Source organism: Nicotiana tabacum, chromosome 22 (genome assembly GCF_000715075.1).
Source record: "Nicotiana tabacum cultivar K326 chromosome 22, ASM71507v2, whole genome shotgun sequence".
Lineage (NCBI taxonomy): Eukaryota > Viridiplantae > Streptophyta > Magnoliopsida > Solanales > Solanaceae > Nicotiana > Nicotiana tabacum.
This window is the reverse complement of record NC_134101.1, coordinates 153,898,832-153,970,920: the sequence shown is the minus strand read 5'-3', so window position 1 is coordinate 153,970,920 and position 72,089 is coordinate 153,898,832. Positions and strand designations below refer to the sequence as shown.

The 72,089-nt window shown below is 38.5% G+C and overlaps 1 protein-coding gene across 2 annotated transcripts; it reads right to left on the bottom strand.

Moving 5' to 3' along the window:
* Positions 1-50,678: 50,678 nt before the first annotated feature.
* Positions 50,679-60,186, bottom strand: LOC107760376 (ent-copalyl diphosphate synthase 1-like). Of its 2 annotated transcripts, XM_016578414.2 has the most exons (15): positions 59,923-60,186; positions 59,524-59,583; positions 59,320-59,426; positions 58,471-58,774; positions 58,148-58,331; positions 57,107-57,321; positions 56,125-56,245; positions 55,919-56,031; positions 54,718-54,944; positions 54,053-54,168; positions 52,849-52,947; positions 52,259-52,519; positions 51,511-51,622; positions 51,205-51,396; positions 50,679-50,921 (listed from the first exon to the last, which is right to left on the bottom strand). In XM_016578414.2, the coding sequence occupies exons 1-15, from the start codon at positions 60,035-60,037 to the stop codon at positions 50,679-50,681; spliced, it is 2,469 nt and encodes an 822-aa protein (XP_016433900.2). In that variant the 5' UTR covers positions 60,038-60,186. The 2 variants fall into 2 exon arrangements, with proteins under 2 accessions (XP_016433900.2, XP_075098866.1); XM_075242765.1 differs by lacking the exon at positions 52,849-52,947.
* Between the last annotated feature and the right edge of the window lie 11,903 nt (positions 60,187-72,089).

The window sequence follows — 72,089 nt, the reverse complement described above, 5'->3', positions numbered from 1 at the left end:
ATTTAAATCATAATTCTTTGCACAACGGCCGCATTTCATAATTCATACCATCATTCTTTCATTATCTCTCAAGTATCATCTTAAAATATTTAAGGATATTTGAAACATTGTTAAAAATCATATCTTCAGCTCATATGTATGTAAGAATTCAAAACATATTGGGTATAAGCATAAAAGAGGATAATAGCACTATGCAACCGAGATGTGAATCAAATTATAGACATTTGGACCAGCTAACCATAAAAGAAGAAAATAATGATGGAAATTGGAACTTGATCAAACCATAATTGAAGTTTACGAGAATTTCGAGGAATCGGATTCTATGAAAAGAGTTTATCCAACATACCTCACTTGAGCTTCCCTTAGATTACTACAACATTCCAAAACATCTAGAGACTTCAATCAATAAGAGATAAGACAAAATTAACCCATAATTAGGAAAGGGTTCATGTGTTCAGTTCATTTATGCATTTTATCAAGCACTAGGTATGCAATTCGATTACAAGGTTTATATGGTGGAATTCCTTCATCCCACAACCAATAGTTTACCCATATTAGTTCAACAACCTCCCCACAACCTTTATTCTTACATGCATGCAAAAAAACAACTTCCGCTACCAAGAATCACAATCCCCATTACCCATCTTTTACCCAAATTCAAAATTGAGGACTAGGGTATGGAAACTTACCTCTTAGAAGAAGACTTGCAAGCTTTCTTTGTTGAGTTCCCAAGGCTTGAGCAAGGAATTTAAGTGGAATATGTGGGGAGTTTCTCCTTTTCTCTCTAGTCCCTCCCCACTCTCTTAAACATCAAATTTTTTCTACCAATCAACCCTCTTATGCCTTTTATTAAATTAAGTCGGGTTTAAAAATATACAAAATGGACCCTCCGAACCCATTTTGCGATCGCAGAAGGCGTCGCAAAATAGGTATGCAACCCGCAGAAGGGACCGAAAAATCTCCATCCAAAACTGGGTTGGCCTGTTCAAGTCTGCGGCCCGCAAATCAGATATACGGTTGCAAAATGCACCATAAAACCTCCATCAAGTAAAATCCTCACGTTGTTTCTGTGATGGAGGTGTGGTCGGTGAAATAGTTATGCGGCCACATAATGGACTGCAAAATGAACTTCAAATTTTAGACTTCTCCAGTACCACTCGGCAATGGATCTACATCCAGGGTGTAGTTTTACGGTCGCATAGTGGATCGCAAAAATGTCATGTTCTACAAAAGTTATTCCACCAGCTCCCCAATGCATTGCAAAAAACCTTAAATTCTTGGTAAAAGTTTATGCGGCCTTCTGAGGGAGGTATCAAGACCCAAAACCATCAACCGACTGTGATGGTGCCTAACTCACTTCCTAGTCAAGCCAGGTATAAAAAATACAAAATGTAGATACTGAATTGATAGAATTAATACAAGTCTAATATTGATCACGTTCAATTCACACCCAAGTAACGAGTATGAAACGATTGCTGCAACTATAAAACCAAACGCGAGTCACAGTCAAATCCACTGGGAGTTTATATTGATACTAAGGTAAACACTTAAGAATAGAAATTGAAATAACTAGATTTATCTTTCAAACAATAGTGAAAAATTGTTATCTAAATTTACTTCTAAGAAATTAAACTAGCTAGTAAGCAACAAGTGAATGCAATGTTTGTTGGTGTTTATATCTAATAAGGGAAAAGCATAGAAATATAACCTTCACCTAGGTATAAACTTAATGGGTAGAGTAAATATATGCTTGTTTGGTAGATCGGGGCGTGTTATGATTTTCAATGCTCAAGTACCCCACTTAATGCCTCTCGGTCAAAGAGTGATTATGCCCAAATTAGCTTTCTCAAGACCAAATGGGTAGCAATCTAAATAATTGATATGAGTCCAAGTGGGATTATATCTATCTCTAGTTCAAATCCTTCAATCAAACTAATCAAAACTTCAACTAGTTTAATTTTTTGTTAGCCGAGATTTTCTAGACTAGGTTCCACTTTCTCAAGTAAGAACTGAGTCAAATAGGCACGAATCGATGTTTGCAACCATTAATTCTAGAATTAAAGTATAAACAAGGCTTAATAACCTACACCATATCAATAACAAGCATTAATATTAAATACCCATAAGTTTTACACACTAGGGCTGGTTGACAATACAAGATAAAATCTAGGTACTCATACTCATAGGCACGAAAAATGAAAAAGAAGAAATAATTTAAGACATAAATCTAGAATTAAAGAGTAAAAGTAATGGGTCTTCTCTAATTATAGTCACAAATTTCCCAAAATAGCTAAGTCTAACAGCTACCAGGTGTTATAGTACAAATATTGCCCTAAAAAGTGTTCCTCATCTATTTATAGTGCAATAAAATTTGTTGACAAAAATGTCGTAAGGGAGGTTTGACGCCGCATAATTAAGCTGAATTCCGCACTTTCATCTAGTGCTCTTACAGTAGGAGGGATTCTACGACTGGACATTAACTTCTGTGGTCGCACTTCAGCTTCTACGGCGGCACAATTTGGCTGCGGACTGCGCTTCAAGGAGGCTAAGACTCGGTCTTTTGCATTTCTTTGATCTTTTCAAAACTCTTTAGTGCGAGAAGATTTTGTGGCCACACAATTTGGTATGCGGACCGAGCTGCTGCTAAGAACCTCTGAAGCTTTGATGGTTAGCCTGCTGCCACACTACTCTTTCTATGGGTCGCACATGCATCAGCAGCCGCATAATAAGTATTACGAACTGCACATTTCTTTGCACTTCTCCTCTTTGGTTATTTGAGCTAGGATATCTCCATTTTTAGTTACATTTTTTCATTGAGCTCACATCCTCCAGCATGCCTGTAATTTACTCATTTTCATTAGATTTGAAAACAAAAATCACTACTTTCGGAGTAAAAATAAAAGCAAGAAGGTACTAATAAATTGTTAAAAATCCACACTTATCAACGCCCCCAAACTTAAGTCCTTGCTTGTTCTCAAGCAAATAAATTATTTCCCACCTCCCCTAAGTGAAAGTTCATTTCAAAGAGTCACTTATAAGTCATTTATACTCAGTTGGGACAAACAATTATCCATAATACTCATGCAATCTCAACAAGGTGTCAAATTTTTCAAACATATGTGACTTGCATGTAACTCTAGTGTGACATCTAAGCTTCAAGAATTTACTTTACTCATCAAGGACTCTTTTTCTTTTATGTAAATCATGGTGGATTCAAAACTCTTTCTCCTCTACCGTCCATTTTCCATGCTCACTTTAAGATTTAACACTCAATTTATAGAGCAATAAAGACTTCACTCTTCTCTCACAAAAGGAATGTCACAAGTAGAGCTTCAAGTACCATAGGCTTTCCCCTCATGTAAATCTCCACTAATGTAAGCTTACTCAGTTCAAAATGAAGTAAACTTCTTTCGGGTTGTAATGAAGGATTTTGAATTGGGGTAGGATGTCATATGGGATAAGTGGCTACATCCTTCCTTAAGCACTCCACTTTTTATTTCTTGGCTCACATTTGCCAAACCCGAAGAGACATTTCTTTTCTTGGGGGCTGGAGAGATTGGAAGATACTCTTTATTGTTCATTTCTTTCTTTTTCTCCCTTAATGCTCATAGTAGAGATACTTGCCTCATTTGAATTTCATCAATCTCACTTTTTGTTTTCTTTTTGCGTTTTCTTTTTGTTCTCTCTTTTTTACTTTCTCTTTCATGGAGATCATTTCTTTTTCTCTCCTTTAAATGCCTTGATACCTCTTTTAGATTCCTCAACCTTTCCCCAAAACTTAGGCTTTGAGCCACTTATTACATATGAGTGTTAAGGAAGGTTCGGGTGCTAAGAGAGGATTATGATTAAACGAGTAAATGCTTGTAGCATGGTTACCAACAAAAAAAAGCTAAAGGATCAAAGGGTTTGACTAGGGATAGAGATCGTAGTGTGGCAATAAAAAGCTTAAACAGTCCAAGGAAAGCCTACAATCATTTTTTCAAATCCAGCAAAATTAGAATTTTTCTTTGAAACACATTCGAGGCATGTTCTAGACTATTCACTCAAGTACATGAACTAGTAACAAGAATTCATCTCACCTCTCATGCAACTAGGCCGTGAAAGAGGATAGAGTCTAAAACCCACAATGATCACAGTCAAGTTAAAGAACACTATGGTCCATTCAACCACCTAATGATTTCGAAGTCAACTCAAGAACCTCAAAGTCACTAAACTAGAGCTATTTCTTCCAAAAACCTTGTTTCAAACCATAAGCATGTAGTTAAGCATGTTGGTGCCACATGAAGCATAAATAACTCTTTTAGAGAATGACTTAGTTAGGGCTTTTATTCATTACTACTTACTACTACTATTACCTAAACATGAAACATACTCATTCCCTTAAGAAAGTTGTCACACTATCCATCCTCGGGAAGAGTCACTCAATTCACACAAAAGACCACCTTTGAAAAGAACTGTGGCATTAAGAAAACCAAAGGTTTGTTATCAACACTAATAGGAGAAACATAAAAAGCTACCAAAACAAACACAATTAAACATAAAAAAAAACTAAAAATGCTAATAAATGTAACAACTACTAAATATATACAAAAAGTAGAATCATCAAATTATTACATCCCATTGTTGTCAAATGTATCAAATCATCATCAAATATAGAATTCTCCACCCCTCGAATAAAAAGACATTATCCCCAATGCTTAGCAAAATAAGATCAAAGAGAATAGAGGGCGAAGTAACTCCTAAGTGTCCTCAGTCATCAAAGTGTCACCAGCAGCATCAGCCCCAGCTGGCTCAGCAAACTATGTCATCATCGTGTGTGGGAGCAGCCTGAGCGCTGAACATATCACGCATCACCTCAACAATAGCGGATGCAAGGAACGACTCCTCAGGATGAGCAGCGGGATCCTCATGAGAAGACGAAGCTCGGTGAGGCTGGGGTCTAGTAGCATGTCAAAGGGTAAATCACCAGCCTCAGCTATCCTGGTCACCTCCTCTCGAAGTGCATCCACCGACTTCTTGTTGGATTGTGCCTTTCCCATCTTCATTACCTGCTAGGTCAACTTCTCTATTATTGCACCATTCTGTACCAGTGTCTATAATCACCTTCTGGCTGTCCAAGACCTTGGTGAGCTTCTTATCAATGTCAGAGGGATCTAACGGTGCCAGTGAAGATGACTACCATGCAATAGTACTGGAGATCTCAGACGGCCTTGAAGTAGTTTCCTGCATCTAGATGTTAAGGCTTGCAAGTTTCTAAGTGACCTGCAAGGCATAAAGCGGACCTATAGGCATAGGTACCAATCTTAGAGTTGAAGTAGGCACTGTAGTAGGGGATACGGATGGTGGCTCAGGGATGGCAGTTATGGCACTGGTAGAAGGCTCAGCTAAAGTAGATGGAATATCATATGCACCAAGGGTTGCAACTACCGGCTAATCAGACTGGCCAACAATAGTAGAAGGCTAAATGCTCTTCTATGGGTTCTTCTGTTCTTGCAGCTTGTACCACTCAAATGGCCCGGTCGGCTTGACCTTGGTGTCAAATGGTCTGGGCTCCACCTTGGCATCAGTCAGATACTTAGTAATAATTGTGGGGTAAGGGTAAGATGTGTTACCTTGCTGTGCCACAAGTGAGATGTTGGCTGGCATTAGAGCACACACATTGATTGGGTACCCGACCATGATAAAGGCTACCAAGATAGCTCTTGCCAAGGGTAGGTTGTTCTCATTCAGGCATGGGTCAAGTCTACTTCCTCCTTCAAAGCAAGCCATGGTCCAGCTTCCTCCTTCAGAGCCAACCTTTCCAAATATTCCTTTGGCTCCACATCATCAAACCCCAAATATGCATTAAAAGTCTGCTGATCAAACTTTACTTTCAGGTTGCGCCTTGGAGATATTTGTCCCTTTGAGAATATGTGATGTGTTGGCATAAAACTCCCAAACAAGATGTTCTTTCACATCTACCAATTTCTTAGTAAACTGTATCCACCTCTTTCTCTTTGTAAGCTGCTCTAAGACTGCGATGTTGTATTTGTCTAAGTCATTGAGGAGGAATTGTTGCTCATGAGTCAGAGACCTCTCTTTCCACCACATCCAGAAGTCTGTATATGATTGCAAACTCAAGAAAGGGTCTTCCTAGACAACCTTCTTCTTAGTCCGAGCCATACCTGCCTGCGCACTTGCTCCCCCTTGATCATCATCTGGGGCATCATCAGAATTAGAGCCCGGAGCAGCTACGTTAGACTCGTGACAGTCACTTTTTAAAACCTGGTAGGTACTGTGAAATGTAGAAGGCACATCTACAGGCTCAGACTGCCCTTGTGGCATAGATTGCTCTTCATTGCGCTCCTCAGGTAAAGATACAGAATTTCCCTCTGAGGCCTCCCTTGATGGGGCATAAGAACTAGACTCTGTAAGTCTTCTACCTCTCCCCAGGCCTACAGTTGTCTTCATTGTAATTGCTTTTTGAACATTTCAACCTCTTCCCATTGCTGATTCTCCCCTTCCTTTTGAAGATTCCTCTCGACCTCTTAATTGCACCATTGTCTGTATATACCAAAGAGATTTTTTAGTTGATATCCATACTGCAAACCGTTAAGAGACATATAAGCATGTGAGGACATCATAGAAGTAGTGAGGTTTTAATATTGTAGCATGCAATCGACTGAGGGAACTCTACAAGTCCTCATCCGATGGAAACAGAGAGGGATCTAGAGATGCAATCTCCCTAGGAATATCCTCAAGTGGTGGAGGAGCCAGTAATAGCTGACTAAGGGTCTCTCCCTAGGCCTCAGATTGGTCCCCATCTACTGGGGGTACCCTGCTAGTCCCCTTACCTACTGCTGTATCTCTCCTCTGGCTAGCCGTATCCGTCCTAGTCACCATCATCTGTACATGCAAACGCCAACACATAAGTTTAATTTAAATTTCCTATAAATCACTTCTACAACACGATTTACATTTGAAAGAAGAGTACACAACTCCTAAATGACCTGTAGTTCCCTGCTTATATAATGTGGTGCACAACACAACTATAAACAAGACCCTACTAGACACGGCTTGTAGGTTCCCTAAGACAGAACTGCTCTGATATCACTTTTGTCAAGCCCCGAACTTAGGGAAGTGAACCCAGCACCCGGTGCCTTACCTATCCTTGCGTACCAACTTGCGACTAAGGGACCCTGAACATATAATGTCATACGTTGGCCATGGGACAAATTACAAGATAATTTGTGAAGCAAATATAAAATTAAATGGAAACTAATGCTGACTAAACATCAATATAAAGTTGGGCCGGCATGACCGTCATAACTACTACAGTTGAAAAACCAACAAAATATATATACAAGGCCTACAAGCCCAACATACTATATAACTGATAGGATATGTTTACAAGCCTCTACTGATGGATGTACCATGATCGGAATAGGGCCCCAACCTACCCATAACCTATGTACATATATACACAAGATGTATACAAAACTTCAAGATTCGGCAACTCCAAAGGACGTGGAGCTTACCAATAAAGCTGAACTCGGGCAACACCTACAGAGAAGGTCTACCCGTCTGTTTGTCTGAACCTGCATGCATGAAATACAGCATCCATAGAAAAAGGGACATCAGTACGAAATAATGTACCGAACATGTAAGGCAATAAAATAACTGAAAGCTGAAACTGAACTGATAATATAATAACTAAAGTAACTGGGAGTCAAAGATAATCTGAAGATATGCTTACCTGCTGATACTGACTCAACTCTCTCAATATAGTATGTAAAATAGTTGTCCGGTCCTATAAGGCTCGGTATATATATAACTGCTCTACCGTAGTAGGCTCGCTCATATGCGCTCGGCCATACTAGGCTCTGTATCTCAGCCAACTAGGCTCGATCATAGGCGCTTGGCCATAGTAGGATCAGCATATAACTTACCATCTGATCAGAGGTTGCTCAATAGGGTCCTACCCACCGATTATAGCTCGATAGTGGTGAAAATACTGTAATATTGTATGTAAAGTCTCTTCTTCTATCTTGACTGGATGAAGACAATATTCAATAGAATGTAAAGTCCTGATAAAGGAGAATATTGTAACTTATAGACTAGGATAATGTACATAAGTTCAAGAATACGAATTTCTCTTTATGCATCATTGTCAAACTCATGTAGTTACAAGGTCATGCCAAAATGAAGGAAGGGCTTAGCCTTAACATACCTGGATTAGGGATAATCCGTATTATATTCTAGAGAAAGAATGCATTGTACTCCCTTAGAATCGCAAAATCCCGTTGCTATTATAATATGAATCTCCAAATCCAGTCCTTTCGTTCTGGGCTTTTCCTTTCTATGTAACTCCCTTACCAAATGAATCTTGATGTTAATTGAAGATAAGTGTAGGAATGACTAGTATAACTCCCTTTCTACGTGTTTGCATGGAATGGATTAGGATATTATCCATGTGTCCTCTTAATTCAATGGTCTAAAGGCAAGAGTCACTTAGTTTGAAGGGGGGGCTGACAGATAGTGAAATTTTGATCCTTATCCAATATATCCCTAATTAATTAGGTAATATCCCATTACCCAATAATTAACTAATTACCCACATAATTAACAATTATCTCAACTTACTTAAAATACTACTCACTTTTACCATACCTTGTACACCTTACTATTATGGTCATGTAGTACCTTGTATGGCACTAGTCCATAAATACTGGGTATTATAGCTCGAACCGTATTTTATCCCAAATCAACAACCTTCAACGAAACTCATTTTTTTTTGATTCGTTTATCTTTTATAAAGATAGAACTTACCTATTGCTAGTTATAAATAGCATAAATGCTTATACTCTCAAGAAAATCTCATCTCCGAGTCTACGTCAATTCATTGAAGATGAAACTTTAACGTACGAAAAAGCGAAATGTAACATCCTTCCCCCCTTAGAAACATTCGTCCTTGAATGTTTACTCTTAGAGATTTTGGGAAATTTTTTGCTTGAGTCTCCTCCGCACACTAGACTGAACCAACCTGTACACAGCCAGAAAACATATTATACATGCCACACATGGCCAACATCCATAAATAGCAATACTTGGCCTCACACAACTATCCATTATAATTCTAAAATCGAAAATAAGAGCTTACATGATGACCTACTGGCCTGAATAGAGCTGTGCTGAGGTATCCCAGCTCGAGCCATATCTTCAGTTTGAAATAGGTGGGGGTATTTAGACTTCATTTCTTCCTCCGCTTCCCACGTCGTCTCTTACACATTCTTGCTTCTACATAAAACCGTCACGGAGGCTACCTCCTTATTTCGTAGCTTACGGATTTGCCTGTCTAGGATGGCAACTAGAATTTTCTCTTATGACAAGTACTCCATAATCTGTATATCATTTGTAGGCACCATTTGGGTAGGTTGTCAATGCACTTCTGTAACATAGATACATGAAAAACCGGATGGACGGACTTCAATTCCAAGGGCAATTCAAACTCAAAAGCTACTTGGCCTACTTTCCTAATGATCCTATAAGGCCCAATATACAGTGGGATGAGCTTGCCTTTCTTGCCAAACCTCATCACGCCCTTCATAGGTGACACCATTAAGAATACCCAGCCATCAACCCCGAACTCTACGTCTCGTCGACGCACGTCAGAATATGACTGTTGACGACTCTAGGCTGTCAACAGCCGCTCCCGGATGAGCTTTACTTTCTCTATGGCCTACTAAAGTAGGTCTGGCCCATGTAACCCAGATTCTCCAACATCAAACCACCCTTTAGGAGATCTGCACGTATGCCCATACAAAGCCTTGTGAGGAGCCATTTGGATACTGGAGTAGTAACTATTATTATATGCAAACTCGATAAAAGGTAAATGCTAATCCCAACTTCTTTTAAAATCCAACACACATGCTCGTAACATATTCTCGAGCGTCTGAATTGTGTGCTCGGCTTGTCCATCAGTTTGTAGATGAAAGGTTGTGCTGAGATTCACCTGAGTCCTTAGACTCTCTGAAATGACCTCCAAAAATGTGTTGTAAATTTGGTGCCACGGTCAAATATAATAGATACTAGTACTCCGTCTAGCTGCACTATCTCCTTAATATATAACTTTGTATAATCTTTTGTTGTATATGTAGATCTGACCGGTAGGACATGAGCTGATTTTGTGAGTTTATCGACTGTCACTCATATAGAATCAAACTTACGATGAAAACGAGGTAAACTCATGACAAAGTCCATGTTTATCGCCTCTCATTTCCACGTCGGTATCTCTATAGTCTGCCTTAGCCCTCCAGTCTTCTTGTGCTCTATCTTCACCCGCTAGCAACTAGGACACTGAGCGACAAACTCAGCAATGTTCTTCTTCATATTGTTCCAAACATCCTTAAGTCATGGCACATCTTCGTTGATCTAGGATGAATGGAGTACCACGAATAATGTGCCTCTGACATAATCCTATCTTTTAGCCCTACCACATCTGGAACACACACACACACCTGTATCTGAGAACCCCATCTCATTTGAGCTCTAACAATGGCTTCTTCTGCTGTGGAACACACTCTCTCAACTCGACCAACTCGGATCCTCGTACTGCCTCTCCTTTACTTTAGCTATGAGAGATGATTTTATAGAATTTTGGAGTTCAACTCCATCATCGCCAGAGTCTACTAACCGAACCCCCAAACAAGCCAATTGATGAATCACTCTAGTTAATTGTCTTTTCTAGGCCTCTACATGTGCTAAGCTACCTATAGATCGTCGACTTAAGGCATCTGCTACAACATTGGCTTTCCCTAGGTGGTAGAGAATGTTAACATCGTAATCTTTCAATAACTCAAGCCATCACCTCTATCGCAAATTCAACTCATTTTTCTTGAAGATATATTACAGGCTTTTATGATTTGTGAATACATCAACATGAACACCATATAAATAATGTCGACATATCTTAAGTGCATGGATAACTGCAGCTAACTCGAGGTCGTGGGTTGGATAATTCCACTCATGCTTCCTTAACTACCTTGAAGCATACACAATTACCTTCCCATGTTACATCAGGACACACCCTGAACTGACACCTGAGGCATAACAATACATGGCATAACCATCTGGACCCTCTGGAAGTGCTAGAACTGGCGTTGTGGTCAACCTATTCTTAAGCTCTTGGAAACTCTGCTCGCAAGCCTCTGTCCACTGAAACTTAGTTTGTTTCTGCATCAACTTCATCAATGGTGTCGAAAGGGGAGAAAAACCCTCTACTAACCTCCAGTAACATCCTGCTAAGCCTAGAAAGCTACGAACCTATGTCGGAGTGGTAGGTCTAGGCCAAGATTTAACAACCTCAATCTTCTGAGTGTCTACCTTTATACCTCCATCGAATACAATGTGCCCCAAAAATGCTACAAACTTCAACCAGAACTGACATTTAGAAAACCTAGCATACAATTTACTATCACGGAAGGTTTGGAGTACCGCTCGTATGTGGTCTACATGCTCATCCTCTGAACATGAATAAACCAAAATATCATCAATAAATACTATCACGAACAGATCTAAAAATGGCTGGAATAGGCTTTTCATCAAGTCCATAAATATGGCAGGTGCATTCGCCAACCCGAAGGACATGACAAGGAACTCGAAGTGGACATATCGGGTCCTGAAGGCTTTTTTGGGAATATCTTTCTCCCGAATTCTGTCCTATTGGTACCCCAACCTCAAATCTAACTTTAAAAAGCATCTATCTCCATGCAGATGATCAAACAAGTCATCTATCCTTGGAAGTGGATACTTATTCTTAATAGTTACCTTGTTCAGCTGCCTATAATTGTTAGACGTCCTCAGTGAGCTATCTTTCTTCCGTACAAATAGTATCGGTGCACCCCAATGTGAGGTACTGGGCCTGATAAAACCTTTCTCTAGCAAATCTTTTAACTGCTCCTTCAAATCTTTCAATTTGGTAGGTGTCATTCTATATGGAGGGATGGATATTGGTTGAGTTCCCGAAAACAAGTCGATGCCAAAATCAATCTCTCGCTCTGGAGGAACACCTGGAAGTTCATCTGGAAATACATCCGTGTACTCTTTGACTACTAGAATAGACTGAAATGTAGGTATCTCAGCATCTGCATCTCTAACTTGCATAATATGACAAATGCACCCTTTTGCGATCATTTTCTTGCCTTCCTATAGGAAATAAACCTACCTCTGGGTGTCGCTATGTTACCTACCCATTCAAGGACTAGCTCACCCGAAAAATGAAATCTAGTTGTCTTTTCTCGAAAATCAATTATGGCATAGAAAGATGCCAACCAGTCCATGCCCATGATAACATCAAAATCCAACATCTCTAGCTCAACTAGGTCGGCTGAGGTCTGACGACTACAAACTATCACTGTACAACCTCGGTAAACCTGTCTAGCAATATTCGATTCTTCGACCGGTGTAGATATCACAAAAGGATCACTTAGTATTTCAGGCACTATACCAAACTTCCCCGCGACAAATGGGATAATACACGATAAAGTAGATCCTGGGTCTATCAAGGCATAAGTATCGTGAGAGCAAATGGTCAACATACTTGTCACAACGTCTAGTGAAGACTCCTAGTCTTGTCGACCCGCTAAAGCATAGCTACAATTCTGGTTACTACCTAAATTGGAACCTCTACCTCTGCCTCGACCTCTACCAACCGAATACTGAGACTTGCACCCTGAAGGATGCACAGACATAGATGATCCTGTTGTTGAACCCGCTAGTTGTGCCTTACCCCCAGAATCTCTATTTGGGAAATATTACATTATATGCCTCAGACGTCCACATGTATAATAAGCATCGAAACCGGCTCGGCATTGGCCCAAGTGTCATCTACCACAGATGTCACACCGCGGCGGAAATGACCATGTCTGCCCTGAACCTCACTATCACAACAAACTCTCGACACCTGTAAGCTATCACCTAGTCCTGACTGGGCATAGCGGTCATACCTGTAACCCTGTAACTGAGGTGGCAGAGGCCTAGGTGTCCATTCGAAGTACTGGAGCCTATAACTACTCTGACACTGCTCCTGAGACCTGGCAAATATCGTCCTCTTACGCTATCCTGACTCAGTCCTCTCTATACTTTCGATGCCTACCCCTTTCTATATTTTGGCGAATGCCTAAATTCGGGAGATATCCATACTATCCTGCAATGTAGCGTTGGCACATGCCTTGGTCAACTCTGGGGCCAACCCTAGTATAAACCTGTGAATCAAATCCCGCATAGTAGCAACTATGGATAATGCATATCTGGCCAATGAGTCAAAACAAAGACGATACTCTCGATCACTCATATTTCCCTATTTGAGGGCTAGAAAATGATCGACTCGAGCTTTTAGGATCTCTCGTGGTAAGTACTGGTCAACGAAGGCATCTGAAAATTTCTCCTAAATAGTTGGAGGTGCATCACATCCCCTGGACCTTTCCCATCCCTCGTACCAATGGAAGGGTATATCTCGGAGTCAAAAAGCTGCTAGCTCAACCGCCTCTTTATATGTGGCATGTATAACCCAAAAGATCCTATGAAGCTGATCTATGAAATCCTGTGGGTCCTCCCTCTGATCTGTCCTCGTGAAATCTGGGGGACTCAAAACAATAAACTCTTGGACCCTTGAATTCCTAGACCCGTTAGAAGTTCCTGCACCAACGGATGCCCTAGCATGTTGCTTGGTAGCTACCAACTGTGTCACCAAATGCACATAACTCCTCAAGTCCTGATCCAATGAAAGTAGAGGGAGAACTGGATGTGCGGTCTCCCTAGGAATCTCCTCTGGTGGTGTAGGAGCCAGTAATGGCTGAGTAAAGGTGTCTCCGTGGGCCTCAAATTGGGACCCATGTATTAGGGGTACCCTGGTAGTCCCCTTACCTACTTCTGTATCTCTCCTCTGGCAAGTCGTAGCCTTCTTAGTCACCGCCATCTATTCATGCAAACGCCAACACGTAAGTTTAAGTCAAATTTTCTATAACTCATTTCTACAGCATGATTTAGATTTCAAAGAAGAGTAACCAGCTCCGAAATGCCATGTAGTCCCCCACTTATATAATGTGGTGCCCAACACATCTATAAACAAGACCCTACTAGACACGGCTTGTAGACTCCCTAGGACAGAACTGCTCTAATACGAATTTTGTCAAGCCCCGAACCTTGGAGGGGAGCGAGACCGGCACCCGTTGCCTCACCTATCCTTGCGTACCAACTTGCGATTAAGGTACCCTGAACATATAATGTCATACTTTTGCCATGGGCCACATTGCAAGATAATTTGTTAAGAAAAATATAAAACTGAATGGAAACTATCGCTAACTAAACATCAATATAAAGCTGGGCCGGCAAAGCCGTCATAACTACTACAACTAACAAACCAACAAAATATATATACAAGTGCTACAAGCCCAACATACTATACTAACTGATAGGATATGTCTACAAGCCTCTACCGATAGATGTACCGTGATCGGAACAGGACCCTAACCTACCCATAACCTACGTACATATATACACAAGATGTACACAAAACTTCTAGACCCGGTAACTACGAAGGACGTAGAGCTTACCGATAAAGCTGAACTCGGGCAACACCTACTGAGAAGGTCTACCCATTTGTCTATCTGAACCTGCACGCACGAAATGCAGCGTCCCCAGAAAAAGGGACGTCGGTATGAAATAATGTACCGAGTATGCAAGGCAATAAAATAACTGAAAGCTGAAACTAAACCGATATATAATAATTGAAGTAACTCGGAATCAAAGATAATCTGAAGATATACTTACATGCGGATACTGACTCAACTCTCTCAATATAGTAAGTAAAATAAATGTCCGGCCCTATAAGGCTCGGAACGTGTAACTGCTCTACCGTAGTAGGCTTTATCATAGGCGCTCGACCATACTAGGCTCCGTGTCTTGACCATTTTGGTCTTGCTTATAGGTGCTCGGCCACAGTAGGCTCCGTATATAACTTACCATCTGGGCTCGCTCATAGGAGCTCGGCCACAATAGGCTCGGTATATAACTTACCATCTGATCAGAGGTTGCCCAATAGGGGCCTGCCCACTGATTATAGCTCGATGGTGGTGAAAATATTGTAATACTGTATATATATATATATAGACCCTCTGCTCTCTTGACTGAATAAAGACAAAACTAAACTGAATATGAAGTCTCGATAAGGAATAATATTATAACTTATGAGACTAGAATAATGAAGATAATATTTAATTGAATATATGAAATGCAGCGTCCCTAGAAAAAGGGACGTCGGTATAAAATAATGTACCGAGTATGCAAGGCAATAAAATAACTGAAAGCTGAAACTGAACCGATGTATAATAACTGAAGTAACTCGGAATAAAAGATAATCTGAAGATATACTTACTTGCTAATACTGACTCAACTCTCTCAATATAGTAAGTAAAATAGTTGTCCGGCCCTATAAGGCTCGGTATATATATATATATATATATATATATATATATATATATATATATATATATATATATATAGCTCTGCCGTAGTATGCTCGCTCATAGGTGCTCGGCCATACTAGGCTCTGTATCTCGGCCAACTGGGCTCGCTCATAGGCGCTCGGCCATACTAGGCTCTGTATCTCAGCCAACTGGGCTTGCTCATAGGCTCTCGGCCACAATAGGCTCGGTATATAACTTACCATCTGATCAGAGGTTGGCCAATAAGGGTCTGCCCACAGATTATAGCTCGCTAGTGGTGAAAATACTATAATACTATATATATATATATATATATATATATATATATATATATATATATATATATAACCTCTTTTCTCTTGACTAGAAGAAGACAATATTTAATTGAATATAAAGTCCCGATAAGGGAGAATGTTTTAACTTATGAGACTAGGACAATGTACAAAAGTTCAAGAATATGAACTTTTCTTTATGCCTCGTTATCAAAGTCACGTAGTTACGAGACCATGCCAAAAGGAAGGAAGGGCTTATCCTTAACATAACTGGAGTAGGCAAAAATCTGTACTATATTCTTGAAAAATATTGGAATGTACTCCCTTAGAATCGCAAAATCTCATTGCTATTATAATATGGAGTCTCGTATGAATTTCTAGATCCCCTCCTTTCGTTCTTGGTTTTTCCTTTCTATGTAACTCCCTTACCAAATAAATCTTTATGTTAATTGAAGATAAGTGTAGGAATGACTAGTATAACTCCTTTTCTACGTGTTTGCATGGAATGGATTAGGATATTATCCATGTGTCCTCTTAATTTAATTTTCTAAACGCAAGAGTCACTTAGTTTGGGGGGAGGGGCTGCTAGATAATGAAAATTTGATCCTTATCTGATATATCCCTAATTAATTAGGTTTTATCCCATTACTCACATAATTAAGAATTATCTTAACATACTTAAAATACTACTTATTTTTAACATACCTTTTACACCTTACTATCATAGTCATGTAGTACCTTGTATGGCACTAGTCCATAAATACCGGGTATTATAGCTCGGGCCGTATTTTATCCCAAATCAAGAACCTTCAAAGAAACTCATTTTCTTTGATTCGTTTACCCTTTTATGTTTTACGGCACTTACTTATTGTTTGTTATAAATAGCATAAATTCTTATAATCCCAAAAAAATCTCATCCCTGAATCTACGTGAATTAACTGAAGACGAAACTTTAACGTACGAAAACACGAGATGTAACACGGTCCGCACAAAAATGATTGTGGTCTGCACTTATGTTGCTTAGAGAACTGGTCCTCCGATTATCAGTGCGGACCTATTCTACGGCCGCATAACAAAATCCATGGCCCGCATAATTAATGTTCGACCGCACAAATAGCAAGCCAAATAAGTTATCCAAAACAGCAGTCCGCGGACCGCAGAATTTAAAGTGCAATCTGCACTATTAAGAATAGTAATATCTGTAGGTCTCTTAACCTAGGTTATGAAAAAATTGTATTCATTCCTACTGGGAAACATGGTATAGACAAGAGAAACAACATCCAAACCAATTTAAGCATGCTTTGACAATTACCTAATTAAATTTCCTCACATGGACACATTGAGAAAATGAAATAACATATGGCATAAAAAGAAGTTAAAAAGTCCAGATAAATTCAAAAATAAAATCAACAAGATTGAAGTGATGCATACCAGATAGTGTTAGTGTACTAAGATCCAAGTGAGTGTGAAGGGTTGTTTGTGCTTGAAAATGTAAGTGCTTTGGGCAACTTCTTAGAGTAACAGTGAAATAGTAATGTTGGCGAAAAGTGTAAGAGGAGGATTCATTATTATATTTATACTTAGAGAAGAGTGAGCATTAGAGAGGCAAGTGTGACCCCACAATTCCAAGTGTGGTCCACACTCTGTTACCTGGCCATCAATGGAGAACATAGTTGTGCGGTCCGCACTTTTTCGAGTGAGGCCGTACTCTTAACACTTGTAGTACAACGACATCTCTGATATTGTGCTTTTGCGATCACATAATTTGTGATGGTCCGCAAACTTACTCTGCACTGTTGGGAGAAAAGTACAAAGGACCCTCCATTTAACATCTGAGATTGATTCTTGCAATTGTGTTCTGCAAATGAAATTTGTGGCCATGCAGAATCTTCTATAGTCAGCATTTCTTTTCTTCGGATGCACTAAGAAAAAGTGTGGTTCGTATTTTTTCCCTAGAGTACACAACCTCAGCTACCATTTCACATCCAACACTAATTCCTGCAGCACACTTAAAATCATGTTAAAAACAACACATAACATCTAACTAAAATAGAAAAAAGAAAAGAACTTGGGTTACCTCCCAAGAAGAGCATTATTTAACGTCGTGGCACAACGCAATGTCAAATCATCCTCAAGTGAAGTAAATAACCGCCACCACATGGCTCTCTCCAATTTTTCCAAATAGTGCTTTACCGAGTGACCATTGACTCGAAATTTGTCATTGTTCTTGTTTGTCAAGTCCAAAGCACCAAAAGGTGTCACACTAATGATTTCAAAAGGACCACTCCACATTGACTTGAGCTTCCGGCGAAACATTATCAACCTTGAGTTGAACAATAACACTAGATCAACAGACTTGAACTCCTTGTTCCAACTATACTTGTCATGAAGATAATTTCATCTTTTCTTTGTACAAGGACAAACTCTCATATGCATGGTACTGAAACTCATCCAATTCATTCAAGTGGGCAACCCACAAGTTAGCAACTATATCCCAATCAAGATTCAATTTTTGCAAGGCCCACTTTGCCTTGTGCTCTAGTTCCATTGGAAGATGACAAGCTTTCCCGTACACCAACTGCTATGGGGACATTCCAATAGGTATTTTGTAAGGCGTCTTATATGCCCATAGAGCATCATCAAGCTTCTTAGACCAATCTATCCGATTTGCATTTACCTTCTTGGAAAAAATACGCTTTATTCCCGATTGGAGGCTTCCACTTGACCACTAGCTTGTGGATGATAGGGAGTTTCCACCTTGTGAGTAACACCATACTTGCTAAGAAAGTGTCGAAAACCTTGTTGCAAAAATGTGACCCCCTATCACTTATGATTGCTCGAGGAGTTCGAAATCTTGTAAAAATATTCTTCTTCAAGAAAGCCACCACACTTCTAGCCTCATTATTGGATAAGGCAACAAACTCAACCCATTTAGACACATAATCTACGGCGACCAAAATGTAGGTGTTTCAACAAGAACTCAGAAAAAGGCCCGTAAAGTCAATACCCCAAACATCAAAAATATCAATGTCCAAGATGGTTGTAAGGGGCATCTCATGTTTCTTTGAAATTCCACCGGTCCATTAACATTCATTAGATCTTTTCACCAACTCATTCACATCTTGGTAGAGAGTAGGCCGTAAGAAACCACAACATAGGACTTTAGCTACCATTCTCCCTCCACCATGATGACTACCATATGGTGAAGAATGATATGTCCCAAGAATATCACCTTTCTCTTCTTCCGGCGCACACCTCCGAATCACCCTATCCGTGCAAAACCGAAAAAAGTTATGGTTTATCCTAGTAGTAGTCTTGACAATCCCTCTAGAGCTTCCTCCTTTGGTTTGAAGAGAACTCATCCGGATTGATACCAATCACAAGAAAATCTGCCAAATCCACCAACCATGGTACCTCTTTCATTGAGAGTGCCAAAAGTTGCTCATCGGGGAAAGAATCCTTGATTTCCAGGCCATCATATGGCCTCCCTCCTCCTCCAAATGAGACAAGTGGTCCACCACTTGAATTTCACTTCCCTTCTTGTCTTGGATGTCAATATCAAACTCTTACAACAAAATCACCCATATCATCAATTGAGCTTTAGATTCTTTTTTTGCTAATAAGATAGCAAAGTACCACATGATCCGTGTGAACAATAACTTTGGCACCCATCAAGTACGGGCTAACCCTCTCAATAGAAAATGCAATATCACGGAGCACTTTCTCTCTAACGGTATAATTGACTTGGGCACTATTCATGCTCTTACTACAATAGTAGATGAAAAACTTTGTTGATATGTTACCCTAAAATAGCCCAACCGCTACATCACTTGCATCACACATGAGTTTAAATAGCAAACTCCAATTTGGAGAGGTAATGATAGGAGTAGTTGTCAACACGAGCTTCAATTGTTCAAAAGCTCTCATACAATCATCATTGAAATGAAACTTGGCATCCTTATCAAGGATCTTGCATAATGGGTCCACCACTTTAGAGAAATCTTTAAAAAATCGCCAGTAAAAACCTTCATGGCCCAAGAAAGTCCACACACCCTTCACTAAGGTGGGGGTGGAAGCTTAGAAATAACTTCAATCTTTGTCTTGTCCACTTAAATACCATTCTTTGAAATCTTATGGCCAAGGACAATGCCTTCCTCAACTATAACATGACATTTCTCCCAATTGAGTACCAAATTTGTTTTCTCACATCTAACCAACACTTTGTCCAAATTAGCAAGACAATCATCAAAAGAATCTCGAACCACCAAAAATTCATCCATGAAGACCACAAGGAAGTCTTCCACCATGTTTGTGAAAATAGCAATCATACACTGTTGAAAGGTTGTTGGTGCATTGCATAAACCAATAGGCATCCATTTAAAAGAAAAAGTATCATATGGACATGTAAAAGGGTTTTCTCTTGATCTTCTGGAGCAATAAGAATTTGGTTGTAGCCCGAGTAACCATCTAGAAAACAATAGAAAGCATTGTCCACCAATCTATCAAGCATTTGATCCATGAAAAGAAGAGGAAAGTGATCCTTCCTTGTGACTTTGTTGAGCTTACGATAATCCATAAAAACTCTCCAACTGATGACCGTTCTTGTGAGAATCAACTCATTCTTCTCATTGGTAACAACTGTCAGCCCCCCTTCTTTGGGACACATTGAACTAGAGAGGTCCGTGAACTATTAGAAATGGGGTAGACAACCCTTGCATCCAACCACTTGATAAATTCCTTTTTGACCACCTCTTGCATAGCTTCATAAGTCTTATTTGATGTTCAATGGATGGTTTGGCACCATCCTCCAACATGATCTTATGCATGCAAAATGTGTGGCTTATACCCCGAATGTTCGCCAAAGTCCACCCAATAGCTTTCTTCATCTTCTGCAACACCGCTAATGTGGAATCAACCTGAACATTAGTCAAAAAAAGGAAAGAATAACCGGTAAAGTAGAACAAGGGCCAAGAAATTCATACGGAATGTGGGGTGCCAATGGTTTTAACTCCAAAGTAGGTGGCTCCTCAATAGAAGCCTTTGTAAGAGGAGTTTTCCTATTCTCAAGATCCAAAGATAACTTCCGGGGTGCATAGCTGTAAGGCCCCATTCCTTGCAAAAAGTTCACGCATTCCATAAAACCATCCATCTCATTGTCATTAAAATTGAGCAAAATGGCTTCTAGCATATCACCAATACTAATTGTATTAATTATGTCATCAAGAATGGCATCGGTCACCAAGTTCACAAAATAACACACTTCATTGCTACTTGGTTGACACATAGACTTGCATACATAGAATACCACTTGTTCATAACCAATCCGCAATGTGAGTTCTCTGGATTCCATATCATAAAGGGCCTTATCCGTAGCATGGAAATTACTCCCAATAATTATAGGCACGTCATAGTCTACCTCACAATCTAGAATCACAAAGTCTGCCAAAAGAATATACTTATCAACTCGGACCAAGACATCCTCAATCACTCCTAGTGGCCTCTTCATGGTACGATCAGCCATTTGCAACCTCATAGATATGGGTCTTGGCTTGCCAATCCCTAAAGTTTTGAATATCAAGTAGGGCATCAAGTTGATACTCGCCCCAAGATCACAAAGAGCTTTAGCAGAATTGGCACTTCCAATAGTACAAGGAATCGTGAAAGCACCGGATCCTCCAACAGAGGAGCCATTGAATTAAAAATTGCACTCACTTGATGAGTGACCTTGATAGTTTCAAAATTCATCGACTTCTTCTTGGTCACAAGATCTTTCATAAATTTTACATAACCGGGCATTTGTTCTAAAGCTTCTATCAATGGCATACCTTTTATCATTTGAATAAACTTCTTGAATTGATTTTCCCCATTTTGCTTAGCAAGCCTTTGAGGGTAAGGAGATGGAGGCTTTGGAAAGGGTGCCTTAGTCTTTTGCACAACTGGTTCCGGTATATCAATAATGTGTTCTCTAATCGGTTTCACCTTTCCTTGGGTCTCCTCCACACTATCATCAATATCAAACCAAACTTCCTCATGTACTTGAAAATTATTATGTGGGAATGTTTTCTCTTGGATCTCTCCCAGAAAGCGGAATATCTGAAGCTAGTGGAAAGTGTAGACGAGGAGGAGAAGAGGGAGAATAGGGAGCAACATAAGTTGGCTAAGAAAGAGGCAAATCTAGCAATTACCGTAGCCAATACTGCAGATTTTAGTCGTTTGTATGAGGACTAGAGGGAAGAGGTGGGGATAAGAGGTTGTTCAGGTTAACCAAGGTGCAAGAAACGAAGGCTCATGACTTAGACCAAGTGAAGTGCATCAAGAACGAATAAGGTAGAGATTTGTTGGATGAGGGGCTTATTCGTCGGAGATGGAAGACCTACTTCCATAGTCTCTCGAATGAGTAGGGGGACAGGAGCATTGTAATGGGTGATTTGGAACTCCCTGGGAGTTTTTGTGACTTTGGGTATTGTAGGAGGATTGGAATTGATGAAGTGGAGAGGGCTATGCATAATATGAGCAGGGACAAAGCGATCGGGCCAGATCAAATCCCAGTGGAGTTTTGGAAGAGGGCGGGCAAGGCAGGCTTGGAATGGCTCACTAGGTTATTTAATGTCATTTTTAGAATGAAGAAGATACCCGAAGAATGGAGGTGGAACATGATGGTTCCTATATACAAGAACAAGGGTGATATCCAAAATTGTAATACCTATCGGGGTATCAAGTTACTTAGCCATACTATGAAAGTCTAAGAGAGAGTGGTAGAGCTAAGGTTGAGGAGGAAGTGTCTATTTTGGAGAACCAGTTTGGGTTCATGTCGGGACGTTCGGCAACAAAATCTATCCACCTTGTTAGGAGATTGATACAGAAATATAAGGAGAGGAAGAAGTACTTGCATATGATGTTCATCAACTTAGAAAAGGCGTCTGATAAAGTTACGAGGGAAGTTTTGTGGTGATGTTTAGAGGCTAGAGGTGCAATGGTTGTCTACGTTAGGGTGATTAAGGACATATATGATGGAGCAAAGACTCGAGTGAGGATGGTGGGTGGGGATTCGGACCATTTTCTGGTTATGATGGGTTGCATCAGGTGTCGGCACTCAGCCCTTTTTTGTTTGTCCTAGCGATGGACGTACTAACGCACCACATCCAAGGGGAGGTGCCGTGGTGCATACTATGTGTGGATGATATTGTATTGATTGACAATACGCGAGGTGGTCTAAACGTGCATTTAGAGGTATGGAGGCTGACCCTGGAGTCTAAAGGTTTCAAGTTGAGAAAGACCAAGACAGAATACTTGGAGTGTAAGTTTAGTGGTAAGACTTAAGGGGTGAAGGGGAGGTGAGGCTGGACTCCCAGATCATCCCTATTAGAGGAAGTTTTAAGTACCTTAGGTCTATTATTCAGGGGGTGGGGATATTGATGAAGACATCACACATCGTATTGGGGTGGGATGGATAAAATAGATACTTGCTTCCGGTGTTTTGTGTGACAAGAAGGTTCCATCGAAACTTAAATGTAAGTTCTACAGAGTGGTGGTCAAACCGACGATGTTGTATGGGTCTGAGTGTTGGCCAATCAAGAGCACTCATGTCTAGAAGATGATAGTAGTAGAGATGAGGATGTTGAGATGGATTTGCGGGCACACTAGGTTAGATAGGATTAGAAATGAGATTATTCGCAACAAGAGGGTGTGGCCCCTATTGAAGACAAGATGTAGGAAGCGTGGCTTAGGTGGTTTGGTCATGTGAGGAGGAGGATCACAGATATCCCGGTGAGGAGGTGTGAGAGGTTGACATTGCAGGGCCTACGGAGAAGTAGAGGTAGGCCAAAGAAGAGGTGGGGAGAGGTGATTAAGCAAGACATGATGCATCTTCAGCTGACCGAGGACATGACCCTTGATAGGAAAATATGGAGGTCGAGGATTAAGGTAGTAGAGTAGGCAGTCTAGAGTATTCATAACAGTATTATTGGCACGTAGTCTCGCCTTATGTTGGTAGTAGGTTTTTATGACTAAACGTTGTTTTCTTTCATTATTGATCGCCTTACTATCTTGTTGTTTTTATTTTGTCTTTATATGTCTTTTTGTTGGTGTCCCTTCTTGTATATATTTTTATTAATGTGGTGCTTATGCTTTCCTAAGCCGAGGGTCTATTAGAAACAGTCTTTCAATCCTCACAAGGTAGGGTAAGGTCTACATACACACTACCCTCCCTAAACCCCACGGTGTGGGATAATACTGGGTATGTTGTTGCTGTTGTTGTTGTTGGATCACTTGGTCATCATCCTCAAGTTGCCTTTCATTTAAGGTGGGTGCATTCCCGCCTCTTGTACTTCTTGTGATAAATTCCACAGCATGCCCCGCGTTATTACCACCTTTTTGGTTCACTACTGTGTCACTTTGTAATGCACCACCCTTAGGATGATTATTAAGAGCTTGAAAGATTTTCCCCAATTGAACTTCAAAATTACGGATTGATGTCGTATGTGAGGCAAGTTGGGCATCCGAATCTACATTCTTCTCCATTATTTGATTGAACATGTTCTCAATATGGCCTATTTCATTGTTTGAAAAACTTAAACTATGGGAAGGATAAGGAGGTGGGTTACTTGGTTGTTGGTACATTGGGGGCCTTTGAAAACCCGATCCTCGGTTTGTATGATTGTTATTGTTTCCCCAATTTTCTTGATTGTTGCCTCTCCAATTACCTTGGTTATTGTTGTTGTTATGCCAATTCCCTTGATTGTTAGAACCCCAATTGCCTTAGTTATTTTGAGAACGCTATTGATTTTGATTGGAGCCTTGAAAATTGTTATGTTGCCCTTGGTAATTATTTCCAATTTGTACCTCTTCTTCTTACTCTTGAAAAGAGTCATCTTGGCCATTGCTACCCTCATCTTGTGCCAAATTCTCCACTAGGGATTGAAAGTGTTGACCTTTGGTCGTCTTCTTGTTGACCAAGACATTCACTCCTTTTATAGTATGAACTTGCTTAGGAGCATGGGTTTGATGAAGTTGGACCTTAAAAAGTTGAGTTATGGTCGTGGTCAATTCACCAATAGCTTGCCCATGGTGTTGCAACTCTTTATGAAGATGGATCATTTTGGGATTACCTTGGGGAACTTTAGCTCGTAATTGCCAAGCCGAAGAGGTTTTAGCCATTTCACCAAGAATATCACATGCCTCCGCATAAGGTGTTGTCATAAAATTACCCCCGGCCAATTAATTGACCACACATTGATTCGTAGTATTAATATCACGGTAGAAAGTTTGTTGGATCATGTTTTCGATCGTAACATTGTTCGGGCACTCCTTCACCATAGTCCGATATCGCTCCCAATATTTCATCACGTAGGGTAGCCATATGCCCGGAAGAGAAAAGATTTGAAATAAACAACTCGGAATGACCTCAAATATTGCATGCAAGTTTCAAATGATACATCAGACCTATTTCAACTCTCAAAACCAAGATACGAATCTAATACCATCAAAATCAACTCTTAGTGAAACCTATCAACCTTCCAAACATTTAATTTTCCAACATTCACCAAAAATCATCAAGACAACCTATGTACCTCCAAATCCACATCCAGACATACGCCTAAGTCCAAATTCACCATACGAAGCTATTGGAACCATCAAAACTCCATTCGGATTTGTCTATACGAAAGTCAAACTCTGGTCAACTCTTTCAACTTAAGCTTCCATCCTTGAGACTAAGTATCCCAATTAACTCCAAAACCTACCCGAAACCAAACCAATCACCCCGGAAATTCACATAACCATAAATGCACATATGTAAAATATCAAATAGGGGAAACGAGGCTAATATACTTAAAACAACCGGCCGAGTCATTACATTCTCCCCCCTTTTAAATAAACAGTCGTCCTCGAACAAGTCTAGAATCATACTTAGATCCTAAAAAGGTTAGGAAATATATTCCACATCTCCTGCTCGGTCTCCCAAGTAGCCTCCTCGACCAGTTGACCTCACTAGTAAACGTTCACTAATGCTATATTCTTCGACCGTAGCTTTCGAACCTATCAATCCAAAATAGCCATCGGCTCCACATCATAAGTCAAATCCCCATCTAATTACAGTGTGTTGAAGTCCAAAATATATAATTGTGTGCCCAACTTATGCTGCACTGATATCCAAAAATATGATGTGAACTGAGTGTCTCGATCTGAGATAATAGACAAGGGCACACCATGAAGGCGAACAGTCTCAGGAAGATAAATCCGAGCCATCTACTTTGAAGAATAGGTAGTCATGACTGGAATGAAGTGTGTAGACTTGGTCAGTTTGTCTACAATGACCCGCACTGCGTCAAATCTCCTCAAGGTCTGGAAGTCCAACTACAAAATCTATAGTGATACGCTCTCACTTCCATTCTGGAATGTCAAGCCTCTAAAGCATATCACCTGGTCTCTAATTCTCATACTTCACCTACTGACAGTTCAAACACCGAGCAACATACTCAAAAATATATTTCTTCATCCTCTGCCACCAATAGTGCTACCTCAAATCCTAATACATCTTCGCGGCACCCAGATGAATAGAATTTCGTGAACTATTGTCCTTCTTAAGAATCAACTCACACAACCCATCCACATTCGGAACACATATCTGACCATGTAGCCTCAATACCCCATCATCATTATTAATAACCTCATGTGAATCATTGTGTTGAATCGTGTCCTTTAGGACAAGCAAATGGGGATCATCAAACTGACGCACCTTGATGCACTCAAACAAGCACAACTGTGATATAACACAAGCAAGAACTCTGTTGGACTCCAAAATATCCAGCCTCACAAATCGATTGGACAAAGCCTGAACATCCAATGCTAATGGTCTCTCCCCAACTAGAATATAAGCAAGACTCCCCATACTTTCATCCTTCATACTCAAAGCATTGGCCACCACATTGGTCTTTCCCGGATGATAAAGAATGATGATATTATAGTCCTTTAGTAGCTATAACCACCTCCGATACCTTAAGTTCAGATCTTTTTGCATGAATAAGTGCTGGAGACTCTTATAATCCATGAAAACCTCACATGACACACCGTAAAGATAGTGCCTTCAAATCTTCAGCGCTTGAACAATGATTGCCAACTCCAAATCATGTACAAGGTAGTTCTTCTCAGGGGGCTTCAATTGATGCGAATTATAAGCACTAACTCTACCATCTTGCATCATCATGCACCCAATGCCAACCCGAGAAGCATCACAATAGACACTATAAGAACTCGGTCCCGAAGGTGAAAACAAAACTAAGGCCATGGTCAAGGCAGTCTTGAGCTTCTGAAACCCACCAGAATGGGGCACCCTTCTATATCAATCTAGTTAATGGGTGTGCTATAAATGAAAACCCCTAAACAAACCAACGATAATACTCGGCCAACCCAATAAAATTTCGGATCTCAGTAGCAGAAGACGGTCTGGGCCAACTTTCAACCACCTCAATCTTTTTCGGATCCACCTTAATCCCCTCACTGGATACTACATGACCTAAGAATGACACCAAATCAAGTCAAAACTCACACTTGGAGAATTTAGCATATAGCTTCTTTTCCCTTAAGGTCTGTAGCACGATCCTCAAGTGTTGCTCATTATCCTCTCGGCTGCGAAAATACACCAATATATCATCAATGAAAATTATGATGAAGGAATCAAGATAGGGTTGAAATACCCTATTAATCAAGTGCATGAAAGTTGTTGGGGTATTGGTTAGTCCAAAAGACATCACCAGAAACTCATAGTAACCGTAGCGGGTCTTGAAAGTCATCTTCAGAATATCTGAATTCCGAATATTCAATTGATGGTACCTTCATCTCAAATCAATCTTTGAGAATACCCTAGCACCCTGAAGTTGATCAAATAAATCATCAATACACGTAGTGGGTACTTGTTCTTGATAGTAACCTTGTTCAGCTGCCTGTAGTCAATGCACATCCTCATAAAACCATCTTTCTTCTTCACAAATAGTACAGGTGCACCCCCAAGGTGACATACTAGGTCTGATGGAACCCTTATCAAGCAACTCCTGTAACTACTCCTTCAACTCCCTCAACTCTACTCGTGCCATGTGATACAGTGGAATAGAGATAGACTGAGTGTCCGACACCAAGTTAATACCAATTTCAATATCCCTGTGGAGTGGCATGCCCGACAGGTCTGTAGGAAACATATCTAAAAACTCCCTCACTACTAAAACTGACTCGAGCAAAGGAGTATTAACATTAACATGTCTTATGAAGGCCAAATACGAAATACCCTTTCTCCACCATCCATTACGGCTTCGAACATGAAATCAGACTACTGGGAACATGATCCAGGGAATCTCTCCACTCTACCCTAGGCAACCCCGCCATTACCAGTGTCACGGCCTTAGCGTGATAGTCAAGAATAGTATGACATGGTGACAACCAATTCATGCCCAAAATCTCATAAAAATAAACCATACCGAGCAACAAGAGATCAACCCTAGTCACCCAACCCCCAATGGTAACCATACACGACCAATATACACGATCCACCACAATAAAATCACCCACCGATGTAGATACATGAACAAACATATCTAAAGAATCACAAGGCATATCTAATTAATGAGAAAAATAGAATGACACATAAGAGTAAGTGGAACCAGGGTCAAATAATACTGAAGCATCCCTGCGGCACACTTAAATAATACCTGAGATTCACGGTGTCAGAAGCAACTGCCTCTGGCCTGGTGAAAAATGCATAGCAGGGGCATGGTCACCACCAGATCGACCTCCCCCTCTAGGGCGGCCTCGAACTGACAGAGCCCTACACCTAGCTGGCTATGTGAGTGGTGCATACATGCCTTTCGCTATCGCGGGACCAACTCCATGATCGCGAAAAATAACCAAACATTGCCTCAGAAAAAATCCTTCGCGAGCGCGAGCTCCCGGTTGTGAACGCGATGCACTCTACTACTGACACTATGAGTACATGGTGCTTCACTCGTAATGGCGAAGGCTAAAGTTTGACACCCCTACCAGCCTCTCCTTCTACGCGAACACGCCCGCTCACCGTGAACGAAAATCATTGCCTCCCAAAGCTACGCGAACGTGAAGTACAACTCGCCTGCCAAATAAAATACCCTCCGTGAATGCAACTGCCCTATCGCGATCGCCAAGAAGGAAATCAGAAATGAGAATTAACTGTTCCAAAGAATGGGAAAATGGTCTGAAACCAATCTGAAACACACTCGAGGCCCCCCGGAACCTGTCCAATCATACCAATCAATCCCAAAATATAATACGGACCTGGTAGAGGCCTCAAATCACATAATGCAATATCAAAACTACGAATCGCACATCAATTCAAGCTTGAGTAATCAATATAATCCAGCTTTCCAAAATTCTAAACTTATGCCTATCAGATCTCAAATTTTACATGCAAGTTTCAAATGACACAACGGACCTATTTCAACTCTCAGAACCAAAATTTGAATACGATACTATCAAAGTCAAGTCACGGTCAAACCTATTAACCTTCCAAACTTTCAACTTTCTAATTTTCACCAAAAAGCACCAAACCAACCTACGAACCTCCAAATCCACATCCGGACATACAACCTAAGTCCAAATTTAAAATGGAAGCTATTGGAACCATCAAAATTTCATTCCGGATACACAAAAGTCAAATTCTGATCAACTTTTTCAAGTTATGCTTCCAACCTTGGGATTAAGTATCCCAATTCACTCTAAAACCTCCCCGAAACCAAAACAATCACCTCGGCAAGTCACGTAACCACAAATGAACATATGTAAAACATCAGGGAACATGGGGATAAAATACTCAAAACAACTGGCCGGATCATTAAGGATGGTGTAAAAGAACTCCATTCCAGTTGCTTTTACTGGAACCTTGATATTCCGTAACCACTGCATCCTTGCAATTCCATTTTGGTGGGAACTGCAAGCATCATGCATAGTTTCCTATTCCACCCTTCATCTGTCTTTTAGTGATGGCACAAAGTTGAAGGTGAAGAGAGTAAAAGAAGATTATTTGTACTTGGCGAAATTTATGGGTTTTATTTCTTAATTCAATTATGGAGGAGGGTTGAGTGAGTTTCCGTGTGCAGCTTTCAGATTATTGCTACTCTGATTTACAATGCCATCGCGCTGACCCTTGTTTCCTCTTACTATTTCAGATATGAGAAAGGATTTATCTGGGGACGTTCATAAGAAGTGTATCATTCCCCTCAAACGGCGAGTTACTCCTGATGAACTGGAGTACCTGATTTAATTTTTTTTCGACCTACTCTTATCCTGGAATTTATTACAAATGTGTCAGCATGCATGTTTTCAAGGTGCTGAGGTTAGTAATTCGGAGTTAGAGGCAGGATACGAATCTTATGGGTTTGAAATTTTAATCTTTTTAAGTTATTGGGTTCTATATTAATAATTTGTGTATAATTCAAGGATTTTTAAGACAAATATAAAATTTGAACTAAAGTTACTGGGTTCGGCCAAACCCGCAATCGAAAGACCTAGCTCAGCCACTGGTTAGTATAGGCATCATGATTTGGCTCTTGTAAGGTCATTAGTCTGAAATGTGTTGCTACAACGCTGAGACCAGGTCTTTTCCTTGTCTTCAATTATAAAGCCTCAAGGGTATGGAACTGGGAATATTCATTTTTAGCGCTTTTCACAAGGGTGAAGCATTCCAGTTAGATCTATTGATCTTTTAATCATCAAAGCTGAGGAATAACTGGTAGATTTATCTAACAATAAAAGAAAGTGCTAGAAGTCTTCGCCTTTACTTTGTCTGTAATTTGAGAAGCATCTCATGTGTATTGGTCACTGGTCAGTGCATGGACTTCCATCCCTAGGAAAATGCTCGTGTTCCTAGCAGCTGCTTGTTTAGTGCTCTATGAACATTTTTGCATGTCTTCTGTTTTGCACCACAAGATCTTAATTTACTCCTGGTTTCTGAATTAATCCGGACTTAGCTCTCCCCTTGGGCAATGTGTTGTACTAATTTAATTTAGAACAATTTTTGACTGTTCAAATCAGGTAAAACTTAGCTAGCTCTATCTGTTTCCTTAGCTTGCTTGTGACCTAAGAAGCGTCATTCCTGGAAACTCTTTGTATACGGGTAAAACCAGGCCCATTGAACACTTCGATTTTTTGGTAAGTCAAACGAAGTAGGAACGTGATCGTGATGAATCGAAGTCAGAGCGAGGAGCCCCTCGTATCGGAGTTCGGGCAAAACACCTGCCCTCGACGATATTGGGGCCATGCCCTCCGGGTATGGTTCGAGGATCAAGACTTTGGGGAGCATTATCAAACAATTGCATACGACAAACAAAGGGTCGTGATGAATGTGCCTACCAGAAACACGGCTTGAATCTCGGCTCGTATCGGCAGAAAATCAGTGATTAGCGAAACAGAAGATTTTTACCTTTCTTAGAATTGTACTTAGGGCAAAACTCCTCTACTATATAAAAGGGAAAGCTTGTTATTGATGGGACACATTGTAACATGCATATCAAGGCAATTTATTTTAATTCTCTTTGTTGTTCAAAGTTCTTATTTTTTTTCTTAAGTTCTTCATAAGTGCAAGCTCGGAATCAAAGGCAGGTTCCTCATCGAGCCATCAACCGAGTTCGGAATCACCCTTATCATTGGTTTGGTCATCTATTACATCATTCGTTTTCTTAATCTAGCGTCATTAATCATTTGCAATGAATTAATCCACATATCCTTAAAATCACATATAAATACAATTATTATCCGTTTTTAAGGGTGAACGGTTTGGCGCCTACCGTGAGGCTAGGGATAATAGTGGTAATTTGATACAAATTTCCATAACGCACTCTATTTTACACTTATTCTTTGAGATTTCAATTTCAGGTCAAGTTAAAAATGTCGAACTCTCAATCTGCTCATTTGAACGTTGATGCTGAGTCTTGCCACTATGGCGAGAACAATAATGTAGTGCCTAGCACGAGGTGCCTCCTCTTGACCCCAACGGAGTTCCAGTCGCGGACTTGATCGATGCTAACTCACATGTGGCTATTGACGCAAACTTACCTACCGACCTTGAAAATAGCATTCGCGGGGGAGCCCGATCTATAGCCCGGAGTACACACGACAGCGAAGGTAATGGGATCAATTTGTGGGTGATCTTCAAAATATTATATGCTTAACAGGCAGTGATAGCCCAGTTGTAGAACCAAAGCTGCACTCCTAACAGAGTTGAGCCCGAACCATTCCGGGAAAACACATGCAAAAACAAACCGGCCACGGAAAGGCAGGGTGAAGTTGAACCCAGTACCAACCCCAAAATAATAAAGATGCTTGAGGAACTAACAAAGCGGATGCAATCAGGAGAAAGGAAAATTGAATCCAATGACAAAACAATGGAAACCTATAACTCCAGGGTTGATCATATCTCAGGAGTGCCCCCGATATTGAAAGGCCTATATTTCAAGAAATTTGTTCAAAAACCTTTTCCTCCGAGCGCAGCTTCGAAACCAATCCCGAAGAAGTTTCGTATGCCTAAGATTCTAAAGTACAATGGGATCAAATTGAACACATAACCTCCTACACATGTGCCATCAAGGGAAATGACTTAGAGGACAACAAAATCGAGTCGGTTCTACTGAAAAAGTTCGAAGAAACCATGTCTAAAGGAGCAATGATATGGAATCATAACCTACCCCCTAATTTCATTGATTCGTTTGCTATGCTTGCGGATGCCTTCGTAAAAGCTCATGTCGGGGCCATCAAGATCGAGACCAGAAAATCAGACCATTTCAAAGTGAAACAAAGGGATAACAAAATGCTTAGGGAATTCGTGTCGAGGTTTCAGATGGAACAAATGTACTTGCCCCCGGTTGTGGATGATTGGCCATTCAGGCATTCACTCCAAGGCTCAACCGGCTCTTTGGCATCACAGCAGCTGAAACAGAATTTGATAGGGTACCCAACGGTAACTTGGTCTGACGTCCATAATAGGTACCAATCAAAAATTAGAGTCGATGACGATCAACTCGGGGCCTCCTTTGGGTCTGTATATCTTATTAGAACTAATGACGGGTCTAAAAAAGTCGTCGATCATGAACCAAGACCAAGTGGAGATCAGAATCAACCGTATAGCTGGGACTCATGGGCAAAAAATATTTCGACGGGCCACTCTAGGGCAGAGAGATACCAAGGTTATTGGAATACAACTTCATTGTCGATGTTGTTGGCATCCTATCTGCCATCAGACGCATCAAAGATACCAAGTGGCCTCGACCATTGCAGTTTGATCCTACCCAAATAGACCCCAAACGTATGTGCAAATATCATGGCCCTCATGGCCACAGGACCGAAGACTACCGAAAACCGAGAAAAGAAGTAGCCCGATTATTCAATAACGGACACCTCTAAGAATTTCTGAGTGATTGGGCCAAAAATCACTTCAGCAATAGGGAACCCAAAAAGTAGACCGAGCAAGAGGAACCTCAGCACATCATTAACATGTTCATTGGTAGAGTCAACATCCCCTAGGGACCGATGCTAAAGCGTAGTAAGGTGTCCATTACAAGAGAAAAATGAACTTGAGATTACATACCGGAAGGGCCATATCTTTCAACGACGAGGATGTTGAAGGCATCATGAAACTACATAGTGATGCACTGGTAATATCTGTACTTGTATATAAATCTAGAGTTGAGCCTGTGTTAATTGATCCAGGTCCGGGTTTTAAACGGGTTCAACATGGCATGCAAAACTACTAAAGGGGAGATAACCCTACCGGTGAACACCACCGGGACCATTCAGGAAGCGAAGTTCTATGTGATTGAAGTGGATATGATAAATAACGCTCTACTTGATGGTAGGCTATTATATAGTGTGTTATTCTCTTCTTGCACTCTAATTTATTGCACTTGAATTGAGTTTGAGCTTTAACCGCTAGTTTTTTGCACTGCTTATGTATTTTATGCCTTGTAGGACTAATTCCCAGCTATGTAGATGTTATGGAATGAATTTGAGCTATTTTGAGCTTTAAAGTTTGAGTAAAAGCCCAAGGGATTAAGCCGGGATCGCATTCAGGGGTCGAGAACCATGTCTGGACTTTAAAAATCAAGTAAAAAAGCAAACTCTGCGAGAAGTCCACAGCATAGGTGCATGGCGTGCCGCGGCTGCCCAAATTCTGCTACCAGTCAAATTACACACTTTCTAATAAGCTTTACTACCACACCGCGTGGCGTGTCACCCCATGTGGCGCGTCTGTGCATTTTTACAGAGTAACAATCCAATTTCGGCTAGTAGAAGGTGGTTATGTTTGGTCCCAACCCTACTTAGTATAAATACATGTAAAAACGTTATTTTTGGGACTTTTGACACATCTAAGACCTAAGGAAGCTAAGGAGGAGGTGGAGAGGGAAAAGGACAAAGATTCCATCATTCAATCCTCACTCAAGACAAGAGTTTGGACCGTTTTATGATAAATTACTCCATATCCATGGAATAGTTTTCTATAGGGTTTGATGGATTTGGTGTTTTGATACTTGTTTATGGATTATAATCTAGTTTTTATGTATTAAATCGTTTTGGATGTTTTAATCGTTGCATCTATATTCACTAGTTCATGTAATCGAGAGACGCATAACTTGTGATATTTTTTTATTATATTTTTTTGGTTGAATTCAACAATTCTTCTTAGTAATAGAAAGAGGCTAGTTGAATTGTTGATTAATCCTATTTAGGAGGATAATCAAGAGAGGTTCTCCTAAAGACCAATCCACTACGAATTCTTGCATATCTTCACATGCTTAAAATTGGTTCATCTTGTGAGGCTGATACTTAATCGAGGGAGGAGTTTCTACTAAACAATTTGAACTAATAACCAAGTGAATTCGAGAGACTCACTTGAACATTAAAAGTGAATTATCTAGAGTTAGATCCCAAACATTTATTTTGCACCTATCCTATCAACCCTACCTTCTCCCATTGATATTTTCCTTTGCTTATTACTTGTGTTCTTTGTCACTAGTCAATGCTTTAGGCTCTTAGTTAATTTTAGTTTTTAATCACATAAATATCAATTGTTGATCATCTTGGATAGCAATCTAGCTACAAACTATGATAATACTGTTTAACTCCAATCCATGTGGATACGATAGTATATTTTACTATATTCGACTAGCGAGCATATTTTAGTGTGTGTTTTGCGCGCGTCAAATTTTGGCACCGTTGTCGAGAATTGGCAATCAATAGTGTTTAAAATAGTTTGTAGTGCTAATTCAGGAATTTTTTCTTTTATTTTATTTTTCTCTTTGTACGTTTGGGTGTTCTTTGACTGTGCCCAGGCTACAGGTTAGAGTGGTGCAAGACTTAATATTCTGCGAAGTAATTGCTACCATACAAACAAAAAATCAAAAAACAACTGTGACAGTTTAGGAAGAAAAGAAATCTCCCCGAGAATATAGAGAAGGTTGGGCAATCCTCAACCAAAGAAATTGTGGCTGGAGATGATGATAAGGTTGATTTGGCTAAAGAGAGGTAGCCCAGCAAAGAGAAAATTTTGCACGGGATGTAGAGGAAGCAGCTGTTAGAGATGCACAAATCGCATATGAAGAAAATAGGGCTCGGAGAATTGCTCAGAATCGTCCTTTAGTTACAGACTAGTTCAGAAATATAGCTCCCTATGCTGGGAGACCACTTGGTGATTACACTAGACCGGTCTACAACCAAGGCTTATCAAGTGTGAGACCACCTCCATTGCAGCTAACAACTTTGAGTTAAAGAAAGGGTTGCTTCAAAACCTTCAGAATTGTTGTGTCTTCATAGGAAAGCCAAATGAAGATCCAAACAACTATCTAATGGACTTCGAGGAGATTATGAACACCTTTCAATACAATAGTGTATCACAAGATGCAGTTTACTTAAGGGCATTCCCCTTCACACTCAAAGTTGATGCAAAGCACTGGCTTCGAAGCTTGCTCCAGGGATCAATTAGAACATGTGAGGAGATGACCAGAAAACTTTTTGCTAAATATTTCTCCTCAACTAAAACGGGCAAGTTTAGAAGAGAAATCAATAACTTCTGCCAAAATGAGACTGAAATTGTGTTTGAAGCTTGGGAGAAGTTTAAGGAGATAGTGCGAAAATGTCAACATAGCAGAATTGAACTCAAGATGTAACTCCAGGATTTTTAGGATGGATTGACCCCGGCCTCACGTAGAACATTTAGAAATGTAGCTGGAGACCCGTTGATAAAAAAGACTCCAGAGGAGATAATCACAATTCTAAATGAGTTATCTTAAGATACAAATTAGTGGCCCTCTGAGATTTGCTAGAAGAAGAAGAGCAACTGGTGTTCACCAAGTTGATGCTAACACAGTTGTGCAGGTACAACTTGATGCCATGGCCAAAGAAATAAGGAATCTGACCTTAGCTTCGATACATAATGAGCCTCATGCAGCATGTGACATATGTGGAAGAGGACACCCTACTCATGAGTGTCAAGCCTCAACTGAGGAAGTTAATGTTGTGGGTAATTATAACTTCAATGCAATGGGCCAGAAGCACCCCGGATTTTCATGGAGTTCACCTAGGGGTAAAGCAAATGCATGGCAACAAAATAACTCAAGATTTCAGGGACAAGGAGCCCCAGGCTTCCAAAATTAGCAGAGGCCGTAGTTTCATCCCCAATAGACAATTCAACCTAGTGTAGAAGATCTAATGAAGTCTTTCATTGTCAAGACGGATGAGAGGCTGGACGCTTATGGTGCAGCTATCAAAGAACTTGGGACAGGTTTGCGTAACTTAAAGAGACAATTAGACAAATTGCAACTATATTGTCTGAGAGAACTCTGCCAACTTATACTAAAAAGAATTCCAAAGAAATAGTAAATGTTGTGACCTTGAGAAGCGGGTAAGTGTTGAAAGATCCCACTCTAATCCAAAAAGGGGTGATACCTGAAAAAGAGAGTGGGAAGGAGCTGAAAGTTGAAGATGATAAGAAGACGAAATGCAAGAAGGGGGAAGAGAAAAAGAAAAAGGAGGAAACTTCAAGAAGGGAGGAATCTAATGAAGAGAGCAAGCACATGCCTGCTCTAACTTTTCCCCAAAAGCTCTCTAGAGAAAAGCTAGACAAGCAGGTTGAGAGATTTTTGGATATTCTGAAGCAAGTTAATGTAAACTTGTCATTCACAGAAGTGCTCTCACAAATGCTAGCTTATACCAAGTTCTTGAAGAAGATCCTAACAAAGAAAAGGAAGATAGAGGAGACCTCAGTGGTCAAGATCACAGAGCATAGGAGTGCAATATTACAAAATAAACTCCCACAAAAAGTGTGGAGATCCAGGGAGTTTTACTATACCTTTCTCTTTAGTCACTCTTAACTTTGATAAATCTTTATGTGGTTCTGGTGCCTCAATTAATTTAATGTCTTTTTCTATTTACAGGAAACTAGAGAATGAGCTTGGAGAGATAAGGTCTACGCCAATATCTTTGCAGTTGGCAGACCAAACAACTATAATACCCGAGGGGATAGTGGAAGATGTCTTGATGCGGGTGGATAAATTTGTATTTCCTGTAGATTTTATAGTGGTAAAGATGGATGAGAACAAGGAGATACTCCTAATCTTAGGAAGACTATTCTTAGCAACGGGTAGAGCTATACTAGATATACACTATAGGAAACTCATGTTCAGAGTGGGTGAGGAGACGGTGACTTTTGAGATGAATGTGGAAACAGGGACGAAAAAGGAGAAGTCAGCTGCAAGTGTTGTGTGGAAGGTGAAGAGTTTGAAAGTGAAGGCTCCAGTGATAGAAAAAGACAAGTGTGGGATATACCCTAAAAAGGCTGAGAAGAAGCTGTATGCGTGGATGTGTGCACTAGTTCGGGCGCGTGGAATGGAGCCCGACTTTGACTCAGACCCTGACTAGATGTTCAGGGAAGTTTCCTCTACCTTATGCTTTTTAATTGTGTGTCATGGGGACATGCCACAACATAAAATGTAGGGTGGGGGATATATGTATGTTGTATGTATGTTAGTGGTAGTTTTCATTTTTGTTAGTCTTAGTAGTTAGAAAAAATTGTAAAAGCATAAAATTGAAAAAATTTCGACTTTTCCTGATGAAGGATATCATTCAAAGGGTTTCTTGAGGGAATAAAGTCGAAAGAAAAAGACAAAATAATCTTTTGTATGTAGTGTAATAATTCCTCCTTGGTTTTTCTTTTGGCCGCGGTTCTTTTCCAAGGGTTTTGTTTGAACCGGGTGTAGTTTGTTCCTATTTTTGTTAGTAGTTGGGAACCTTGTGCTTTGATTTGAATTGAAAGCAATATCTCTTGCCTTTGTTGTGCCTTGAGAATAGTAAGTGCTTTAGTTGTGACTATTAGGCTCAATTTTTGACTCTTGAGTAAGTACCTTAATTTGTATGATATTAACTTTACTTAACTGTTTTGACTAGAGTGTCTTGATGAGTCCAACCCTGAGTGAGTTATGTGCCATGTGTGTGTGAGGTTTTTGTATTATTCTGTGTAGTGCATTTTATGTCTAGAACTTGCCTCGTGTGTTTGCAAAGCAAAATAGTAGTTTTATTCAGTCTTGGAAGTGATATAGGTATTTCTTTGTTGAGCAAGTAATATGCTATTACCCACTAATTATTATGAATCTTAATTAACCCCTTTTGAGCCCGTAATCAAGTTTCGTTGGCAATCATATTTCATGCCTTACCTATTTATTTGAATTGACCATTTATTTGAACCCTTTTCACCTCTCTTGAGTACTTGAATTATTATGAACTTTGTAAAATCTGAAGTTTGGGGTGGTTGGTTTTTCTTTTGAGTGGAACTAATAAAATAAGGAGAAAGGTGCACTGTATTGAAAAAAAAAAGTAAGAGCTACTTGAATTGAATAAGAAAAAAAATAGTTGTATTGTTGTGCAAAATAGTCATTGATAGTGGTGACTCTTGATGTGATTGTGCTTAAAGAAGTAAGGAGTTAATGCATATTGGTGTGTTGGTTGGGGTTAGTTCAACACAAGTGTGGGGTTTGAATTATTAATGTATATGTGTTAAAGTTTTTAGGGAGGTGTAGTCACTCTTATATCTAAATGTATCATACCCATCCCGCAGCATACATTACAACCAATTAAAGTCCTACTTGATCCTTGACTGAATGAATTCAATTAATAGAGTCATACACTAGGGGCAAGCCTACAGTTCATCTTTTGTGGCATATGAATGTTGTTTCTGAAAGTGAGTAAATTCTTTCAATCTTGAGTTTCTTATTGTTCCTAACTTTTATTGTGTGTGGAACTACTCTCTATGGTTGTGTGAGGTCACTTGATTCATGAAGGAAAGGTAATATCATTAATTTCTATGTTAGAGTAAGTGAGTGAGTTGTGAATAATACATGGTACTTGTGAGTCAAATCTTGAGGCAAGGATGTTACACTATGGTGCTTCGTCTATTTTAAATATTCTTGGTGTAATGAGTTAGACGAGTTGTTTAATAAGGTCGTGTCTTTATGAAGTGTAGTTTGATTGCTCGAGGAAGAGAAATGGTTTAAGTGTGGGGTGTTGATGGAAGGTTATAATATCTTGTTTCAGTCACTTATTACACTCTAATTCACTGCGCTTTAATTGAGTTTGAGATTTAATCGCTAGTATTTTGCACTAATTAAATATTTTATGCCTTGTAGGAGTGATACCAAGCTATGTAGACGTTATCGAATGAATTCGAGCTATTTGGAGCCTTGAAGTCTGAGTAAAAGCCCAAAGGATTAAGCCGGGATCGCATTCGGAGGTCGAGAACGATGTCTAGACTTTAAAAATAAAGTAAAAAGGCATACTGTGAGAAAAGTCCACAGCCACGGTGCGCCGCGGCTTGCCAACATCTGCTACCAGTCAAATTACGTACTCCATGATAAAATCTACTACCACACTGCGTGGCATGTCTCCCTATGTGGTGCGCCTGTGCATTTTTTACAGAGTAACAATCAAATTTCAGCTAGGAGAAGGTGGTTTCGTTTGGTCCCGAACCTACTTAGTATAAATACATGTAAAAACATTGTTTTTGGGACTTTTGACACATCTAAGACCTAAGGAAGCTAAGGAGGAGGTGAATAAGGAAAATCACAAGGATTCGATCATTCAATCCTCACTCAAGACAAGAGTTTGGATCGTTTTATGTTTTCCTTTAACTTAAACATATTTGTGATGAATTACTCCTTATCCGTGGAGTAGTTCTCTTTAGGTTTTGATAGATTTGATGTTTTGATACTTCTTTGTGGATTATAATCTAGTTTTTATGCATTGAATCATTTTGGACGTCTTAATCGTTGCATCTATATTCACTAGTTCATGTAATCGAAAGAAGCATAACTTGTGATACTTTTTTATTATATTTTTTTGGTTGAATTCAGTAATTCTTCTTAGTAATCAAAAGAGGCTAGTTGAATTGTTGATTAAACCTAGCTATGAGGATAATCGAGAGAGGTTCTCCTAAAGATCAATCCATTACGAATTCTTGCATATCTTCACATGCTTAAAATTGGTTCATCTTGTGGGGCTGATACTTAATCGAGAGGGGAGTTTCTACTAAACAATTGAACTAATAACCAAGTGAATTCGAGAAACTCACTTAAACATTAGAAGTGAGTTATCTAGAGTTAGATCCCAAACATTTATCTTGCACCTATCCTATCAACCCTATCTTCTCCTATTGATATTTTCCTTTGCTTATTACTTGTGTTGTTTATCACTAGTCAATAGTTTAGGCTCTTAGTTAATTTTAGTTTTTAATCACATAAATCTCAATTATTGACATCTTGGATAGCAATCTAGCTACAAACTATGATAATATTGTTTAACTCTAATCCCTGTAGATAAGATATTATATTTTACTATATTTGAATAGCGAGCATATTTTAGTGTGTGTTTTACACGTGTCACTACTCGAAAGGCCATAGATTCACAACATGAGGGCAACACCCTCAATACTACACCAGGTATTGAAGTTCCCCACACCGAGTGGGATAAAAATAATTTACGAAGAACAGCCGGCCGCAAAAGAAATGTTCACAATCGATGAGGTGATCCTGATGTCTGCACTCTCGATATCAAAGAACCCAGAGTCGGTTAGGAAGGAAAAAACTAAATAGCAATCACCGAAACTGAGTCTGACTAAACCGGAGGAGCAAATAGCAGGCGAGGATGATGATTACGGAGTTCCTATATCCTTTTTCTCCCCTAACGATTTCGATGCCACCAAGTCAATGATCGAGGAGCTGAAGCAAGTCATATTAATCGAACACCTTCCCGGTTAGAAGGTATTCCTGGGCACGGGGTTAACTCCCGAGCTCAGGAAAAAACTCATTGAATTTCTTATAGCTAACATAGATTATTTCGCTTGGTCCCATCTTGATATGACAAGGATTTTTCCAAAAATAACCACTCATAAGCTGAGCTTGGATCGAAGTTCTACCTGATTAAATAGAAGAGGAGGCCTTAGTCCGAAGTCAAGCGTGCATTCATCAAAGATGAGGTATCCAAACTCCTTAAAATAGGTTCCATTCGGGATACTAAGTTCTCAAATTGGTTAACCAACATAGTGGTAGTGCCTAAAAAGGGAAACAAATTGAGAATGTGCGTAGATTGCAAAGACTTGAACAAGGCATGCCCTAAGGACTCTTTTCCTTTGCCTAACATCGATTGAATGATCGATGCGACGGCCGAAAACGAGATACTCAACTTTCTGATGCCTATTCTGAGTACAATTAAATCTGATGTTCCCGAGCGAGCAAGACAAAACTTTTTTTTTTCACTAAATTCAGCACCTATTGTTATAACGTAATGTCGTTCGAATTAAAAAAAGGCTGGTGCCACCTATCAATGCCTAGTAAACCAGGTGTTCGAAGAACAAATTGGAAAATCAATGGAAGTTTACATTGACAACATGTTAGTTAAGTCCTTACGAGCAGAGACCATTTGAAACATTTACAGGAAACCTTCAACATACTTAAGAGATACAATATGAAGCTAAACCCAGAGAAATTTGCATTCAGGGTCGGATTTGGGAAGTTCCTTGGATTCATGGTGTCCAACCGAGGGATCGAGATCACTCTCTACAAAATCAAGGCTATAGAAGATATCACCATGGTGGACAGTGTCAAGGTCGTTCAGAGGCTAAGCGGATGCATAGCTTCCCTAGGCCGATTCATATCAAGGTCCTCCGATAAGAGCCATCGATTCTTTTCATTACTGAAGATGAAGAACAGAGTATGAAGAATTGAAGAAAATCTGGCAGAAATCTAGAAAAAGCTATGGAAATTGAAGAACAAGGATGAACATATGAAGGTTGAAGAAGGTTTGATGATGGATGGAAATCTCAAAGGTAGTGGTTTGGTTGAAAAGTAGAAAAAGGACAAAAGGAGGAAGCTTTTATAACGAAACAACCGACACTTCATATTCGAAGATGACCTGCCGGTGAGCGACATGTGTCCGAAGTCAGAACGGCACAATTTATGGAATGTTTCGGCTCCCTAGTTGTAAGGTACGAAGGAAGGAACCTGATTCATCTGTCATTTCCCATTATTTCTGCAAGCTGACTCTTTGAGAAACCAGGGGACTATTTGTATATGGGTAAAATCGGGTGCATTGGACACTTCAATTTCCCGGTAAGTCAAATAGAGCAGGAACGTAACCATAATGAATCAAAGTTAGAGCGAGGAGCCCTTCATATCGGGGTTTGGGAAAAACACCTGCCCTCGGGGATATCACGTTCATGCCCTCCGGGTCTGGTTCAATGACCAAGACTTCAAGAAGCATTACCAAACAGCTACACATGACTAACAAAGGGTCGTGATGACCGTATCGGCAAAAAATCAGTGATTAGCGAAACTGAAGATTTTTACTTTTCTTAGAATTGTACTTAAGGTAAAATTTCCCTACTATATAAAGGGAAAGCTTGTTATTCATAGGAGACATTGTAATATGCATATCAAGGCAATTTATTTCAATTCTCTTTGTTGTTTAAAGTTCTTATTTTTGTTCTTAAGTTCTTCATAAGTGCAAGCTCGGAATCGAGGGCAGTTTCCTCATCGAGCCATTAACCGAGTTCAGAATCACCCTTCTCACTGGTTTGGTCATCTATTACATCTTTCATTTGCTTAATCTAGCATCATTAATCATTTATATTGAATTAATACACATATACTTAAAATCATATATAAATTCAATTGTTATCCGTTTTGAAGGGTAAACACTCTTCTTGGTATTTTTTTATATGTTTTATTTTAATTATACATAGGGGAGGGAATTAAATCAACCTTCATGAACCAAGTGAAAGTTCAACCGCAATCAATTTTACTGTCGTAATTCTCCACTAAAATCTTCTTGATTCATATGGCTTAATGTGGAATTATTACCATTCGCCATGTAGAAATCACAAGATTTAGAGGGAATAATATTGAAGAATCGTTTGTTTTCACATTTATTATAAAGCCATAAGTGACTGAATTTATACAAGTCACAAAATAACTAATAACTAGGCTAAGTATGCTAAGTGATAACTACTACAAATGACTTAGAGTTCTACTACATGTATGACTATTACATTGAGTTAAGTACAAACTCTACAATGCAATCTAACTATCCTTATCTCGATCGAGCTTATCCTTATCTTGATCAACTTCTTCAACACTTCCCCTCAACTATCACAGAATAAAGTTGGTGCGGTTTTTAAACGAACCCTAATATAATTGAGAATGTAGGTTATCCATGTCATTTCAGCTACTGTCGAGACTAATGCTCTATACTCAGCTTCTGCACTAGACCTTGCCACTATGTGTTGCTTCTTGGATGTCCAATATATGCAGTTAGCTCTTAGGTAGACATTGTAGCATGTACTTAATCTCCTAGTCATAGGACATCCTCCCCAGTCTGCATCAGAGAAACCATATAACCTGAATGGTGACTGAGACAAGATTCTTAGATCATACTCAGTTGTGCCCTTAACATACCTAAGGATCCTTTTAACAACTTGGTAATGAGTGTTATTTGGACTTTGCATGAATTGACTTGCTAAATTCACTGCATGAGCTATGTTTGGCCTTGTAAGAGTCAAATATTGTAGACTACCAACAATACTTCTGTATAGTGAGGCATCAACTGGATCATCTAGAGTTTCTTGTAGACCATGCTTCTATGCTAGAGGTGTGCTTATTGGCTTAGCAAGTGCCATGCTAGTATTAGAAAGTAATTTTGCAGCATACTTACTCTGATTCAGATGAATTCCTCCAATAAAGTAGGTGACCTCAATCCCTAAGAAAATTAGTGCAGTGTGACTCCCAATGACAATTATATCATCAACATACGAGCTGGACTGTGCCTCGTTTACAATGCATCACAAAAAGTGAGGATTCTGCCTTGTTGCACTTAAACCCAAGGTAGAGCAAGTGTAAACTGAACCTATCAAACTAGACTCTAAGTTCTTGTTTAAGACCATACAAGGCTTTCTTTAGAAGGCACATACTGTCAAGATGTCTAGGATCTTTAAAACCTGGTGGCTAACTCATGTACACCTCCTCCTGTAGATGTGCATGTAGAAATGCATTCTTTATATCTAATTGCCTGATACATCAGTGTAGACTAACAGCTATTGAAAGAACTACTCTTATCGTGGTTGCTTTAACAACTTGACTAAAGTTTCTTCAAAGTTTACTCCTTCAAGTTGTGAATACCCTTTGGCAACTAGTCTTGCCTTGTACCTGTCAATGGATCCATCAGCCTTTAACTTGGTTTTTAACATCCACCTAGAGCCAACTATATTCATACCTGGTGAATTAGGCACCAGTATCCAAGTCTTGTTTTGGTGAAGTGCATTTATCTCCTCTTGCATAGCTACAAGCCATTCTAGTGAGCTAAGTGCCTCATATATAGTTTGTGGCTCCTTAGCTGCTACCAGAAATATGTGTCTCACTGGCATGTATTTTGATTTCTGTCATATGACCATGTGATGTCTTTGTGCATTTGATGTGTGCTCTGCTGGTTCTGCATCATCAGTTGGTGTAACTTGTAATGGTATAGCTTGTGTATCTTGATTAGGTTCGGTATTGAACTAATGAGACAAGTCAACTTCAAGTTGAATTCCCTGTGGATCATAAACTGAAAATTACATTATAGTCAGAAGGTGCACTGTCTTAAGTTGAGCTGTTTAGTTCTTCACTCTCAACAGTCATGAGATCATCTGTATCTGTAGGAACTGCTGCTAAAGGAGATTCAACAGGCAGCAGCATTGTGATCAGTTGTAGGTGTAAACTCAGCAGTCTCATCAGGAGCATCAGTAGGAGCATCAACTGGAGACCTACACCAATTAATGGTGATCCATTCAACACTTCCACTGAATTTAAAGAGTGCACAACTGGGCTTGAGGTATCCTGCAACCTGGAGAAAAACTCATAGAAGGTAGCAATGTGAGTAGAATCACTTGAACCATCTAGTGGTGCATCTATTTGTACATAAAGCAATGTGTTTTCATCAAAGACCACATGTCTTGAGATAAATACACTTCTGGTAGGTGGGTTATAGCACATATAGCCTTTTTGAAGGCTACTGTATCCAATAAATACACAAGGATATGTCTTTGGGGAGAATTTTGTTTTTCCTTTCAATTAAGGAAAACATTTGCATCCAAAGACCATTAGACTATTATAATTCGAATGCTCTCTAAAGAGCTTAAAGAATGGAGTTACCATTTGTAACACTGATTAAGACATTCTGTTAATTAAGAATACAGCTGTCAAGAAGGCTTCTACCCAAAGAAACTGTGGCAACTTTGCATAAAATAACAAAGTCAGACCAGTTTCTACTATATGTCTATGTTTACCCTCAGAGAGTCCATTCTACTAAGGTGTGTGATGGCATGATATATGTCTAATAATATCACAGTTATCTAGATGTTCAACAAATGCAGTGCTATTAAATTTACCACCTTCATCACACTGAAAAATCTTAATATTCTTTGTGAATTGTTTCTCGACCATCTTTTGAAACTTAACAAAAACATCATAGAATTCAGTTTTCCTTCTTAGTGAATAGAACCAAGTATATCTTGTACAGTTATCAACAAACACTACATAGTATTTCATATGCTGAGATGATTCAACAGGTGCTGGACCCCAAAGATCACGATAAATTTTAAACAAAGGCTATTTTTCATTCTTATTTTTCAATTCAAATGGAAGCTTACATCCTTTTCCTAACTAACAACTAATGCAAACAGTAGGAACTTTATTCCAGTACTTAACATTAATATACTTGTTACTACTAAGAATCTTTAAAGACTTTAAGCTAGGGTGACCTAATCAAGCATGCCAAATACTGTCTATATTCTTCCACTCCTTTTATGCAGATAAGGCATAAACGTTATTGTCCTCCAGTGCATATAGATCATTCTTATTAGATCCCTTGGAAAGAAGTCTCTCTAAGCTCTTCGCCTTTACAACAAAATTAGATTCGTCAAACTCAAGTATACAAGAATTGTCCTTAGCAAGCTTACTAACTGACAATAGTTTCTTCTTAATCTTAGGAACAACAAGGATTTCCTTTATTTTATGTCCAAATTTTGTTGTATTGCCAATATGTGTGATGTCAAGTTTAGAGCCATCCCCAACTATGATCTTATCAGAACCATTATAAGGTTGAAGGTTTGATAGATTACATGTTGAATTAGTTATGTGACTACTTGTACCAGAGTCAACATACATAGCTTCATCTTCAGCCTGTGTATTCTGCAGATTAATAGCAGAAAAAGCCTATGGCAGCTCCTCTGTAGCCTGGTAGGAATAGTCCCACTTGTAGAAGCATTTTAAGGCTGTGTGATTATTTCTTCTACATATTTGGCAATTTTTCTTGCCCTGTTGCTGTCTCGAATTTGCAGTGTTATGAATAGCTTGATTAATCTGATTGCTACCTTGTCCTGCAGGTCTGAAACCTCTTCCTCTTGAGGAGAAGATTGAGTTTCATTTTCTGTTAGAGTAACCTCCACGACCTCTTCCTCTTTGAGCAACAAAAGTCATATTGTAGCCTTGTTGGGCCACTTCTTTTTCATCTTCTCTCATGTCAAATCCTCTAAGAGCATTGACAAACTGGTTCAGGGTAGGATATGGAGCCTTTCCCGGCATGACAGTCCTAAAGGTTTTGTACTTTGGACTAAAACCTCTAGCAAAGTTGATTACTTTGCTGTCTTCATCAACGGCCTTGTGTATGGCTGAAAGACCATCACATATGCCTTTGAACTCCATCAAATATTCATCAAGCTCTTTGGTTCCTAGCTTGATGTTCCACAGTTGTTGCCTAAGCTAAAATTCCTTATCCTTGGTTGTCTGCAAGTATGCTTCCTCCAGACATTCCCTCATTTCCTTGGCAGTTGAACATCCCACAATGAGGTACTTCTTTTTTCAGTCATTGTAACAGAGATCCAACTTCTCAGGAGCACATCCTTTTTCTCTTAGTCAGTGTTGTCATCACCTCTGTCGACAGTCTTGTCAGCACCAACAAAAGCAGATGAACTACTTGTGTCTGGCTTGCCTTCCTTGATCAGGTTTGTCACCTTCATTACCTGAATCAACTGGAGTATTTGGGTCCTCCAGATCAAATAGTTCGATGGTTTCAACTTAACTGGACAAGCGGCAATGAGATGGTGCAGGAAAGCAGGTGATAAACACAAAGAGGTTGAGGGTGTTGTTATGGTCATGTTTGATCGTGTGGGCAACGTAGCTTCAGTGAGCTCTGATACCCTGTAGAAAACCACAAGATTGAGAGGGAATTGTATTGAAGAATCGTGTGTTTTTACATGTATTACAAAGTCATAAGTGACTGAATTTATACAAGTCACAAAATAACTAAAAACTACGCTAAGGATGCTAAGTGATAACTACTACAAATGACTTAGAGTTCTATTACATGTATGACTATTATGTTTAGTTAAGTAGAAATTCTACAATGCAATCTAACTATCCTTATCTCGTTCAAGCTTATCCTTATCATGATCAACTTCTTCAACACGCCAACCCTTGGTGTTGGCTACTGCTAGTTGATGGCGGGAAAGGAATGAAGAGTTAAAATGTATTTATGAGTTAATAATTTGATAAAAATAAGACACCTCTATTTTACGTGTCACATACATACTCATGTAATATTTGTCTAGCTCATAATATTACATGATGTGTAAAACTTTGCTATGGAGCCAGAGACGCTAACTTATTATTTTCGGCCTCTATACAAAAGCATACTTCTTCTTTTATCAAGACTCTATGGAGTATTGACAAAATTAAAGTGTTTGAATGCAGGATTAAAGCATGACCATTCACCTTGCTTTTCTGTACCATATATTAAAAAAAAAAAAATCACTTTGCTTTTGCCTTGCACTTGCTCATGCTTCGTCGGGAATCTGTTTTTAAAATCTTTTGTGGCCCTTCTTGTCACGCCAATGGCTCTTCTTTTCGTTTACAAGGCAAACATCATTTCGTATTCCCATTCTTTATCCTCTTCTTTCCTCTTTTTTTCCGTCAGAAACTTGAGAATAAGAGAATACTCAGCTTTATATACATCTAAATTTTGAAGTTGTTGAAACAATATATACTTAAAAAGTTATGGAGTTTCATTGTAATTATTTATTGCAGATGCCCCATTATCTGATTGTTGATTTGTTCTTTTCGAAAATTTAAAGGTTGTTTGGAGAGAAAAAAGAAAAGAAAACTTTTAAAGGTCGGTAAATTCCCTAGTAGTAATAATAGTATCTAGTAGGGTGCGTACAAAATTCAAAGTGGTTAGGGAAGATTATATATATGTCTTGTCTAACTGACCCTTGCTTGTCCCAAACGGGAAACAAGATCTTAATGTTTTGATCTATATATATTTCATCTCCACTCTGAGGTTGATCTTGATGTGCTATCTTTTGATCACTTTGCCTGCCATTTTCGTATGATGGGCTCAGAGGGACAAGCTCTTTTACCATCCACCTCACTTGAGTTGAACCTTTTTCGGCAAAGAATCCAAACACAAATGTTCTTTCCCAAATGTACCACCACACAAATTTGTTGAATCAAAAACCTCTTTAAGTATGGCAACATTATTTTTTGAATGATATATTGGATCAAAAGATATTGTTCCTTTTTGCTCACCACGTACACCTTGCTTTAGTAATATCAACCTTCCAATTTTAATTTTGTTGGGATATATACTATTAACCATGAGTTTGGTTTAGATATAGTATTTATTACGAAATAATTGTTTATTCAGTTTTAATAAAGTTTTAAATAGATCATATAATAGTCTGTGTCCTTTGCTTATATAGTAGATGATTTAGTGTATGGAGTTTAGCTTATACACGGAAGATTAAATCATCGGTTCTTATAAGTATAAAGTTTGAGTTCACAATCTAATGATGGAATTGGACAAACCATCAGAAATGATTGTAGCACAAGATTAAATATAATTAATCTTGATTACGGGAATGGTTTAATTCCAACTTCTTGTGCTAGTACATTTTGTATGTATTGAACGGACCAGGTAGAAATAAGTATTTTATACTGACTTAATAAAATAAACTCTCTAGCTATTAAATGTACTTATACTCTTAATCTTGATATAATTATTATTAACTGTGTATATTATTATTGTTTTGATTTATTAAAAGACGAGATTCTTTCGTGGGTCAATATACCTGGTAAATTGGATAATAATAATATACATTGGCGAAGTAATAGTTAGTTGATGGAATCCATGTCTCGGTTTAGAGATTGATGATATACCTTTATGAAAGCTTATAAGTTTTCATGTGTAAACCCGGCCGGTGGATTTTGTATCCGACACATGAAATAAGTTAAGCGAAAGTCTAAAGGAAATAATCAATAAATTAAATCGTCAGTAATTTAATTTAATTGATTCGTATCTGAATCTTAACATGGGGAGTTAAATAAGATTTAATGGATGAATTTCGAAATTGAATAAGGAGTGCAATTACGAATTTTTAGTGGAATAATTCGTAATTAATTATGGTGGATATTAATTTCAAAAATTACAAATTAATTCCATAATTGAAAGCCTTGTTAATTAAATTCTGTGGTCCCTACTGTGCCTAAATAATAGGAAATAAAGGAATCCTTTTTCTGGTGGAAAAGAAAACCTAACAGGTTTTGGAAAAGGGTCTTAACCCTTAAAATTTGTGCTATAAATATATAAGGTTTTCCACCTAGAGGTATGAGTACATGGTGGCTGAAATTTTCAGCCAAGTTTTTCTAGAAATTTCGCCCACACGAAATTGCTATTTTCGGGTATTATTTGGGTAACACAGTAGAAGACGTGGAACGTTCGAGGATCACGATTGTGCGGGTGATGGAGATTCCATTAAGAAGTTATGGAACTGAAGGCTCACGTGGTAGAAGAGATATGTTCACGCTTCAAGAGGTAACCCGTGAAATCCCGTTTATGCTAGTTGTCTAAATTACATGTGATTTTGATACTGGGATTGCTTCCGCTGCATATAATAATCCATCAAATTTCAGATCCAATTTTCTTATAAAATTTGTGATTTCGTGTATTTTAACTTGTTGTAACTTTATAGTTATGGTAGGGATATAAATTTTTAAATATCTTTGTTAGTTGGAGATTAATAAAAATTTTCTTTCACCCCCCAAAATGTAACCAGTATTTTGTTTTAGCTTTCAAGTTGCCAATCTATTTTTTATGAACAGTTAGCTGCAGTTATTTTTTAAATGTCTAAATAATATAACATTCATGTACATTTTTAGTAAAAAAGAAGTTAAAATCTTTTACTTTTACATTTTTTTCTTCTAATACGTACTATTGTCTTTTGTGCAGAAAATATATATAAGATTAGAATAATGCACCAACACAAACTTGATACACACTATAATGGTTAAAGTACTTTTTCGAAAAGTACTTTATCAATGTGGAAATTGATTGTTGTTGGATTACAGTAAGCAGCATAATAGAAACTCTTGACTACATCAAAGAACGTTTGCTTGATGTTGGCATCTAGATCTTCATATGAACAATCAGATTTGGATAGCACGAGTTCAGCTAGTTGTTGCATGTCATATTCTATCTCCATGCATGTTGATATTTCCAGCTGCTTTTCAACCCTCTGATCCTCAGCATTCTGTACCAATAAAATATCCAACCCGTTTATTAATTCGGCTGAGTTTTAACCCGTCCAATTGTAACCCAACATGCACATTTGACCTCCTTAAAGATATGCTCACGCATACACGTTAAGAATGTATCTACTATAAGAAATAGTGTTTGTATATATAACAAATCAATTTGATACTAGTAAATATCTTTTGGACGACCTAACAGTGCAAAACATTTCTTACACTGTAGGTCTTATAAGTTAAACAACATCTATACTGTCTAAGTTTGGCAGCATATTATCATCTAACCTTAGAATGCTGCTTGAAAAGACGGAGACGGTGGCAAACATTATTGGAGATGTTGAGAAGCTTTTGATACATAGGATGCGACAACAATAGCTCATCTGACATGCCGGCGCAGAGATTTAACGTACTAATTAGGAGTTCTGCATCTCCTTTTCCCTCGCCTCCCTCTTCCAATATCACCAGCCACTTTTCCCACTATACATGTTCATAACATTAACAGTATTTTTTAGCTTTCTTTGTCGTAAAGAAAGCTTACCATATTTATTTCAATATTAAACTGCTAAAGAAAATATAGCAAGTACGACTAACAGCATGACGCAAGTGTTGATGGATGTCTCTGCTATGAGTCACCAATGCTTCAAGAGGGAGCTGGTTTAGGGTTCCGAGAAGAGTCCCGACGAGTCTCTGTCTTGTCCTACACCTGCCATTCCGCAGTTCAAAACAACACAAAGTAGCTCACACAATTGAAAGGAAAAATAAACGGTTCCACCCCTTTATTAGTATATACATGAATAGTACGTCTAGAACATAACCTTAGCACCACAATCAAATTGAGAGCGGGTTTGCATTAAACTGAACACCTTATTTTTACCAGGAATTATATATACATATGAAGAAAAAAAACTAAAAAAAAGAATTACTATATAATAAAGTCATGCCCGTTTTCCCACTTTATGTGACATATTTCTATTTGAAAAGTCAAAAGAATTTTTCTCTGACCATATTTTATAGTAAGTATTGTGACTTATAGTAGTAATTTTTTAATAGTTTTTAAATATATAAATTTTTATTTGAAGATTCTATATCCAAATCTCTAGAGTCAGGGGTCGAAACTTTTCTCTAGATATTAAAAAAAATGAAAATAATGGGGATACGTATAGAAATGACACCGCTTGTCATTGTAGTAATTTATTAGTTGGTCGATTTCTTTAAATTGTAACACTGCCTATTAAAGATCATGCGTACGACACTGTCTAAAGCATGCATGCATGAACTGATATACGTATATTTTTTGTATTTTTTAGTAGGAATTATGCATCGTAGTGATGTATTTCACCTAGTATTAGAGTTCCGGCAGTGTAGGTTGCTGCTGCTGCAATGTGCGAATTCGTGACGAAAAGCCGTTTTGTGTTCCCCAGAGATTTGGGAACTGCCAAAGTGGCGTTTAATAGTCTCCATAATAGCAGCGGTTTTGGCCCAAACCAGCCGCTCTCTGTACCTTTCTGGTTCAAATACACACCCCACCGCCAAATAGTACGTCACCAATAGGTTTCTTTCGCTAAATCCAAACTTTCCTAATCCACACTCTCTGTACCACCTGCGTGCATGCAATCATGCAAGAATTAGAGTAGAATCAAGGTAGGTTTGGTGGGTTCAACTGAACTGTTGCTTTCTACTCGGATTATGAATACAGATATATGCAAAAGAGAAAAAATAAAATGTATGCATATAAAAAGATAATACTCATTCTGAGCCAATTGATCTAAATCCGGGATTTTCCTGTGGTATGAAATTTAATCAAGAAGATCCAGCTACCTAGTGACCAGTTCATTTCGTCCTCATTAATGAAATTGTATGCATCAACTTATTACAACTAACCTGATCACTATTGAAGTTGCATGATCACTCAATATAAGTAAGACTTACTGGAGAATGTTTCTCCACTCAAGCTGATGCACTGCTTGGCAATTGTTGTAATCCAATTTTGCCAGCTCCAGATAGGTATTATTATTGACAAATGGCATCCTGAAAAGTGAAGGAGTACTTATATGCATTTATAGCGTAAATTTTTTACACTATCTTAATCAGTTATAGCAAATAATATGCTTTATTTTTCATGTTACTAATATCACTTTTTATGACTATATACTTATATTTATCGTCATTGCAAATGTAGGAAAGTGCTAGCTCAAAAGTATGTAAGGGTCGGATAAGTTCCTCCACCTTTAACTAGAGATCTTAAACTGAAGTTCTAGGATTAGAGAAATTTCTAATATGGAACACGCACTCCTTAAATGCGCACTATGCAGTATAAATTTGAGTTAGTTGAACCAGCGAATTTCAAACATCATATGATTATAAAATAAACTGCTGATTAGGACATTTCAGGAGTTCATTGGTATACGTAGGCCAAATATTGAGTTATGATGAAGATGTTAATACACTGAGTAGACCTTTCACCAAAAAAGCACATCACTATCGCATGTTGACAACTTGCTTCAACATCGCCGAACAATATTACGGTCGTAGGTTAGTTTCCACGAAAAAGACTAAGGCTTTCTAGAGCTTATATTAGTTGTCCTTATCTTTGTGGACAGCACTATACTTAAAGTTTTCTGACAACTTTCTACTGTAGGCGCTCTGTTTTAGTACTCCCTCCGTCTTTCTATACAAGGGTGTTTGATCGAATTGAAAAAAACAAAAAGATCTTGGCATATACAAGAAGTATTTTTAACACTTATGATTTTAAATATTATATAATATTTTTATGCATATAAAGTATATCACTAAGGATACAACAAGAAATTTAAATTTAAAAAACTTTCAAGTATAAAAATGTATCTCTTTTTAAGATAAGTCTTCAAGGAAAGAATACCATATTAAATAGACAATGAAGAGCGTTCCTCCGATAGAACAAAACAAAACAATCATGAAGACTGCAGACAAAACACAACTTTTGCAAGTAGTTAGACAATTTTATTTGAAGAAAGAGGAAAAAGTGTGGAGAATATCACGGGTATATATTTTGACCTTTTTAAATTAATGAAGTAGAAAAAATTTAGAAATTAAATAAAAAGTGAGAAGGAAACAACTTTATTTTTATTTGAGAAAAAGTAATTGCAAAAAGTACCTGTACAAGGTTTTGCCAATCCACACATCGTCTTCACCACCATATTGTTCCAGAAAGAACCTTGTTTCTATCCGAGGCAAATTGGCATACCACGGTATGTCTAATGCATAGCCTACCTGTTACACACATAAAAAAAATTATATTACAAAATAAGAAAAGAAAAGAAGAGAATGTGTGAGGGAAAAAAGTTCTCTAGATACAGTAGCAAGTATTAATTGTCCAGTGAAAACCGAAGAGAAACCACTTAATCAAGGGGGCGCTTCGATTGGCTATTTGGCTTAATCTCTAAAAGGCTAGTTTTGAAAAAATTGAAAAACAATTAATGTTGTTAAAAAGTTATGCAGGAGGATTAATAGTATTTCTACTTACTCTCCATGTGACTTGAACATCCATCCAATTATCAACTATTGGTCAACAGACTCAGCCACTATAACAAATCTCACTCGTCATGCACTCGGATTAGCTTTTGGAAGAATGATTTTGGAGCATATTTACTTATGTTGATTTTTTGTGAAATACTACATTTTGATTTATTTTTTTTAAAATTTGAATTTCATAGATAATTGGTTTGATTTCTGAAATTGTTAATATGTTCTTTAATATTGTTGGTTTTTTGGAAACTATTAAATTTTCTAAACAAAATGGCCTCAATATTAATTGTTTACCTCTCCGGGAAGATCTTTGGTGATGATCCACTTGTCTAGAAGTTGATTTTGAGCTCGTTTTTCTTGCAAAAAATAGGAGGAAAACTTGTTGGCATCAGCAAGTATCTTCTCTCCAGGAAACATCAACTGGGAAGCCCTAAACAGATTATACATTCCAGTCACTGCTTGGTTCGATTGTCCCACGAAGCAGAAAAATTCACCCCTGCTCTCAAAGTTTTTGAATACGTCTGTTAGAAAAAAAAAACTTCATCATTATTAAGGAGTTTAAGTTTGGATCAGAATTTTAAGGGTTCTGATTTCTAAGACAACAACCTCAAGGCTAATATAATTGAGTTCGAAATTTAATCGTATATATTAGGTGACTTTCTAACACATATATAGGGCCTAGGCCGAAGATATACTTTGTTCGCCAAACTGATAGCTTATGTTACATATATACATTTTATATAAATAAAAAAAATCTGGAACAATAGGTAATTAGAGATAAAAATCAATTGAACTGATAACCTGAAAAGTAGAGTAGGAATCTACCAAATTATTTAAACTATGCAACTGATATAAAATTTGTTTACACATCAGGTATATAACTTAAACTCAGGGATGGTTCAAGAGGAAGCTAGTAAAGCCTTTGTTTTAGGCCCCCTAAATTTTGGGGCCCCAAAAATATTTTTAGTTGTGGATTTACTATCTTATTTTTGCTTAGATAATATTGAAGTTTATAAAAGAAAAAAAAATACAAAATCCTTATAAAAATGGAAAGAAAGACTATCTATTTTTTAACAATAGAAATATTTTAGAACTTTGAATTAAAATACTCAAATCTTCGTATTGATAAATAACATTTTTTATAATAAGATCCAAGGTAACGAATTGTAAATACGTGGCTAACATCTTATTAACTTGAATTTTCTTACCAATGCGGATATTAATATTATATTTTATAAGATAACTATACTATAAACAAAAAGAAAAAAAACAAGAAAAAAAAAGAGAAACCAATGTAATATTAATACTATATTTTGCAAGATAACTAAATTATAGACAACAAAGAAAAAATTAAGACCCCTTATTAAAATATGGATTTAGGCCAAGAATTTTATTGAGATGTCTTTGCTTAAACTTATTGCTAAAACAATAGCCTGGTATTTTATTATATGAAGGGAACGAGACATATGCAGGTTTTAATGAACTGCATACTAACCAGCAGAAACTACGTAGCCATGCAACCTTAAAAGTCTAAAAGCCATGGCCGTATCATCAATGTCTTGAAGTCTCGAATTTCTAGCCCAACAGATTCCTTTATTTGTCCAATGTCTGCAAATGAGCAGTAGTCATGTATCATATATACTATTCCTTAAATTTCTCTTCACTTGCTCAAATATAGTAGTAGGTGTACTTTTTATGTACCTATTGACATAATCAATACATTCTTTAATTTCTGCCTTAAAATATCGAGAAATTCCAAGTCTTTCCACTCGATCAACCATCCAAATGTGCTCAAATAAGTCCACCGGATATACATTCGGAACTAAATGATTAGCCAAAAAAACCCAACATTCAACTTAGCATTAGATACCAAAAAGAAAAAGCACAATACTATTAGAAATTCGATCAAAATCGACCGATGTCGCTTGTTAATTGGCAATAAATGATCGAAAAGTGATCGACTCGTAGCGGTCGAATTAGTACAATAGATCAACTAAATTCCACACTCGACCCAAAAGAAAAAGGACGACCAAAAAAACGATCGACATCGGTTGGCTTTTCTAAATTATATAATTAATAAATTCATCATCTGATATTATTGTACCACTAGATCATTGATGCTTTTTGGTTTAAGACTTTCTTTAATTTTATTTATACTTTTTAATCGCATTTTTGTGCGAAAATAACCAATCGATTTTGGTCGGTATCGTTAAAAAAAATTAAAATGACCCACTGAGATACCCGACCGATTTCAATCAGTTTTCTAAATATTAAATTTAATTTATTTTAAAAAAAATCGGTCGAAGTTGGTCGATCTTGCAAAATAAACTTCCCATGACACAACAATAATTTCTCGCATCTTGGCGCAAAAAAGGGTCGAATTCGGTTGTTTTCGTAAAAGAAAAATTAAAAAAGAAAATATTTTCAAATATCGGCCGACTTTTGTTGGTTTTTCAGTCAGTTTTTTGACCGATCAAGTCGCGGACGATTTTAACCGAATTTTTAGTAGTGGTGTAAATATACTAAAAGATGGAGACGAATCAAAATTTAGAGTCAATGTCTCAAAATGAATGTGATCTATTTTGCGCTCTAGCAAAGATTATTAAACTTTTTTCAATAGAACCCTTTGAATTTGCTCCAGAGGTAAAAGATCTCACTGTTATAAACTTGGCTGAATACGTACCTCCGCCATTGAATTTCTGAACAGTGTTTGAGAGATAATTGAGACAATTAGTATCATGAGTCTGCATAAGTGCAAAGGCAGTGGAGGATGGAGAAAAGAGGAAAGACCCATCAGCGCACTGCAAGTGAAGTAGCTTTTGCCAGTCCAAATCTGGCATCCCTTCCAAACTGTGGAGTAACGTTGTAGGCACTTTGTGCATTGTGTCTTTTGGTATCCTATTGCGCACACACATAATCATTACTCACATATATACCATGGAATATCAAATATAACATGGAAAATATTAAAAGGAGTTCCACTTTCTATCGCCTAAAATATTAAAAGGAGTTCCACTTTCTATCGCCTAAAGATACAAGAACCTATCGAAAAATTAAAGAAAAGGGAGAAAATAATCACTACTTTTATTGCATTTAAAGCGAAAGAGGAATAGCCTCATCCGTTCTAATTTGATTGTTCATTTGGCAAAGAATTGAAAATATGAATGATTAGTATATGTTGAGAAACTTATTGGAGATATTTGATTTTCTTATTGTTGAGAAGAGCACAATAAAATATAGAATTTTATTGAAAAGTGTAAAAGTAGAGCCATTGGATCTTTCGAGGGTCTGTCAAAGAATGCAAACTTTTCTTCTAGGCTAGGCAATATTTTGGGATAATTAACAAAAGAAAGGTAGACTAACATATTGGAAGGCAACATTTAGCCCATATTTGGATTTGCTTATTTTTAAGTATTTATTGGTTTTTAAGCATTTTTTTAATTTGTGTGGTGTTTGACAATGATAAAGAATACTTAAAAGTACTTCCTTATTTTATCTTGCTAATACCACTTACTATGTTCTGTTAAATATAGTTATATTTTTTTTTAAATATCTAATTGTGAAAAAATCCTTCTAAATTGTCATGTTTAGTGAGACGAAATCTGACTTCAATTAATCTGTTAGCCCAACTATGATTAATTTCTTTAGCTTAGTGTAAACATAAATTTTAATTTCCTGCTGATCAGGAGTAGTAAGTTTAAGATGTGCTTGACTATATATATACCTTGTGAGTTTTAGATTTCCTCTGGCATATATCTCTCTCAAGACAGGAGAATCATCCGGAATATCAATGCCTATCTTTTTTCCAATCTCAATTAGTGAAGGAAACGCCACTTCAAATCCTATTGGCATATGCTCAGCATTTTCATCTCCAATCTTGCTTAAATTCTCTCTGATAAACGACATTCCTATCCAAAAACAAAAGAAAAGCCAAAAGAAAATACTACATGATTACCTCAACATATATACAATCAAATAATGGAGTATATATAATAATGATGAATGATAACATAAACTAGTAAGCAGTGATTACGTATACATCATTACCTAGTTCTCTTTTGTCAGCGTGCAAATTCCAAGATTGCAAAGCAATAACACAGGCCAATGTGTTGATGATTCGATCGTGAGCCAAAAAGATGGACTTGTCACCCCACGAACCATCAGCAAGTTGATTGTTGGCAATCCATTCAAGACTTGAAGGGAATTGAGGAGTATCGCTTCCATTAATGTCTTTCACAAGAGCAACCCAAGCTGTGTCATAAGCTGATATACTTATCTCTCCATCATCCATGCATTGCAACATTAACCGGACGGCATCAATATGTTCCTTTATCTTATTTGATCTGTACACCTTTTACGTAACATAATTTTCCGATTAAAAACAAACAAACAAAAACATTCAAGAATATGCATGTGTACTCAAAATTCATATATATGTATTTTAATATATTGTAGCAGGTAACTTAGTTTTATTTTTCATATTGTGAATCTCACTTTTTATAGATAGTTAGATGCAGTATCTCATAGGTGCAATACGGTAGCTAGTGTAAATATTCTTTTACACTAGCTATTAATTAATATATATATAGGGGCGGAATTAGCTAGGTGCTGTAAAGGAGATTCAATGGAATTCTTCGTCGACAAATTAAACGATGCAAATAACTCATAAGCTATTCTTTTTTTGTTATTTTATAAAATATTGAATCTCTTTGTCATAAGAGAATATACTAGTGTAGAGGTAAAGGGATTGCAAAGATTGCGTTATGTCACAGATTCACATTCCACTTATGATATTTTAGTATTTTCTTGAATATCGTTTATAAAGATTTGGCTCGTCATAATTTAGACTCAAGGGGAAAAGAGAAGCAATAAGATTTTCGTTATTGGCCGAACCACCTCTTGTGTTTCTTCTTCTTCTTGTTGTTCTTGTGCACTGTCTGCTTCCTCCACGTTGTCGTCCCACTTGATAACTGGCAAACCATTTTTAAACACCTCTTTGTATTCTGCATTTTTATTTTTTAACAAATCAATATTGTCATTGTTTTTGTCAAAAAAAAAAAAAGAAAAAAAAAAGAAAGGGAAACAAAATATAGTCGATACCTTGTGCGCGAGGTCTTGAAACCGCATTGCATTGCAGATTGGAGCTGTAAAGTACTTGTTCTGTAGAACACCCGTTGGCTGTAAGTAATTATTTTGTACTTAAACTTCCAATATTTTTTGTAACAATAGTACTTCTAGTAATTCTCAGTTGAAAAAGAATAACTAAAAGTATATACTAGTATTCTAAGGACAATAATATACACGATGCATGGTTTTTTCAGTAATGCATCAATGTTAAACTTAAACCTTCATAAACCAAAGTGATACAAAAAAATGATGGGATGGGGGTGGAGGCGAGGTTTAATAAAAGCAGCGCTAATCCCCCACCCCCAAAGAAAAAAGAACAATTACAACATTAAGAAAAAGAAGAAGGGGTAGAGTAGTAAAACTAGAGCTCACTTTTAAAGAACTCATGAGGTTGACTTGCAGAAGAATTCGGTGCGTAACGGCGGGAGGTGAAGGAGAATATTCTGAGAGAAGAGGTCGTCGTAGTTAAATAATATTGACAAGACATGTTTATTCAATATCTTTCTCACTTTTTTTTTTGGTTGCTCTTCTTTAGAAAATGAAGCAAAAAGCTAAAGAAAAATAGAAGAAGAAGAGGAGGAGGAGGAAGAAGACGAAATAATTCTATTTCCTGCTTTCTTTTTGGGAAGCTATATATGTTGTAGTTTGATATGAGAATGAAGAGAAGGAGTCAGGGAAAATAGTGGTTAAATAATGGGAGTATGAGAGAGGTGAAGCAGACAGAAATGACTTTCCAAGAGATTCAATAGGTACTTGATTGGGATCATACAAATTCATGAAAATGAGGGCACTCTTGTCCTTTTCCTCCACATTTTTATTTTTTCTTATGTAGTAGTACTACATGCTTATTCTCTTCAAAGTAATTTTATTCTTCGTTGGGGCTGTATATCTTTATTTATCATTTACCAAAAGAAATCATTTTATATTCGCTTGTTCTACTTCTTAATTGTTTGGAAAGAAATAATGCTGCTTTACATGCATTCGTCATTTGAAGGGGGAGATTCAGGCAACTAGTTCTTTGTCCAATTGTGGCCAAGAAGAAGTTAGTAGAATATGCTAATTTTATTGGCGATGTTATGATTATGTCAACAACTTAATTTTCCTCTTTTTGCCTACATATTATGGACTGGATCCGTAGTGGTGGATGTGTGGCCCTTTTGCTGGTAAGGAAAGAGCGGACTGAATTACTAGAGCCTATGCTGTAAGATTAGTAGATGTGGTACTTAACGAATTGGGATTGCACCAAATTATTTGTGGTTCTGGGGTGAACAGATTTTCCTTACGTCTATGAAATTAACAGTATTTGCTAGATTGTTTATGTTAAGTTCAATTATGATGTGAATCCACATATTACTAATTGGTTCTCTATTTGCACGTATTAAACAATAACACTATTTTAAAATAATTATTTTGTTATAATATTGGGATGTTAATTCTGATACGAATCTAGATGCAGAAGACAAGAGAATAAAGATAAATGATAGAATTTCATAATAGACCCAACAAAGTAATAATTGCAAAACAATTGAAATAATCAATCACCCAACAATTACATAACAAAGTGAACCTAAACTATAGGAATAACTTCAAGTGGAAGTGTGATTCCACTTGAACACACCTTGAATAAAGTAGTCATCAACAATGGCAAACCACCACTACACCTCTCAAAAGAGTATTCATCATCCATCTAAATTAGTCCACCTAAAATGAAAGTCTTAAGGACTATTTATATTAGAGCGGTTATTTGACTACAAATGACCCAAACAACCCTAAGCTAATTCTAAGGAACTAAGTGTAGTCACTTATTACAAGTATAACATCCAATTACATGTAGTCTTCAATTGATGGCAAATTATATACATAGTCTCCAATTGCGAAAGTAGCCACCAATTGACATCTATTAGAAACTAAGTGTCCACTAGACTGTATAGAGAACCAGATTCTCTATCAGTTCCCACTATAAGAAACAGACTGTACAACCAACCAGTATAAGGAATCAGGTTCTCTAATTGTTCCCACAGTAGCTCGACAGTAAGTAAAGAACACAGAGGATTTTTACGTGGAAAAATCCCAACTCAAGGGGAAAAAAACCACGACCTACACTTGCAGGCTTTCAACTTCACTAACTTGTAAACACCTATTAAAAGCCACTTTGTGATGACTCTATTACAAAGGATTCAACTCAACTAACTTGTGGTACTCTCACCACAAGCCACTTTGTGACTCTCTAGTTACAAAGACTTTAACTAACTTGTGATACTCTCACCACACGCCACATTGTAATAACTCTATTACAAAAACTTCAATCACTCTAACTTGTAATAACACTATTACAAGTCACTTTGTAATAACTCCATTACAAAGGCTTCATAACTTGACTAACTCTAGCCAAGACACAAACTTAGAGGGTTTGTGATTTTGGGTTTCCTAAAACACAGCTTCTAAGAAAGCAAGATAGGAGTTACAAATGAAGAAAAAATAACAAAGACTCAACAAACCTAAGGACTTAAGATATCTTCAATCTTGGATCTGGTCCTTGAGGTTGCAGCAACTTTGTTCTTGAGAGAGGTTGTAGCAAGCACTTGAGAGAATATCTTCTTTTTGATTTTGCAAGTGTTGAAGATAATGTCTTATGCCTTGCACCAGGTTTATATTACAAAATACATCACCATGGTGATGTCAATTCACAATGGTGATGTCAATTCTTGGTTAGTACATGCCTCTTTCTAATGGGAAGTGATTGCTGCACTGTTTGCTGAACTGTTACGTGTACAGTTGTAGGCAATCACTTTCTGTAGTTGCTTTCCAACTGTATAGTGTACTTATACTTCTATCAGTGGAACACCAAGGGATCAGGTCCCTAATCTGGTTCTTCTGGATCTAAAGGCACACTGCCCAGATTATCTTGAGACGATTAACTTGAATGATTGTACCAGACATGCTTCAGGTCCTTTATCTGGTTCTCTCATGAAGTAAGTTGTTTTACCTTCCTTTATTGTATTTATACGGATAACACCATAGAGAAACAAGTAAGGGGAAAAATCAAGGAAAGTAGAACAACTCGAATTTTCTACCTTCCGAGATTTGAAAATCACAAGAATCGGGTGACGTTTGGAGAAAATCTGTGGTGGATTTGGATTGAGGAGACAACAAGGACTGTCTGGTCAAATTTCGATGGAGTTTGGAGATCATCCGCCGCCGCTAGCGATTTTCGGTGGCGGCGGATGGTGGTGAGAGATGAGAGTGACAGAGACGATATAACCAGGGGTCTTAGGTTATGTTTGGTCGTTTGGACAACTTTATGTGAAATAGGGGTGTTGTCTATAGCCGTCAGATGGAATGAAATAGAGGGCCAGGATTGACTCAACACCAGCGAGCTCTAAACGACGTAGTACTATCCTCATACTACGTCGTTTCATGGGTCTCCAGAACTCGGGCTTGGACCGGGTAAAGCAGGTGGAGCTGGACTGGGCTTGACCGGGTCTTGGGGGAAAAATGACTTGGGCCTGTGCAACTTTAATTTGAAGCAGCCCAAATTATCAATCCTCTTTCAATTCCTTTTTCCTTTTCCTTTCAATTTTCTTTTTAATTCCTTTTCTTTTTCTAAAAATGAAAATAAAACAAAACCCAACTTAATTCCTAAACCAAATTATCCTAGAAAATTAAATTAATTACCCTAATAATTATTACCACAATTCAAATCTAAAAATTGAACAATGCAAAATAAACCATATTTGTGATTTTCCATTTTTATAAAACACTAACTTACTAATTAATTCAAGAATGCAAAATTAAATCCTAAATGCAAATGCAGTGTATTTTTTTATCTTCATGAATTAAATAAAAATAAAAGTGCACAGACAAAATGCAAATAATTATCAGAAAATACCACAAAATTCACCAAAATTGCAAATAATGAAAAGAAGTTATTTTGTTTTGATTTTATGGGAGTAATTCATATAAGGCAAAAATCACGTGCTCACAGCTGCCCCTCTTTGCCCGGAAACACGAAGAGTTTTTGTGCAAAGATAAAGTGAGCGGATACGAGCGATTTTTGCCCGTTTTGAATACTCTGTGGGAGGCATATTTGAAAGGTTTGACCGCACCCTGCTTCTGAGGTTGCCTACATATCCTTGGCTAAAATGGAATCAGGTCAGTGTAGTTCAGGACTGTTTGGTAGTTGGGACTGTCATGAAGCTGTGATTTCTCTGCTACTGCTGCTGCTACTGCTTACCGAACCCCTTATTACACCATGATAAAACAAAAAGAAGCTACACTAGCCTATGATCTATGCATTACAAAATTATATCTATATCTTCAAATTTGCTCTTGTGGTTCTTGTTGCCTTGTTGACTTGTATTCTTCCGGTGGAATCCCCTTGTTGCCGCCTTGAATTGTAATCTGAGATGTTTTCCCTTTCTCCAAGTGGACGCCTGATTGCTGAAACTTGAATGTATTCCCTTGTTCTCCAGGTGGGCTCCTGATTGCTGAACTTTAAATGTATTCCCTTGTTCTCCAGGTGGGCTCCTGATTGCCAAAACTTGAAATGTATTCCCTTGTTCTCCAGGTGGGCGCCTGATCGCTGAAACATGAAATGTATTCCCTTGTTCTCCAGGTGGGCGCCTGATTTCCACAAAATAGACAAAAACAAAGAAAACTTCTACCCCAATTTGTCATGTTACCAAATATCAGTAAGGACTTGAAAACTAAAGCTTGAATTGTACTCCCTTGTTCTCCAGGTGGGCGCCTGATTGCTGAACTTAAAGTGTATTCCCTTGTTCTCCAGGTGGGCACCTGATCGCTGAAACTTGAAAATGTATTCCCTTGTTGTCCATGTGGGTGCCTGATTACCAAAACCTGAAATGTATTCCCTTGTTATCCAGGTGGGCGCCTGATTACAAAAACTTGAAATGTATTCCCTTGTTATCCAGGTGGGCGCCTGATTGCTGAACTTGAAAAATGTATTCTCTTGTTCTCCAGGTGGGCTCCTGATTGCCAAAACTTGAAATGTATTCCCTTGTTCTTCAGGTGGGCGCCTGATTACCAAAACTTGAAATGTATTCCCTTGTTATCCAGGTGGGCGCCTGATTACCAAAACCTGAAATGTATTCCCTTGTTATCCTGGTGGGCGCCTGATTACCAAAACATAGAAATATATTCCCTTGTTATCTAGGTGGGCGCCTGATTTCAACAAAAATAGACAAAAACAAAGAAAATTTTCTGTCCCAGTTTGGTGGCTGAGCACATCTGTGAGTGTTAATTGACATGTTACCAAATATCTCTATGAATCTGAAAGCTAAATCCCATTATCCAGGAGGGTCCTGAAACTCCTAGTTAAATGATGACTTTAAAATTTACCTGAAATTTTGAAATTAAATCCCATTATCCAGGAGGGTCCTGAAAATTTAAAAACTAAATCCCATTATCCAGGAGGGTCCTGAAAACTTAAAACTAAATCCCATTATCCAGGAGGGTCCTGAAAACTTAAAACTAAATCCCATTATCCAAGAGGGTCCTGAAAAATCCTACTTGAATTTTATCTCAAACATGCAAACTTGAAACCATTTTGAATTCCTTGGGGTACATTTATGCTAGATTTTACTACTCATGATTGTTTTGATTTTTAAGCTAGGTCCTATTTTTTAGGAGGGTCCTGAGAATTTCAAATTAAATCCCATTATCCAGGCGGCTCCTGAAAATTTCAAATGTCAAACCTGTATGGTGCTTGCCTTTCCCCTGTGGCGGATTTTCTTGGAACAACCGAAATTTTCTGCCCTTGTTTCAATCAAAAAAAATCTTATCAGTTTAAAATGTGATGGTTAATTGACGTCATTCTTTGCTGAAGACCTCTCCGCTGCCATGCTTTGTTTTGATTAGCTTCCTTTGTACTGGCTAAAAACCGCTTGACTTTCCGACTGACTTTCGAACCCCCATGACTTTGGATGACCCGGGTGTTCTATACCCGAATCGTTGTTTCACACCTCTGACCCCTTTAACTGAACCTATGCATCTCCCATGAAATTGCTAAATCATTCTGCCAATGGAACTTTTGTTGGCACTTTATCCCACTTTACACCATGCCATCTTCGGTATACTCTGGCCGCACTATGCTTTGCAATTTTTGAAGCTGGTAGTGAGCTTTGAAATTCCTTCTTATTTGCTTAAACAGAAGTGACATTGGGAACATCTTAGAGAAATAAACCCAAACGAAATGAAATGCAATGACTTTCAGAGTTAAGGATAAGAAAATCCAAAATTGGAAGACTATCTGAAGAGAAAAGAAAAGAGACTTATCTGAGTGGAGCAGTTGGCACCAATTATCATGACATGCATTTCGGATTAATCGGCCCAATCTGTCCGACTAATCAACTTTCAGTTGCCCTACTTTGCTGCCCCGGAGTTTCCATAACCTGATTTCTTCCCCAAAACCTTGACCTTGTTTGGCCTGCGGTGCCTTGAAAGGTTTTCTCCAACAAGCCTTTCTCATTTGTTCATCTCTCAACTCACTTTCTCCTTACGGTGCCCGTGAGGGTTTTCACCAATAAGACTCTCTCATTTTTAATTTCTCTCAGCTCCCGTCGCCTTATGGTGCCTGTGAGGGTTTTCGCCAATAAGACTCTCTCATTTTCAATATTTTCTGCTTGGACCAGAGTGTTGCCCTTGATATGAATTACCTCCACTTGCTTGACTTGGCATCTTTCGAAGACTGATGAGAAGGTCTTTCTTTGGACCGTAACGTAGGCTTTTGGATAGGGTTAGAAAGAAAGGATATCAAAGGCTCAAAACAATTTGAATGGGTTCAAGATTACAACTTTCGGAATCATATTTCTAACAACAACCACAACTTTTGCCCCAGTTTCTTTTTTGTGGACTTTAGGATTTTTATTTCGATGAGACCGAACCGTGAGGCTGCCTACGTATCCTTAAAAGGAATCAGGTCGAACGTAGTTCATGTCATAGAAATTACTTTGTTGTTGTGATTTTCTCTTTTCTCTTTCTTTTTTTTTCGCTTTCTTTTTCTCTTTTGTTGTTTTTCTTCTTTTCTCTTTTTTTTCTTTTCATTCTTTTCTTTCTCTTTTCATTATTTCCTTTGTCTTTTCTCTTTTCTTTCTCTTTTTCTCTTCTTCCTTTACTTATCTTTCACGCTTGCATTTCTAATGTTTGCTACTGATTTCGAAAGAGGGGTATGAAAGAAAATAAATAAGGCTCAAAGGGTGTAACAAAGGATATAAAGTGTTTAGATAGCAGAACAAAATGCCTTCGTCATTCCAAATCTTCAAAAATATGCCAAGTACAAACCAATATAAATTAATTAAAGAAAATCATACATAGTATCTCTTGACCGCATCGGAATTGATGGCCATATCTACACACTTGCGTTCTATATCTGTTAAATACAAAGTTCCATTTGACAACACTCTAGTTACGATGAATGACCCCTGCCAATTTGGGGCGAACTTGCCTTTGGCTTCAGCCTGATGAGGAAGAATACATTTCAATACTAACTGACCCACTTCAAACTTCCGTGGACGTACCTTCTTATTGTAGGCTCTTGCCATTCTCTGTTGATACAACTGGCCATGACACACTGCTGCTAGTCTTTTCTTATCGATCAAACTTAATTGCTCCAGACGGGTTTTGACCCACTCATCATCATCAATTTCAGCTTCAGTGACAATCTGAAGGGATGGGATTTCAATTTCTACAGATATTACCGCCTCATTGCCATATACTAACAAATAAGGAGTCACCCCTACTGAAGTATGGACAATAGTGCGATAACCTAGCAATGCAAATGGCAGCTTTTCATGCCACTGCCTAGAACCCTCCACCATTTTTCGAAGTATCTTCTTTATATTCTTGTTGGCTGCCTCGACTGCTCCATTCACCTTGGGGCGATATGGGGTGGAATTGTGATGTATAATCTTAAACTGTTGACATACCTCTTTCATCAGATGACTATTGAGATTATCCCCATTGTCTGTAATGATCACCTTTGGTATCCCAAACCGGCAAATAATATTTGAGTGCACAAAATCAACCACCGCCTTCTTGGTTACAGACTTGAATGTTTTAGCCTCTACCCACTTGGTGAAGTAGTCTATGGCCACCAGAATGAACCTGTGCCCGTTTGATGCTGATGGCTTAATTGGCCCAATGACATCCATGCCCCATGCAACAAATGGCCACGGTGCAGATATTGTGTGTAATTCTGATGGTGGAGAATGAATCAAATCTCCGTGCACTTGGCACTGATGACATTTATGCACAAAACTGATACAATCTCGCTCCATAGTGAGCCAATAATAACCTGCTCGGAGAATCTTCTTTGCCAACATGTACCCACTCATGTGCGGTCCACAGACTCCAAAATGTACTTCGGTCATAATAGTTGTAGCCTGCATAGAATCTATGCATCTCAGTAGCCCAAGATCTGGAGTCCTTTTGTACAGAACCCCTCCGCTGAAGAAAAAACCGCTTGCCAAATGCCTAATTGTTCTCTTTTGATCACCTGTGACTTGTACTGGATACACCCCCATCCTGATATATTCCTTGATATCGTGAAACCAAGGCTCCCCACCGAGCTCTTCTTCCACTATATTACAATAAGCATGCTGATCGTGGACTTGAATATGCAAAAGGTCCACATAAGTCTTATCCGGATGATGTAACATCGACGCCAGAGTAGCCAAAGCATTGGCAACCTCATTGTGGATCCTCATAATATGTCTGAACTCTATTTGTTGAAATCGTTGACAAAGATCATGCAAACATTGTCGGTACGGTATGAGTTTTAAATCCTGTATTTCCCATTCTCCTTGAATCGGTGCACTAGAAGGTCCAAGTCCCCCAAGACCAAAACATCCTGGACACCCATGTCTATGGATAACCTTAAACCCAAAATGCATGCCTCATACTCAGCTATGTTGTTAGTACAATAGAAATGAACCTGAGCCGTAACAAGGTAGAGATGCCCTATTTCAGAAATAAGTACCGCTCCTATCCCAACGCCTTTTATGTTAGCAGCCCCATCAAAGAAAAGTTTCCATCCTGGCTTTTTAACCTGTTCCACCTCATAAATGTGCATTACCTCTTCATCAGGGAAATAAGTATTCAAAGGTTCGTATTCTTCATCCATAGGATTCTCAGCCAAGTGGTCGGCCAATGCTTGTGCTTTCATCGCAGTTCGAGTCACGTAGACAATGTCAAATTCTGTGAGCAAAATTTGCCACTTTGCGAGCCTTCCCGTGGGCATTGGATTATGGAAGATATACTTCAACGGATCCAAGCGAGAGATGAGGTAAGTAGTATAAGATAACAAATAATGTTTTAGCTTCTGGGCTACCCAAGTTAGGGCGCAACACGTCCTCTCAAGATGATGTACTTAACCTTGTAAGATGTGAACTTCTTGCTGAGATAATATATAGCCTGCTACTTCCTGCCAGTAATGTCATGTTGTCCCAACACACATCCAAATGAATTGTCCAAGATCGTCAAATACCGAATCAAAAGTCTCCCTGGTTCTTGCGGGACCAACACAGGTGGGTTCGACAAGTACCCCTTTATCTTATCAATTGCTTCCTGACATTCATCTGTCCACTTGACCGCATCATCTTTCTTTAACAGTTTGAAGATAGGCTCGCAAGTTGTCGTGATCTGAGCAATAAACATGCTGATGTAATTCAATCTCCCCAATAAACTCATTACCCCAATCTTGTTCTTTGGGGGTGGAAATTCCTGGATAGCTTTGATCTTTGACAAGTCTAATTCAATACCTCGGCGGCTGACTATGAATCCCAACAACTTTCCAGACGGAACACCGAACGTGCATTTAGTAGGATTGAGCTTGATATTGTACCTGCGAAGCCTTTGGAAGAACTTTCTCAGATCTTTGACATGGTCAGACTGCTTTCTAGACTTTATAATTACATCATCCACATAAACCTCGATCTCCCTATGTATCATGTCGTGGAATATGGTCGTCATTGCCCTTATGTAAGTTTCCCCAGCATTTTTCAAACCAAATGGCATGACCCAATAGTAGTTCGTTCCCCATGGCATGATGAATGCCGTCATTTCTGCGTCCTCCTCATCCATTAAGATCTGATGGTAGCCCGCATAACAATCCACAAAAGAACCAATCTCCTGTTTGGCACAATTATCGATCAAGATTTGGATGTTCGGCAGTGGGAAGTTATCCTTGGGACTTGCCTTGTTGAGATCTTGATAATCAACATATACCCTGGTCTTGCCATCCTTCTTCGGTACAGGCACAACGTTAGCTAACCAGGTGTCCCGAATGACCTTGGCCTCAAACTGTTTGGTGACCTATTCCTTAATCTTCACACTCATATCAGTTTTGAATTTCCTCAGCTTCTGCTTGACAGGAGGGAATGCCGGGTCAGTGGGCAATTTGTGAACCACTAAATCAGTGCTTAAATCTGGCATGTCGTCGTATGTCCATGCAAAAAAAACTTTGTACTCAAGTAATGCTTTAATTATATCTTCCCTGAGTTGAGGTTCAAGATAGACACTTATCTTAGTTTCTCTAATATTATCTCGGTCCCCTAAATTGACTATTTCTGTATCACTCAGGTTAGGCTTGGGTTTTTCTTCAAAATGACTTAGTTCTTTACTAATCTCTTCAAAGGCTTCATCCTCATCATATTCCGATTCGTCATCACACTCTACTTCTTGAATTAATATTTCAGAATTAGATTGGCTTTTAAGACTGGGCCAGAGATTCCTCATGCATGTCATATCATTGAAGCCAGCACAAAAAGAACTGTACAGGGAAGAAAAGAAAAACAAAAATAAGACTATCAGGAAGGGAAAAATGAAATTGCATTTCATTGAAATTAAAGATAACAAGGTTTATACATCCAAACGAACGGAACATAGAATCTAAATTACAACCCTGGAATAATCCAGATAAACTGAAAGAAAATCAAAGAAAACTACCAAAACTCCTTCCTGGTGGGGAGAAGAGTAGCTTCCCAATTGTTAATCTTTGCACTGGGCCCAACAAACTGCATATCCACTTTACTCGAGCCCTCTCCAGCTTCCAACATGTTCACATCGGCAAATAACCTCTCAAACTTTTTAATCAAATCTTTATCTACATCAACCGCTGAACTAGGAACTGTTGCCACTGGGGGTTTCTTGGTACCAGGACCAACAAATGATTTGAAGAGCCGTGGGATGGGCTTTGCGAAGACCCAGGCCCTCTGTTTCAACTTTCTAGCTCTTTTCACGTCCGCGACTGTGGGCTTGAATCCCAAACCAAATGTATCCAAGTTTTTGGGGAGGGATACCGGCTGTACGATACCTTGCAGAGATGCGCCCAAACCCTTGCCCAATACAAAACCATTTTTCAACATTTTGATATATACCATGACTGATGTTGTAGCTACCCTCGGGGTTGGAACGCACTTCCCTTCTGGAATTTTCTCTACCGATACCGTGTCAAAAACCTGATAAACCCATGTCCCCTTGTCGTCCTCGAACTGTATGAATGGAACAATGGCATCGCTGGGAACACACTAATTATCTTCGCCATGCACAACGATTTCCTGTATATCCCATTCAAACTTGACCATTTGATGCAGAGTAGACGGGACTGCTTTGGCAGCATGAATCCAGGGTCGACCTAACAACAGATTGTAAGAAACAGCCACATCGAGCACCTGGAACTCCATGGTAAATTCAACTGGCCCTATTGTAAGTCAAGCACTATGTCCGCGACTGAATCTTTCCCTCCACCGTCGAATCCCCGAACGCAGATGCTGTTCTTGTGAATTCTTTCATCATCCACCTTCAACTTGTTCAGAGTGGAGAGAGGGCAAATGTTTGCACTGGAACCATTGTCAACCAGCACCCAAGTAACTACGGAGTCTTCCATTTCACTGTCAGATAGAGGGCTTTATTGTGCTCGGTACCCTCCATAGGCAACTTATCATCAGAAAAAGTGACCCTGTTCACCTCAAATATCTTGTTAGCTATCTTTTCCAAGTGGTTTACTCATATTTTGTCAAGAACGTGGGCCTCATTCAGGATCTTCATGAAAGCCCGACGGTGCTCGTCTGAATGGATCAATAATGACAATAATAAAATCTGAGCCGGTGTCTTCCTCAACTGCTCCACAATGGAATAATCCTGCACTTTCATCTTTCTCAAGAACTCCTCTTCTTCTTCCTCAGTCACAGCTTTCTTCGCAAATACTGGGTTGTCTTTGGAACTTTTAGCTTTTCTCAACACTTCGGGGGCAAAGAATCTTCCCGATCGAATCAAACCATGGGTCTCACATACTTCTTCTTTAGCTTCTTTCCCCTTGTAAGTCACTCTCACTCGTTCATAATTCCACGGGATCGCCCCACTATTGACTATTGGTAATTGAGTTACTGGCTTGATGATGATAAGGTCTATGCGGGAACCTTTCACAATTACAACAGGCTTGTTCGCCGCTCCCGGCACAACCACTTTCGCTCTTTCATGTTTCCCTGCGACGTCACTTGAGGACCCCTTCTTGAACACCACAG

Coding starts and splice junctions, on each gene's coding strand:
- LOC107760376 (XM_016578414.2), bottom strand. CDS start 60,037: ATGTCTTGTCAATATTATTTAACTACGACGACCTCTTCTCTCAGAATA. Junction 59,584..59,922: donor ACCTCATGAGTTCTTTAAAA/GTGAGCTCTAGT, acceptor GGTGTTCTACAG/AACAAGTACTTTACAGCTCC. Junction 58,332..58,470: donor CGCTGACAAAAGAGAACTAG/GTAATGATGTAT, acceptor GTTTTTGGATAG/GAATGTCGTTTATCAGAGAG.